Source organism: Medicago sativa, chromosome 3 (genome assembly GCF_051527215.1).
Source record: "Medicago sativa cultivar Bolivia chromosome 3, Bolivia_mono, whole genome shotgun sequence".
Lineage (NCBI taxonomy): Eukaryota > Viridiplantae > Streptophyta > Magnoliopsida > Fabales > Fabaceae > Medicago > Medicago sativa.
This window is the reverse complement of record NC_140751.1, coordinates 51,140,080-51,212,168: the sequence shown is the minus strand read 5'-3', so window position 1 is coordinate 51,212,168 and position 72,089 is coordinate 51,140,080. Positions and strand designations below refer to the sequence as shown.

Genomic DNA, 72,089 nt, shown 5'->3' with positions numbered 1-72,089 from the left:
TTGGAAAGGATTTAAGAAGATAAGGTAAGAGATAATCCAACTAGAACCCAACTTTATATGCTTAAGATGACATTAGGGTTCATAACATAACTTGCCATGGAAGAAGAGATAATTTAGAGGAGATTGGTGGTGATGGGATGAAGGTGATTGGCGTGGGAGAAGAGAGAAGGGAGAGCAATTTTCCAACTCAAACCCTAGAGAGAGAAAGGGAAAAGATTATGAAGATATTTCGCCCCAAAATCAATTAAATACTCCCTTGATGTGCAATTACCAAAATACCCTTTGTCTTAAGCGTGTTACATACGACTCTGAGACTTAGCTCGTATTTGACCGTCATCACTTAATAATATTCTCAATAAACTTATTTTCCTTTATATTAATCTTATGGCACGATCGACGGTAATATTCCGATACTGACAGGCGGGATAGCTCAATTGGTAGTGGGAATGCATTGAACTAGTACTTATCCCCAGGTACTAGGTTCGATTCCCACGGAAGGCAAAAACACTACTAGGGGGTAGTGATTAAGCTTGTGAGTAATAGTGCCGGGGGTCGTAAGGCTAGGCCGGTGCCCCCGAGGTATGCATGCGGGACCCACCCTGCAGGGCTGTTACATCAACAACAACTTACAACTTTTACGACATCGACAACAACTTACAACTTCGCATCATAACATCATAATTCATCAATTATGAACAACATCATGTAACATCATATTCATCAACATATACCTTCATATAATACTTCATCAATCATGAACAACATATAACATCATATTCATCAATCATAAACAACATCATATAACATTGTATTAAACAACAACAATTCATCATACATCTTCGTAAAAACATATTAAATTATCCACAAAAGATATTCACGTCAAACCAAGTTAGATTCACCACAACATAGGTTAAATACTCTTAATCACCTTAATTGAACCCATAGTACACAAGCTTTGAAGTTTGGAGACAATCCATAAGCTTTGGTTTAACTTAGAAATAATTATGCTGAATTTTTATAAAGTTTTACTAAGATCCACCTGGAGTATTTTCATCATAACTCAAAATCTTGAAATCATTTTTGAGCCAAACTAAGACCATTGGAAAGCTAACACAATTATCTAAAACTTTCATGTTTACACCAAAGGTCAATTCAAAACAGAAACGTATGAAAAAGATGGAAGAACGCGAAACAAAGAATACTGTCACTGTGCAATTTCGCTGATAGCGAAATTTCTGGCTATTAGCGAAAAAGTTCCAGACAGTTTCGCTATTAGCGAGTTTCTAGCGAGTTTTCTCCTGCTGTTACGATTTCTACACCTGTTTTTCACCCAAAAACCCAAATTTCATCTACCCAAACCCCAAATTTGATAGGAAACTTAACCTATGGTTATTCTACAACCTGAACATCAACTATACGCAAATTCAATGGAATTTCTACTCTTTCAACAATCAATTTGCAATTCAAAACCCTAACTTCTTTTCAAACCCAAACTTCTTTTGAAACCCTAACTTCTCTAATCATCAAAATAAAACAACAACAAACATGTTAAACCCTATTTCAGAACCATATACTTATGATTAAAGACAGTTAGTCTCACCCTTACCTTAGATTGATTGATTGCAAGGTTTCTACAAACTTCTCTTCTCTGACTCTTATCTTCTCTAGTTTTCTCCTCTTTCTCCAGGTTTCTCCTCTTTCTCCAAAACAGTTTTGCACGTAATATAATTTTCTAACTCTAGCTCTCCTTTTTATATAAACCTTAACCTATTTATTCTCTCTTAATTCCAATTCTGCCCCAAAGCCTCATTATTCTAAATAATTATATTTCTCCACTAAATATATTCTTCCACTAAATATATAAAATAGGGGCTACTAATAAATATCAATACACAACAAAAATATCACTCATCAAATAAATCAATTAAATTATAAAAAGACTCTAAACTCAATCAAATAAATAAATAATAAAATAGGGCGTTACAACTCTCCCCAACTTAGAAGAATTTCGACCTCGAAATTCAGAGCACATGAGAGAATGAATTTAATTATTGCTTAAATATCTTAAACCATATATAACCAAATAGAAACTTCAAACAATACACAAAAACCACATTACAGTTAGCCAGTTAAACATGATCACATAATAAAGCATAACCATTGATTAGAAAACACAGCGACAGTATTCAACCGTCACACGACACAACGACTCATCTACTTGGCCGGACGGACCGACCTGCTCTGATACCAATTGTAACACCCTGTTTTCCCAACATGTAAAATAATACATAATAATCAGAGTATACAACTTAAAACAAGATGTCACATTTCTTCCTTCAAAATAAATCAAATATGAATAGAGTCAAAATCTGCTCTTTATTTAAAACAACTTCCGTCAATAACTTCAAATATGTCGCAACGGAAAAATTCTTAAATGTTAAACAATTACTTGGCACTAAAAGGCCTCAACATAAACAACTTCTTAAAAATTCCATTTCACATGATTCATCAACATAATTCATAATAATACATAACAAATGGAAAACAATACAAATATCCCCATCCCGTTACGTATCAGAGCGACCCTAAGACGACGCGTGAGAGAGTCAACTCACATCAACAACTATTACTGGCTATCTGCACGTTACCCACGTAGAGGTAACATTCAAACAGAAGGGGTGAGATTCACATTCAATAATAATAAGCATATAATTCATCAACAGAATTTAACAACATAGATAACAACAAATTTAACATCATAAATAACAATTATACAACGTTAATGCCTCACATAATTACTTTTTTCATCTCATTAATCATAAAAACAACTTGAAAACACAACAACGACACCGACAACTCAACATCAACTAAACTTCAACGACAATGCAACGACAACTTCATCAACTTGACAACTAAATATGCATGTGGTACCAATCAGGGCATCAAGCCCCCAACTTTATAGAGCATAGGCTCTCAACGTGGTATGAATGATTAAGCATTCATCAGGGAATCAAGCCCCCAACTTTATATATTAAACAGGGCATCAATTCCCCAACTTAAAATATGAATAACTAGGAATTCAACAGGGCATCAAGCCCCCAACTTTATTTATGAATGACAAATGCATACAACAGGGCATCCATCCCCCAACTTTATTTATGAATGACAAATGCATTCAACCGGGCATCAAGCCCCCAACTTTATTTATGAGTATTCAAGGACTCAGCAACAACAACCAACAACTTCAACGACTTCGACGACAACTTACAACTTCAACAACTTCAACAACAACTTATAACTTTAACGACATCGACAACAACTTTCAACTTTAATGACATCGACAACAACTTACAACTTCGCATCATAACATCATAATTCATCAATTATGAACAAAGTCATGTAACATCATATTCATCAACATATACCTTCATATAATACTTCATCAATCATGAACAACATATAACATCATATTCATCAACATATACATTCACACAATAATTCATCAATCATGAACAACATCTTATAACCTCATATTCATCAATCATAAACAACATCATATAACATCGTATTAAACAACAACAATTCATCATACATCTTCGTAAAAACATATTAAATTATCCACAAAAGCTATTCACGTCAAACCAAGTTAGATTCATCACAACATAGGTTAAATACTCTTAAACACCTTAATTGAACCCATAGTACACAAGCTTTGAAGTTTGGAGACAATCCATAAGTTTTGGTTTAACTTAGAAATAATTATGCTGAATTTTTATAAAGTTTTACTAAGACCCACTTGGAGTATTTTCATCATAACTCAAAATCTAGAAATCATTTTTGAGCCAAACCAAGACCATTGGAAAGATAACACAATTATCTAAAACTTTCATGTTTACACCAAAGGCCAATTCAAAATAGAAACGTATGAAAAAGATGCAAGAACGCGAAACAAAGAATGATGTCACTGTGCAATTTCGCTGATAGCGAAATTTCTGGCTATTAGCGAAAAAGTTCCAGACAGTTTTGCTATTAGCGAGTTTCTAGCGAGTTTTCTCCTGCTGTTACGATTTATACACATGTTTTTCACCCAAAAACCCAAATTTCATCTACCCAAACCCCAAATTTGATAGGAAACTTAACCTATGGTTATTCTACAACCTGAACATCAACTATACATAAATTCAATGGAATTTCTACTCTTTCAACAATCAATTTTCAATTCAAAACCCTAACTTTTTTTCAAACCCTAACTTCTTTTGAAACCCTAATTTCTCTAATCATCAAAATAAAACAACAACAAACATGTTAAACCCTATTTCAGAACCATATACTTATGATTAAAGAAGGTTAGTCCCACTGTTACCTTAGATTGATTGATTGCAAGGTTTCTACAGACTTCTCTTCTCTGAGTCTTATCTTCTCTAGGTTTCTCCTCTTTCTCTAGGTTTTTCCTCTTTCTCCAAAACAGTTTTGCACGTAATATAATTTTCTAACTATAGCTCTCCTTTTTATATAAACCTTAACCTATTTATTTTCTCTTAATTCCAATTCTGCCCCAAAGCCTCATTATTCTAAATAATTATATTTCTCCACTAAATATATTCTTCCACTAAATATAAAATAAGGGCTACTAATAAATATCAATACACAACAAAAATATCACTCATTAAATAAATCAATTAAATTATAAAAAGACTCTAAACTCAATCAAATAAATATATAATAAAATAGGGCGTTATAGTTTCCCATGGTATACTAGAAGAAATCCGACCCTTTTCCAGAGGGTCTGCCTTCTCAACCCCTCACAAGGTCTTATGCCTCTTCGGCAAAGAAGGACTATGATTATTGGGGGCTCCACTGATGTGCAGTGGCTAGCTGTAGAATGGGACTCCCAGGGAACCCTTTGTCATACCTTTGGTAGTAAGTACTTAAGAGGTGACATTATTAATATTGAGTAAAATCTGTTGAACCTAGGATGTAACTAGTTATTAATTAAGAAACAAGTGACTTCATGACGTAAATCAACCTAGTAGAACCAATCTCCTTGACCCTTGTTAAGGTAGACGCTGATAGGGCTACCCGTTTGTAGAACTACTAAGATGGAGAGTGTGTTATGTACTTCTAAGATTCATAGATGGGAAAACCCTATAAGAACACTGGCCATCATACCTTTGGAAATTTTGGAATGTGATGACAGGTCATCTTACAATATTATCTTAGCATGTTTTTCAGTCATTTTCAGTAGGTTTTAGCAGCATAAAGGAGGAGTTTAAAGCGATTGCCTATGATTTCGAGAATTTTCTAATGTTTTCTATATTTGAGTCTGTAATTATAGTTTTCCCAAAAAATAGCAATTTTAGGGGGGTTTTGAAGTAATTCACAAAGAAATCATGCAAATCGGCAAATCAAGAACAACTGAAGATTTGTGAAGACTTTGAAAAGAACAAGAATGAAGATTCAAGAGTCCTCAAGAGACTTTACAATGGGAGGAATTCTGTTCTCAGGTCCCGAGGCAAGTTATTTGGAGGAAAACACCTAAAACGACGGAAGAATGGAGAATTTGGGCCCGGAACACACACACATGTGCCTAGGGCATGATTTCATGCGCCTAAGGCATGGTGCAAGAACTACTCACATGCACCTAGCACATATGTTGTGCACCCCGTGCATCCAAAGCGTACGAGGAGAAAGCGTGTTTTCTTGGGTTTTTGTGGTGAAACCCGCGTTTTTAGCACAAACGCAGGTAGAAACTCTCAATATAAATAGCATAATTCCTCATTTAGAATTTCTCGTTTAGAACTAGAGCAGTTCAAGAGGAAGGCAATTCTAGGAGCTCCGGAGGAGTTTCTATCTTCTCCTTGTTTTTCTAGGGTATGTTTTTATCTTTAGCATTTTGTTTTTAGCTACCACGTGTAACTAAATCTTTTTAGGTTAGAGTTCTAAGATGAACCTCTGTTTATTTTTTTGGATATTTATTTAATATAATGTCGTTTATATTTTATTTATATCTTGCTATTAATATCTATCAATCTAAGAAGTAATTATTTATAACTAGCGAAAGATACCGAAAGCGAGTTGACCCTAGCAGTAAGTACTTAGGAGGTGACATTACTAATATTGAGTAGAATCTGCTGAACCTAGGAGGTAACTAATTAGTAATTAAGGAAACAATTGTCTGCTTGAAGGAAATAAACTGTAAGCCTAGTAGAACGATTCTCTTAAACCCTTCGTATGGTAGACGCTGATAGGGCTGCCTATTTGTAGAACTATTAAAAGCGAGAGGAGTATGCTATGAGTGTCTTAAGATTCATAAATGGGATGACCTACAGGAACATTGACCTTCAATGTCTTTGGAAATCTTGGAACGCTAATTTAAGTCTATGCTTTCAATTACCTTTGAGGTGGTAAGACCCCACACTTAAGGATCACCGTGTGACCAGCAGGTGCAACCAAACATTGGAGGGATAAACCTATCCAACTAAGATAGTATAGACCCTGCATGTAAGTATCATCATGTGATCAATAGGTGTAGCTTGACAACCGAATAGGTTAGTAACGTCCCAACAATCTCATCACTTGTATAGTCCACCTAAGATAAATAAACATGACATTACTGTTATTTAATATCCAAGAAATAAATAGGGGGGATTCGAAGAATCCTAACCGCTGCTTACTTTTATAAAACCAAAACAGGTAACTTGCTCTGTTGCGAACAGATAAAAATTGCAATCTCCTACCCTTTTACTCTTTTATTTTATCGTCAAATTAAAAATAAGTAATGCGAATTGTTTGGACGAAACGACAATCCTTGTGGAATTTTATTGGAGGTGAGTTAACACATGAACTTTGATGCAAAATTTTATTTTCAAGGAAAAATTTCCAACAATTTTATTAAAAAATTTAGTACCATTGTCAGTTCTAAACACTTGTATTTGGGTGTTAAATTGGGTCTGCACTAATTTACAATTTTTTTAATTATTTGACCTACCTCAGATTTTTCTTTCAATAAGTATAGCCAACAAAATCTAGTATGATCATCTGTGAAGGTGTTAAACCATTTTTTGTTGGATAAAGTACTTTTCCGATTTGGCCCCTAAACATCATTATGAATCATTGAAAAAAGTTTTGAAGGTTTATAATATTGAATTGGAAAAGAACTTCGATGATGTTTAGCAAATTCAGAAACTTCACATTGAAGTGAAGAAATATCTCGTTCAATAAAAAGTTTAGGAAACAGTGAACTTAAATATTTAAAACTAGGGTGGCCTAACCTTAAATGCCACAACATAATGTCATCCTTATTATTTGAAACAAAAAAAGATTTGACGGAAGAAGAACTTATTGGTCCAGATTGATGTCTGGTTTATGGTTCATCTTCAAAGTAGTAAAGTCCACCACTTTGCTCAGCACTGCCAATCATCCTCCCCGAAATCAAATCCTGAAATACACAATGAGTATCAAAGAAATGAGCTTGACAATTTTTCATTGTGGTTAGCTTACTGACTGATAATAAGTTGCAAGAAAAATTTGGGACATGTAACACATCTTGGATGATTAGTAAGGGAGACAAAACAATAAAACCTTTTCCTGCCACGACTGAAAGAGAGCCATCAACAATCCTAATTGTGGAATTTCCTGCACATGGTTTATATGAAAAAAAATAAACTAGATTCACATTTCATGTGATCGGTGGCTCTAGAATAAACTATCCATGTACGATTAGGAATGACACTGAGATAGGATGATTTTGGGAAGTTACCTTTCTGGTATATGAGCACGAAGGTGTTTGAGATTTGAGGATTTTGTACATTTGGTCTAATTGTTCCTTGGTGAACGAAAATGCATTTAAGGAAGATTGTGGCTCTTGATCAAAAGTTGCTTGAAGTACACGAACTTCACCCTTCTTTTTCACGTTAGGAGGCCTTCCATGAATTTTCCAGCAAGTCTCACGTGTGTGATAATAATGTTCACAATGATCACACCAGGGTTTACAATCTTTCTTACCATATATCATGTTGTTTTTATTGAAGTTGTTTGTGATGAAGTTGTTTGTGATAAGTGTAACATCCCAGACTGCTTTTAGGATTGCCGACTAACCCTACAAACCAACACGAGTCTTTTCAGTGTGTTTTGTCCTCACTAGCACGCTTATCGGGAAACTTCCCAGTAGGTCACTCATCCAAAGACTACTCCAAGTCAAGCACGCTTAACTATGGAGTTCTTATGGAATGAGCTACCAAATAGAAGATGCATCTTGTTGATATAGGCAGCCCCAATAAGTAAGAATGGAGAGGATATTTACATTAACTGTTTTGTGCTCTTGGTGGAATTGAAGGATTAGCAATGGGGATATAGGTGTGGCTGGTATGAGACTGCAATTGATATTATTAGATCTAATATTGTCAGATTTACGAGGCTGCAATTTTCATTGAGTTTTATAAGATAACAAGTTAACAAGATCTCTTTTTTAATATCTTTTTGGTGTATAGAATGATAAATTTTCAATTTTGTTCTAATTTAATTTCAAATCTTTTCTATCTTTGTTAATTGTCATTAGAAATTTTAATTTTTTTCTTTCATCTCTTCTCCTGTTGTACGTTATATCATCTATGATAACATTGTTACTATCTTTTGAATTTACTTTCCTTCACTATTCAAATTTGATGTTGTTTGTGCCCTGTAGTGCTTTTGCCCATGCCTTTTTTAGTGTACCTTATACTTTCATTTATCTTTGATGTTATATGGAAAAACTTTGGTAGTTTTATAGCTTGATGTTCAGTTAATTTTGATGAAGCAATGTAGTGACTATAGCTTAATGTTTAGGTAATTTTGTCTTCTCTTTGATCATTGTACACATGAAATGTGTGAACATATCGGTAAGATTGTTGATGTTAAAATATTATGCTCAAATTAGATTGTTGATATCGGTAATTTTGTCTTCTCTTTGATCATTGTACACATGAAATGAGGTTGAAGATGAGGTTGATGATGATGAGGTTGATGGGGACTTAGATTTGGAAGCGCAACGTGTTCCTGAATAGATGATTTGATGTGTTTTGATAATACACAAGTCTCTTTAGATTAGTATTATGTTAAGCCTACCACTTGCAACTTTTTTTGGTTAGTATTATGTATTTTTTTAAGACTACAAGTGCAAAAGCTTTTGTGTATTTTGTTAATACACAAATCTCTTTTGGTTAGTAATATGTATTTTGTTAAGACTACCATGTGCAAAGACTTTTGTGAATACACAAATCTCCTCTGTTTGTTAGTATTATGTATGTAACATTGAATGGTTAATGCTATTTCTTTCATCATGTGACATTGAATTATTTTCATCTTTTGTATGGAATTTGATAAAAATGTTAGTTAAAAATTACAATATTAAAAATAAAATATTGTAATTCTTCCAGTCACTACAGTATAAAGCCATTATTTTTTTTAAATTTTTTTTCCATAGAGACCGAAATAGCGACTAAAACTTAAAACATTGTAAAATAGTATCCGTCTCGAATTCGGTCCCTAACTTCGGTGGCTAATTAAGTCACCAACTAAGCTGATTTCGTCCAAGAAAAGGGTGTCTAAATCGGTGTCTAGATTCGGTCTCTGATTCTGTATCAAAATTCGGTGACAAAATCAGTTTCTATCTGTAGTCACAAAGGCAGTCGCGGAAAATCAGTCGCTAGACCAGTGACTAAGGATCAGCGACCAGCGTTTTAGCCACTCTTATATTTGGTCGCTGATTCAGTCACCATATCAATCAGAGACCGATTTTACTGATGCAGCGACCGAATATTCGGTCTCTAAAAGGCAGTTTTCTTGTAGTGTAGTACCAAACAATTCTTATAAGCCTTCCATCAACCATGTAGTCCCATAACTACACGGTGTGATTTGGTTCGTCTAGAAGCTGCTCATTGTCGTGCCTTATGCACCGACGACCACTCCCCGCCCTCGTCAGCCTTGGGTTTTACAATAAGGGCTGAACCATGAGTTGCTAAGTTTGACTTTCCCATCATCACGCTTTATCTAGCCTCCTCCCTTCTGATTTCTAAAAAAGTTTCTCGGATAGTTGACAGCGGATTATTTCCAAGAATTCTACCTCTTATTTCATCGAGTTCCTTGTTGAGACTAGCAACAAAAATAAAGACACGGTTCTTCTCCTGCGTCTTAATAAACTGGACACTGTCTTCAGTACACTTCCAATTATAATTTCATAACACTTCCAGTTATAATCATAGCACTAATCCAGCTCTTACCAAAGGGCCGTCAGTTCATTATATTAGTAGGTGGTGACATCCATGTTATTCTGCTTTAATTTCCATAACTTTGATTTCAGATCATAAATTTGAGAGAAACTTTTGATATCAGAGTAAGATAATTTTACAACATTCCAAACATCTTTTGTTGTAGGCAGATACATGTATGTTTTTCTCATACCTACCTCAATAGTATTAATAAGCCAGGCAATAATGGAAGAGTTTTCAGATTTCCAGGCACCAGAACATCACCTGTAAGAAAACCCAATTTCCCTTGGCCATATAGAATGAGTCGAAGAGTTTGGGACCATTCAGCGTAGTTCGAGCCATCCAGTTTCTGAACATTAACCTAGAGAGAGTTATTTTGACCTCCAGCTCCTGAGTTAAACACTCCTGCGTTACTGTAACCACCATCAAATGGGTAGCCATAACCGGACCCAAAAAGGTTATTGTTGGGTCACCTCTGCCGTAACCGAATCCACCGTTAAAACTGTTGTTTGTCGTGAAATTGAGTGGTGGTGGTATGGTAAATCAATTTCCTTTGCCGGAATTGTTGTTGGTAAATCCATTTTGTGGGGGTGTTTGGTTAGGGTCCACCATAGTTTGGATCGATCGGGTAACAACGGGGGTTAAAAAACAGGTCGCATGAAAATTATATGGGTGATAATGTTCTGTTTTATTATGAAGAAAAAGAGCTACTTTTATAGGAGAAAAATACAATGTCAACTCCTTTATTTTAGGAGTAATATAATGACACATAACTAATTATTAAATAGGATAACAAATAATAGTAATTATGAAATATTTCAACAGAGGCTCATTAGGTCAAGAAAGTGAGGCCTTTAAAAGGATACACCTAGAGAGAAGTATAGGGATCCATTCAATTTTAGCCTAAACATTGTACTCTTGCCCTTATTCATTTTAGAGTATTCTTGGAGATCCTCCTTGGCAGCTCTACTACATAGCTCATCTATTGTAATTTATGTTTACATAGGTGTACATTTAGTAATCTCAATGTATACAACAAAATCTGATACAATTTCAAAATTTGATATCAAAGCATAAGCTTCTTTTATGGAAAACCGATTTTCGATATTAAATTCTCAAATCCAAACATCATCTGCATCATCATGCATAGTAATATTGGATAATAAATCTATAGATCCTCCACAAGCTCTACCTCCAAAACAAACAAGGATAAAAGTGCTTTAGTTTGAAGGTAGGCATTGAGAATGCTTATGATTTTTATAAGTTGGCAATATTTTAATTATGTTATGTGCCATACGAAGTTTGGTGGCTAGTGGTTGGTTTGGATAAGGGCATGTATCCAATTAGCTTCAATTTTGATTTTAGAAAATGGTAGTCATTCGGAAGATTTTGGGGTTTGTAGAAGGATGAGACATACGGCCCTTATTGATACCATTTTTTTCTCCATTATAATGAATGAGTTTTTTCAGAAATTACATTTAACTTTCATACGGTATTGCGATAAATTTGGGATAAGATTATTCAATTTACAACACTAGTGTTATAAGAGATCGTTCGTTTGAAATATGTCTAAAATCAATATTCCGTTCGAAATTTGTGTGAAGTTTGTCCTTACTTCATTTTTACTGTGTTTTTTATATTCGTAAGAAAATGACTTTTTTCTCCATAGATTAAGGAAATAGAATAAGTAAAAATCGAATATTGTTGGTAAATATACTTTTTGAAATATTGATTATTAATATTTGTGAAGAGTCAATTAAGTGGTAAGAGTTGACTAATCCTATATATCTGAATATGGATGAAGTTCAAATTCTGTTAGAAAAAGTTGTAAATTATTAAAGACATAATAATAATAATAATAATAATAATAATAATAATAATAATAATAATAATAATAATAATAATAATAATAATAATAATAATAATAATAATAATAATAAGGCATATCTTGATATCATCACCAAGAAATAGATGGTTTACTCAGTCATTATTGGGTATGTATACTGAACAACTCAACCTTTAATTTAATTGCTAAAAAAAAACTCAACCTTTAATTTTACATGATTTAATTTGTGGTCTACCAAATCCACTTGGGTTGGTCTGGTAGTACTGACTAAGGACCTGAGTGTGTGCCCTCTTTAATATCTCAGATTTGATTCTCCTCGGTATCAATTTGGGTGGACTAATTTAACTATTTTTTTAAATGTGGCCTACAATTATGTTTACTCAAGAGAGATCATCATATGCAACAATTTGATCAATAAGTCTGCAACGTCCCTGTCAATTGAGCTATGCTCATGGGACAACACTATATTTTTCATCATTGCTCTTTTGCTTTGTGCACGCACTTAGGGGAAATAAAGAGTGTTAAGAAGAAGCACATATATGGTGGTCAGCTCTTGAAAGCATTTATGAAACAACCTTTACGGGTCATACATGGTTGGTGAGGCTAATCCCTTTGATGATCCCTTACTTGTAAAGCTTATCACGTGAGGCTGTTGTTAACCCTATATTTTCCCTCTAATCACTCTGCATTAACTGCTTTTTCCCAACCTTAATTTTATTCCCTCCTAATTCAACTTTCATTTGTAAATTCAAAATCCACTATTGCATATAGTAACTGCTTTGTTATTTTTCAAGGCAATTTTTGTTTACCGTGCTTTAATATTGCAAAGGTTGTGACTAAACAAATTCTTTATCTTTGTTTTAAATAGTGGCCCACATTATTTTTTCATAATAGGTAATAAATTGATCGGTTCCCACACTTCCCCATTAACTTTATTTGTGAACACTATGGAAATAGTTGATTGCGGCTGTTTGAATTCGAAGGTTATATTTACGGTACATTGGATAGTTAACTAGCAGAAGTAATGTATTTTTATGGGGAGATTAAAATGTACCAATTAAATAACCATTAGCATCTATCAGTTTCCCATGCACTTAAAGCCATATAAAAGATAGTTGTTTCCTAAGGTTGCCAATATTTTCTATAAACCTTTTCTGATCTCACCTATTCTCCTTTGTTGTGTGTCCTTCGACTGTATTTAAGAATGGCTTCCGTTTTTACGCCAATATCTGCAGTTTCAGGAGGAAAGAAGGATCTCAAGCTTAAGGTCCGGATTGCACACATTTGGTGCATTCCTGACAAGGATCACCCCAACGAGATCAGTTGCATGAATCTTTTGTTGGTTGATGAGAAGGTATGTTTTCAATATAAGAAATGTAGGTTTGTATTATACATAACGGTTTGCACTATTTGTTCCTTATTATTACGTAAGTAATAATGCTTACTGTTTTCCTGTATTTCGTTTTGGGGTTGGTTGCTTATACATATGTTTTGTGATTTTTGCAGAAGGATAAAATCCATGCAACTGTGAGAAAGGGTTTGGTGAACGCTGTGAAGTCCAAGGTGGAAAAGGGAGGCGTGTATGAAATTGAAATCCTGTTGGTTGGGTTCAATGAGGGTCCTTTCAACCTAACTAGCCATAAGCACAAGATTGGCATGATGCACAATACTAGATTGACGAAAATTGCCAACAGCAGCTCCATCCCATTTAACAGCTTTGATTTTGTATCATTTTCATCGGTCTTGGGGTCATCTGTTGAAGACAAGATAGTTGGTACTTCATTTTGTATTGTCTGCATCATTTGTATAATTCTTTCGAGTTTGTTTTTGTTGCTTATATCCCCCATTTTGTAGATGTTATTGGTCACGTGGTAGAGAAGGATGAAATTAGGGAAAAATGGAAAGAAGAGCAAAGTTATTGACATGACGCTTGAAGGTTTGGAGTAAGTGGATGTCTTTACAGTCGTAATGCTTATATTTCGAGCTCTGATGGTACATAATCTGATATCCTAACTTTGTTCTATATTGATTCGGTGCTATAGACGTTGCAGAATTCATTGCTCTCTATGGGGTCAGTTCGCCGAGAAAATGGCGAACTTTTTTGAAACTCATGACATGTCCAAACCTGTTGTTTTAGTCCTGCAGTACTGCAAGCAAAAGAAATACATGGGTATTCTTCCTGATTTGTTTATACTGTTAAAAGTTTTTTGAAATTAGACATGTGTATGTGAGACTAACCAAGATGTGTGTTGACATGTTATTGGGGCGATGGGGGTATCCAATTCTTTTTTTGGTACGAAAGTGATTATTAACGGCGCCAATCCTGAAGTTACGGATTATAGTTTGAAGTAAGTGCGTCATGGTTATAACAGTACCTCAATTTGAGCATAAGGAGCAATTCTTACATGGTCACAAACTCAAATCAAATTTATTTGGTCACACACACACAAATGTAATAAATTTAAAGAAAAATTATTTAGTCACATCATTCAAATTCATTCTCTTTTATTTTTTCTTCATTTGTGAGTTAGTGTCCAAATGAAATTAATTTAGGGTTGTGTCCAAGTTAAAATTTCTCCCCATGTATAAGTATTTGCGTCTGACATCACTGTTGAAATGTTGTGTAGGATGGGAAATGAATCACTTAGTCTTAGGTTTTGATGACATAACTGTGAAATTGTATTCATACTTACAAACTAAGTTTGATGCTACATATGTATATTAACGATTTTTTTTTTGAAAGAATATGTATATTAATTTTTTAGATTGATAAAATTCCTTCAAAAAAAAAAGATTGATAAAATGTGCATCAATCATCATACTTACACCCTCCGGTCACTATTATAAGCAAAAATCTACATTTTAGATTCATTCAATTAATGATGTATATGGACTTTATTATAGACTACATACATCATTTAATGAATGAATCTAAAATATTGATTTTTGCTTATAATAGTGACCGAAGGGTGTACAATCTAAGGATGATGCTACTTCGGTATATTAATTTGCTAGGTAGCTAAAATCTGCATCAATTATCATAAAGATTTATTGCCATCTAATTATAGCAAATAGGCACTGTAACGTCAAAAAAAAAAAAAACTGTTGATAAGTGAAGGATGCAACATACATATGTTAGCCTAACATCATGCGTTAGAATTAACTCATTAATCATTAAGGAATAGGTTGACTCTTTATTGTGGAGGTGAACAAATCAACACGTGGATATAAAAAAAAAATAGTATATTTCAGTGACTAGTACAATATTCTTTAATATGGTGTTAATTTATTTATTTTACTTTATACGTGTTAATTGTTAGCGGATATTTACCGGCTCATAAAATCCTTACGGCGCACGGGTAGGCGTTCTAGTGAAGAAATAAAAATGAAAGATGATAGCTTTGAAAGTGTCTGGCGCCAATGGAAAGGTAGTAAGAACTAAAAAAATGTTTTCCTTTAAAAAAAAAGGGCTATCCGTTTTTAATTGCATATGTCGTACCAATTCACAAATGTCGATGCATAAAAAAAAAAAAAACTATGGTTAAAATATTAACTAGAAAACACTATGACGGAGAATATCTTGAAGACGGAGGACATGATGAAGTTGCAAATTATTTCAAGCGTGCACAGGTAGGAAGTAAGATTAAAAAAAATGTTTTACGTCAAAAAAAATTGATTTAATAAGCACAATAACTTTTATTAGGAAAAAATAAAATAGTAAAATAATTTTACTAAATAAAATTCCCAATGCACTTTTCTCACACAAAGCCACTATCATCAACTATGATATTGTTTTGTCAAAAAAAAAAAAAACTATGATATTGTAAAAAAAAAAAAAAAAACTCTATGTACGTTAGCATATGTGGCATTAGAAGAATTTTTGAATTTCAACCCTGATGTTATCTGACTATGTACGTTAGCATATGTGGCACATCCATTGTATAATTAATTTTTTTTTTTTTTGACTATGTACGTTAGCATATGTGGCACGTCCACTGTATAATTAATTTTTTTTAAGGCCACATGGGTAAATAGATATCATGTCATAACTTAAATAAAAAAAAACACCTCTGTCTATAATTTTCCAGAAATAATCCCTCTATATACTCAACATTTTTTTCAAAGAAAAATAAAATTTTAGAAATAAGCCCATATTTTCACAAAAAATGAAATGAGTTTATTAATTATTTTTGTTTTAGAATTATAAATTTTTTTGGCACCTTTAACAGCTAAATTTTTTAATATTTAAATCGAAAGCTAGATCTACATCAAAATTATAGGAAAATTGTAACTAACTATCTTTAGTTAAATGATATATGAACATGTTAGTATATGTCTTTCTGCTAATATACTATAAATGGATAGTGATCATGAGTAATTTATTATTATTATTATTATTATTATTATTATTATTATTATTATATTTATTTTCTCTAAAAAAAATAGTGCTTATTAATGATGTATTAGAAGGAGGATTTTATTACCCAAGAAAAAAAGGAGAATACTCTCTTCTCTACAGAGCTGTTAGGTCATTTTGAACAAATTAATGATAAATAATAAATTGAAGAGAAACGTTTGTCTAAAAATAAATATAAAAATTGAATAGTAATAATAATATCTTAACCAAATTAAGTTTTTTTTTTTGACAAACCAAATTAACTTTATTAATCATTTGTTGATTCTCATTATCATAGATGTAAAGTTGAAATTAATATTAATAACTTGAAGTTTTTTTTTTTGACAAAATTAATAACTTGAAGTTGATGAACTTAGTATTTTTTTTTTGTGGTGGCTGAGGTTTGAACCTCGGACCTTGCATATTTTATGCATTGTCCATATCAATTGAGCTAAGCTCACGAAGACGAACTTAGTATAAATTAGATGGTAAATCCAAAGCGAATTACTTCAATAAAAATTTACTAATTTGCACACATTAGAAAAGAAGGCGATCAATCATATTATTTTTAATAAATTTAATAATATATTACCGATATTCTCCATTTTATTGTTATAAAATTAATTTCTTACTAAAAGTGGTAAATGACCATCATTTGATAATTTTTTAGAGGTCTATATTAGACATTTTTTTGGACAAATATATCTTATTATGTGACGGTGGAAGTACTACAACATGATATCTACATATACGAGTTTTTTGTCCAATGTATAATAATAAAGAGAAAATATCCTTCAAAAATAATAAAGAGAAAATAGTTGATTCAACAAAGAAAAAAATTAGGAGAAAACAATTTTTTTTTGACAAAAGGAGAAAACAATTTTTAATTTTAATTTGTCAACAATAAAGATAGTTTTTTTAAAATCAACTTTCAATCATTAAGAAAGAGAAATTACTGTTTTTTTTATAAGAAGATATAATGTTTGTCTTTAAATTCTGTTCATTTAATTATGAGTATTTTGTGTGTGTATATCCAAACTTAAGGTTGGTGGCCTATATGGTCGCAGACGAGTGAGAGCAGTAGACGTCGAATAACATCTCATCCTAAGGGGTGTACTTTTAAATACTTTGATAGTCAAGTAAGAATGCAACAATAGTTATGTGAGGTTTTAGGTTATAAAAGTGTGTACTCGAGTAGCGACTATGAGTTAACCTTTATAATGGTTAGATTATAGTTTTTAGAGGAAAAACCCTAGACATGAAAATTATCTCGTTGGTCACCTATCAACATATGAAGATAAAACAACATTGGATCCACTTTTGGACGGTCTATAATTTTTGAACGGTCCTGATTCAACGGTTTTCTAGGGCATCAACACATGATGGTGTGTGTATTAGCTAAAGACCTGGGATGCTATGATCTATTGAGGTATTGGACCTTGGTCTAGTCCAGAGCAATTATCCCCCAAGCCTTTAGCTGACTGAGTCAGATGGTGGCTAGTTATCGACCTTTATTTTATAAGTAATGGTTTGTTCTTTTCCTCGGCCTTTGAGGTCGTTTCTTCTAAAGGTGAAGTGAACTCTTGGGAGCCTGTGATCTTACTATGTTGGTGAAGTTTCCAGGTGTAGGTCTTTATTGTGAAAAACATTTTATTTTTCCATACCTTATTGAGCGGCTCTTTAACTAACTTCTCTTATGATATATAGGTCGTTTCCACCATGTTAAAGGTCTACAAACACAAGAAAAATGGACCATCCTTAGAGTTTTAGGCGAGTGATTATCATTGTGAGCGGACATCATGAAATTCATTTTAATCTAATTGTAAATCTCTTGCAAACCTTCCCTAAAAAAAATCTCTTGCAAACCCCTTTGAGTCCTAATATTTGCAAGAACCGTTGTCCAATTTGTCTTGATGGGCCTTGAGGTTGGTGAAAGGTGTTGGCGATTACTTAGCAAAGGTGAGATTTTGACGTGTGGTGCCTAGGCCCTATTTCATTGGTCAAGGATCGCATGCTCAATTTTGATGTTTGTATCAATAAAAGAAACAATCATCAACCTTCGATATGGCACCCTTAGGATTATGGTAATGTGGAGTCGATACAAGGGTCTGGTCAGGACCATCAAATTAAGACTTTGAAAATTTGAATTTATCATGATCGTAGGATTTGAATAATTTGGTTTTTGTCTAAACACTATATTCTTTTACGATAAAAAGGCGACGAAATAGATCTCATTTTTTTTTTCTTAACTTTCCCCGCATCTTCTTCTTCTTTTTCCCTCACCATATTTCCATGAAATTTCTTCATCGCATAGACTTCAATCGTCAAAATTTTGAATATGTGGTTGCGATTTTGCGCTTGGAATTCCTTATTCACTACCACTGCTACTTCTTCATTGGCAAGAGTTCATCCATTTCACAGTGTTATTTGTTCCCCCATTATTGTCGTTGTTTTATTGATAGGTTACTATTTTTGTTTCGTCCTCACATTGTGTTTTCATGCTAATGAAATGGTGATTTTTCCTGATCTCTTCTTGTGATGGTGGTGAGTTTTATTTTTTGTTATATTGGACCTTTGTTATTGATAGTACTAGTCCCCCCCTAAGTCGTTGATTGGAAATAGGTTTCAATTTCTAGTTTTCCATCAATGAATCGTTAACACCGACGATGGTCTATGGTCGCATTGTTTGTACAGATGACGATGGTTCCCCCTATTCGAGACAACAAGGGGAACCATTCCTGCTAGTTCTCCACCAAGTTTTGTTGTTTTATTGAGAAACACTTTTTTTGAAGAGACAAAAGGATATGTTCACTGAGATGGTCAATTAACGAAGCTGAAATAAAGTCATGTGGCCTGGTTTCGAGAATTTTTTAAGAAGTTTGACGAATAAACTTATTTTGGTAAGAAGACTAGACAACGAAAAGTCGGGGACGGTCATAATGATACTAGAATCGTGCACGTGATAAGTTTTCAGGATAAGGATTGGGCTAAAACCTGTTGGGTTTGTTATTTCCTTTTTATGAATGTTTAAAGTTTGTAACTTGTAATGTCTTCATTTTCTCGCCACTTTCTTTTTGTCCTTGAAAATAACATGTCTTCACTAAAATTTTAGAGTAAGTTCAAGGAATATAACTTGGAGTCCATCTCACATACTTTTCATATTATCATATCTTCTGTCTCCGGGACTTCAGGCTTCTCGACCTTGACGTTCAATGTCAATGGGGTGGTTCATGGATCTACATCTGTTGGGATCGCTACGATCATTGATGACAAACCCAGATAAAGAAGGAAAAACAAAGGAAAGTCAACTACCTTGTTAAAGAGGGGGATGATGACAATGGAGAAATATTGGCAGTTGGGTGGTTTTATCAAGTAACTAAAGAATATTGGCGGCCTTTAACTAAACCTTTATCGTCACATCCCCAAGTTATGTGTGCCTTGAGAAGACATTGTTGAGTATATCCATTATGTGTATAATTTTATCTCCTTGAATATTTCCCTGATGCAGCTGATGGATAAATTAGCTCTGAGGATCAAAAGCTTCAATCTCAAAAGACCCGACTTAAAGTAGAGAAATAGGGACTTGTTGAATAAAGGAAGCTAGAATGTGACCTGTTGAATAAATAATCAAAGATTTAAAATGTTATAGGCATGTAGACAATGTTGTCCAAGGACGAGTAAGATTTAGCAAAAAAGGATGTGATTATCAAAGAGTTGGAGGAGCAGGTGATGACCTTGGGGGTAGGAGAAAACCTTTGAAGAGGGATTCGTGGAAGAACTTTTGCAAGAGTTGTTGGAGGTTAGTCAATATCCAGCGATGACCCTGAAGGAATGTCGACCTAAGAAGGAAGTTGTGGTCTTGGAGAAGGATTTAGAGGAGCTCGTAGACTTGAAGGAGGAGAGGGAAAGTTTGTTGGTTGAGAGACATAATGTAGTCAGGGCCATAGAAGGGATTATGCCGTACTCCTTTTCGAATGTTGACAAATAGGTAGATGGTTTAGGGAATCCTTCTTATTTGTGGTGGCTATCCACAAAATGAGATTCGTGGATCATCCTACCTACAATCCTTATAGGTTCATGTCATTTACAAGTAGACTATATTCTTTCCTCTCAGGAAAGATGGTCTTTATCTTCTCTTTCCTACATTTTCGACCCCAAGGTTCACACTTTATTTTGGTGGTTCTCTTAGATTAGACTTGTAATGACCCCATAGGGAGGCCTAAGACGGTTATTTATTAAAGGGAACAAACTAAAATACATGAAAACATATGACAACCAATATATTATTCATAACAAAGTCTCTCTCACACACTTTGATTTTTGGGAATTAAATGCCTTTGTTCTAACTGTAATACTTATAGTGTGTTTGGTATAGCTTTGTAAAGACCAAAACCACAGTAGGCACAATTACCAAAGCAAATCTGTCGTGAAAAAGCAGAAGCTCCAAATTGTAGCTTCTATGCAAACCGAGTTTTGTTCATTCCCACCGGTACACCAAACACAGGCTTATTAAGTTTGCATGTATTCCAAGTTATGAGAATGGGATCACCAAAGAGGATTTCTAGCAAGCACGCTCCATTCTTGGTGGTTGGTGAAATCTTGTATGATCCTTCGTAGTTAGGGGCACCTTCCTAGTTAGGGGCAAACTTCCGTTGTAGGTTGTTATTCTATTTGATGTGGATTCGTCTCACAACTTTGTCTCTGACCTTTAACTATCTTAGTTGGATCTTCATGTTGTAATTAAATTCCATCATTTTTTAATGATGACTTTTCTTATGATGGCTTAGTAGATCCTTTTCATTATCTTTTTTTTGGTGGGAGAATATGAAGTCCATAAGATTAGTTCCTAAATTTTTATGAAAATGGTGGCTTCTAATCCATACGTGAGATGGAAAGATGTTTCCCCAGTATGACTCTACTGGTAGGTTCATCCTAACCATTAGTCTGAGAATGTTCTACTAAAGTAAAATTATGTGGCATGTTAAGTTATGCCATTAATTTTGTTGAAACAATTGTATATAAATCGAGTTTTGTTGTTAGTAATAACAACATCGAGTATGTTGAATTTGGTTAAGATATTTCTTTTGAAAAATCATTGGATGTTGCTGGCAATCATCTTTATCAGAGCCTTAACCTTAATCCATTAGGTGAAGTACTTCAACTATCCCGGTGTCAAAAGAAATGTACACAAAATATCGATATCTCACCACGTAAACAATCATGGTGATGAAAGAATGTTCAACTCTATAGGTGATGCTAGGTTTGTGGGTCTCCGTGCATCTATTGTTTGTCACTTTTCTTCAGACGGTCCATTGTGTCTTTGTTCATCACCGACCAATAATATCCTCCCCTTAATGCTTTCTTTTTCCAAATCTCTAACGCCTAAATGTTGTCCGACAGTTCCTTCATGAATGTCCTCGTGGAAGTACCCATATTCTTCTTTCATGAGGCTTTTTAGTAGCAGTTTAGGAAATCGTTTATAGTACAACTGATTCATAATTATTACGTATGAGAATGTTTGCCTTCTGATTTTCAATTTCATTTTATTGCCCTATAGAAATTGATTGGACATAATGTACTCCATGGCCGATGTCATCCAAGTGTTTGTTTGAGATATTCTTCCATCTCAGACTAGTTCCATTATTTTAGCTATACTCAAAGACTCCAAATTCTCATGAATAACAAGAATATTTTTTTCCATTATATTTTGAGATTGCTATATTTTATGAGATGAAGCCTTGTGTTTTATTTTCTAGGAATGTGCTTTTCTTCATGTTAATTAACTTGGTCATGCCATCTTTAACCTATGCCAAATATTGTAGCACTGTTGAATATCCATCTTAAAATTCCCTATTATTCCAAGATACCATTAGATGTGAATCCATCTTCATGATTATATCTTGTGCTCCCATTTTTGATGCCATCATGAGTCCGACCAGGGAAGCTTCTTAATTAAATGGTTGTTAGATGTGATGAAGGAGAACTTTAATTGCACCTCAATTACTAGTGCTTACTCATTTTTAGGAGAATTCCGGCCCTATTAACCTTATCTTTTTGGAGAAAGTGTCTACTAATACTGTCCAGTTGAAGGATACCTCAAGATTATCTAGAGTCATTTATGCATGAATTCATCCAATGCATGTGCCTTCAATACTTTATGGGATTTCTACCAAATGTCAAACTCTTATAATTGTGCAACCAATTTTATCATCCATCCCACTATGTAGGGTCTAAAGAATACTTGCATTTATAGACTGGTCAGTGCAGACTATGATTTGGTATGCAAAAAATATTCCAAGAATGTCCTTGTAGTTGTGGCTAGTGTCAATGCTATCTTTTTATTTTTTTGATATCTCGTTTTTGAACCATGCATTACCTTAATTATTAAGTAAACATGTTTATGTCCATCTTCGACTTCACAGACCAACATTGCACTGATGGCTTTTCCAGAACAGATAAGTATAGAGCTAATATTTGGTCTCACCTAGGTCTATTGAGGACTAGTAGTTTAGATAACACATGTATTAATCTAGTGAATGATAGGCTCGTCAACATTCCATTCATCTTCTGAATTACTTTTTTGGACTCAGGGTTAGACATTTCAATCATAACCCTAATTTTTTTTTGGGTTAACTTCAATGCCTCGTTTACTGAGGTAATAACCCCAAAATTTCCTAGTTTGAACCCCAAACATGCACTTCTCAAGGCCAAGCATCATAATGTATCTTCAGACCTCCTTAAACACTTCTTCAAAGTGGGTTCTACGATCTATATCCTCTTCGTATTTTATGATCACGTCATCAAGATAGTCTTCAAGCATGTCTCTTATTGAAAATTTATTCATTATTTGTGTGTAAGTGTTGCTGATGTTCTTTAGGCTGAAAAACATTACTTTGTAACAATAAATGTCATTTTTGATCATAGAAGTTTTTTTTGCAAAATCACTTTGGTACATGTGTATCTGGTTATAACTAGAATACACATCCATGAAGATTTTTTTTTTATTCCAAACAAATTGTTCATCTTTTCATCAATTTTAGGGAGGGGTTAGTGTGCTTATGACAATCCTAGTTAATCTAGGAGTAGTCAACACACATTCTCCAAATTTTATTATATTTGATGGAATTTTTGTGGAATGATACTTTTGGGTCAATTTCTGGCATATCAACAGGAGTCCACACGAACAGATTCACGTTCCACATTAGACATGGTAAGGTTCCCTTGTTGTCTCTTGGAAGATCGGCACCACTCTTGGTAGTCTTAGAGAGTTTTTTCCTTAATTGGACTTCAGTGAACTTCCCATCAGGCTCTAACCACTTTGACCTTTTCCTTTCCTCCAAGGACAAAGCTTTTTAATCTTCCTCATCTTGAGATGATCTTATGATCAGATCACACGTCAAAATAAAAATGGTCATGTCAAAAGTGGGGGTGATGTTAGTCTCTTCTTTAGTTTCTTATGAGCATCCAGGCTCGCTCTTTGTGCTTGTTTTAACGTCTCCCTTATAATTTTTCAAAGAAGACAAGAAGCATGAGAGAAACGCCTATACATTTTATCCAATTGTCCTTACTTCATCTTTTTATGTAAGAAAATGCACAAATGTGGGATGCCCGATGATGCAATTGTACACGAGTTTGTTGTTTATTACTACCAACTAAGCTTTCACATTCCTTCTTATATTTTTATTTCGAAAAGTTACTGGAAGATCAATGTAACCCTTGGAACGGGTGGGAGAACAGTTGAACCCTTGTAAGGTAATAAGTTCTAGACAATTTTGAGAAAATGGACCAGTTTGAAGTACATTATGGCGCACAAACTTCCGGATTAATCAAAATGTGATGGACATCATAATTTTCCATCATGGCCATGACCAATAGAAGGATGTGTTGGTTTAGAACTCCATTTAGCATATCCTCTTCGTAAAGTGTCGATTGAGGCTACTTTTTCTTTCTCATGATGTTAACCTCGTTTCTTTCTGCAGGACATATCATTCTCCATAGTTTTCTCTTCATAAAATAACATGAATCTTATTATTCCCTTGTAAAGCTACAAAATATGGTAGCATGAAAACAATTTCACTTTTGAATGACGGGTCTGGTTCTACATCAATAAGCAATAAGATCACCTAGGTGGTGTAAAATTTTCCGCATGGGTTCATGCAACTTAGTATGTCCTCATTGGGATTAAACATTCCTTTAGATTATACATCCTCTCAATAGTAGATTCTTGTTGCCTTCATCATTAGACTGGTTTTTATTTTATTTTTTGTGACGTTAGTGGTATCGAACCTCCTCGTATGAGGGGGAATTCTATCTAGGCTTGCAGTCTCTCCCGCTATCTTAGTTATCGTAAGTGTATTGCCCAAACTTCCTATTTTGTATCAATTCAGTTGGATACAATCTTATGTATTGTGACTATGACTTCGGTGAATCTTTAATAATTGGATTTATCCAACTCATTTGAGGTTGGCCTACTGGTTGGCTTGGAATCTTGGAGTTTTCTCCTCTAAAGGTCTCAGGTTTGATTCCATTCAGAGCTAAGCTCTGGCTTAAATGGTGCCGCCGCAAGTGGGTGGTGGGATTGGACCTCTCGTGTTAGTCAAAATAAAATAATAATTGGATTTATCTATCTTGATGTGATCTCATATCTTCTTTTGAAGTTCCAGTCACTCATCCCTGAACTCGACATTGGAACACTCATCCATGATGTTCTTATGGGGGTGTTTAAAGGGATGTACTCTCGATACATTAAAGTTTGTCCCTTGTCCTCTTTGTTTTTTTTTCAGTCTTTTGATTCTCTTCTCAGACCCTAGTTTTTTCTTCTTACTGTATATAACCTTAATGCTTTGTAGGAACTTCTTTCCTTTCTAGAGTCCTTGACAATGCAATTACTGTTTCATCATGTCTTCAATGTCCTTTAATAGGATTACCTTTTTTCTTGAACTTTTCAATGTAGTCTCGAAAGGATTCACCTTTCCTCTGACATACAATCCCCAAAAACAATCCACCTACTTAAGCTGCATGCAAGAAGCTGTAAGTGTTATGTGAAACATCTACTAATTCTATCTAGGACAGTTGAGCGATGTAGAACCAATTCTTTCTCAAGTTAAGAGAATATGAAGGTGGGTGGAAGCACAAGAAATGTAGGTTTGAATTGGGTTTCAAGGTTTTTAAAAGCTTTTTCTAGTAACCATTTCCTTTAAGATAGCTTGTTTAGAAAAGGTTGAAGATAAATGTTCTTTATCAAAACATTTAACTTCCTTTTAAAACAAAAGAAACAAGTGGAAGTTAAACTATAAAGAACTGGACATAAACACGCGTGCGCGCACACACACATATACATATTGAGAGAGAGAGAGAGAGAGAGAGAGAGAGAGAGAGAGAGAGAGAGAGCAACACAGTGGATTTATTCTGGTTCATTGTCTACTTGATAGCTAATATGTTACACCTTATCTAGAGTGATTTTACCAGCTAAAACGAGGGTGACTTCTTCCATTATAATCCTCGATTACAGTACTCAAGGTATCCACATCAAGATTTCACAAAGCATCAATTCTAGTGAGTCCATTACCCTTATCATAACCCGGTAACAAGACCATGAGATGTACATTACTTACTCGATGACACAACCATGACGACCTCATCAGTTTCCTATTGCCTAAACATGATGATATCTACTTCTTATCTGACTGGATAACCATGAAGAGTTTACCTAGTAATGAGTCTAACTTCTAAGTCTACTTCGTCTACTCAAAGATAATGAGGAACAATGTCTAGAGTCTCTGCATATACCCTAAGTGTTTATAAACACTCTTGACCTTCGTTGGTTTCCATTACTGGGTATGGTTATAATGTAAGGTTGGGTTTGTATCATTGTAATACAAACTTATGATAGGATGGTAGCTCTCTATTGAGAGGATATACAATACATATCATGTTTTAATTCATGTGCAATTTGACTTCTTTGTTGATTCAAAAATGATCAAGATAACTCTCACTCGAGAGGATATTTCATTAAGTTCCTAAATCATTGTTCTTGGTTTTTTCGTTTGATTTATCAAATAAAAATATAACCCTTTTCTTTTAAGTGTGGTGTTTTGAACACTCACATGGTTGTTGGACTTTACATTGAAGGATGTGGTGTTTTAAGACACCACCACTGATTGCAACAACAACAACAATCTCAACGTAAGCAGTTACTCTTTATATAACATTAAGAATCCTATCGTTGGAGAATATGATAAAAGATATAGTAGTTATAAGGATTTGTACTCCAAAGTACAAGTATCTGTTGTATCTCAATGTTCTTGAAGTGACATCTCTGTTGATAAGATATGAGAAAATCACTTCTTTGTACTTTGAAGATCTTGGTAGCTTCTGAGAAAAACCAGAGCTAGGTGCATGATCTTCAGTACTCGATGACCTTTTAACATTACATGAAGGGTATATGTACATTCAACTAATAACATTAACACAAGAGGATGACATTATTCTTTCATTTGTCTTATACTATCGTACATGGTCATAGACTCACTATGTAGACAAATTGTTCCTTTATTATTAGTCTTGTTATCATCAAAATATAATATAGAGATATTGTTTTGTGAATCTACGTACGGCTGAAAACCTACACTCAATGTTTATAGCGCCACTATGTAAGAAATGAGATGAGAGAGCAAGAACATTCATCATGAGATATACACCAATGACTCCGTCAATGGGCCATTACTTGAATGAGGAAGCTGAGGGGCGAACGTGAGGGCCATGATCCCCCTCAACGTGGGAAACTCATGAAATACAAACAATTTGTTGAGCAGAATCTAGAATCTTTCTGCAACGCGTTTGGCTAATAGGGATAATTGTAAATGACGCAGTTGAGGATATCAACCGAACCTCAGCTATATATTAGTCGTTTGACTAATATATATATATATATATATACACACACACACACACACACACACACACACACATACATACATACATACATACATACATATATATGTATACATACACACACATATATATGTGTATACATACATACATACATATATATATATATATATATATATATATATATATATATATGTGTGTGTGTGTGTGTGTGTGTGTGTGTGTGTGTCTATATATATATATATATATATATATATATATATATATATATAGGGAGCTAGAAGCCACTCATGAAGTTGTCCTTTAACAATCCACACCTCAAGATGTGATTTCCACTTTTTAGTTATAACTTTGCTAAAAGACACCTTCATAAAAATTAGTTGGTGTCTTTTAACAAATGCTCATAGAATAACTTGCTATAAGACACCTTCATAAAAGGTGTGTGTGTGTGTTTGTGTGTGTGTATATATATATCTTTTATGTCAACTTTGTATTTGTGTTTTTTTTAACAAATTTATAATTGTGATAGTTTTTATTTTATTTCAATATTTTCCTTTTAAAAAAATATTAAAAGGCCAAAAGTATAAACTTTTCGACTTTTTTGACAATAAAAATTCACTTTTGAATATGTGATTTGAGTAAAAGAGTTGAAACGAGTTGTTCGTAAACTTTAAACGAGTCAAACTTGAGTTATAAAGAGGTTTGTTTTGAACTTGATTTGAGTTTTGAGTTAAAATAATTCTTATTCAATCGAGTTGAGCTTAGATGTGTTCGACTCGACTTGACTCCTTTCCGCCTATTTGTTGGCGATCTTTCTTGGAGAAGCCCTAGGTTTTCAACCATCTTGCCTTTCCAAATCCGTGCCTTAATTGGTGACGCTAATGGGTATCTACGGTGGGGATATGAGACTCTCAATCTTCTTGGGGTGGCCTACTCTTCTGGTTGGATCATGGTGTGTTGGTGAATGTTTTGAACTCTGGTGACGACCAATGGGAGGATCATTAGCCACACACATACCTTTTGATGAACTGAAATGTTCTCAAATTCGGCTTGAATGACATCTAAAAGATTCTAGAGAAGGTTATTTGTTTCTTGTCCGTGTTCAATGGAGGGACCTCTTGGATAACCACGTGATGCTCTCTAATATGATATGAACGTTTTGCTTTAATATATAATGGTTATTATTCGATGCTCTGTGCTTTCATTATAATACTTCATCTCTTTTGCTACATCCTATTCATGTGCCCGCGCGTAGGGTTAATATGTATTTACCTCCTCCCATTTGTACAAGTTTTGATCTACGTCTTGAAGATTCTTCTTATAATTTGAAGATTTTTTGATTTTGGATCATCAGTGCATATGACTATGCAAAAAGGCTAATGTAACGAGCTGAGTGTTTAATTAATTATTTTTTCATTATTTTTATTTGTGGTTCAGTTTTTTTAAATAAATAAATATAATAAAATGTCATTATTTATAAACAATCTTATAAAATCTTACATCAAGGAGTCGTATAAAATGTCAAGAAAGGAGTCTGACATACATTTTTTTTTGAAGGAAACATGCTTATAGCATTTCATTGATAATAAGAGTCTCAATACAATTGGGTATTTCATAATAAACGGCGGAACTAGCGGAACACGTGGCCTCACGTGCAAGAGTATGAGCCACCGTGTTGGCTTGTCGCCTAACAAACTCCACCCTAGAGTTAGAAAATAAATTGCGAAACAAAGAACGACAGGAAGAAATGATACACCCAAATTCAGACAAGTCGTTTCGAGTAGACTGGAAGGCATCAACTGTTAACTTAGAGTCTGTTTCAAAGTCCACATTATCAATGACCATATCACTCAACCATTGTAAAGCAGCGTGCAGCCCTAAAGCTTCACCCACATCTACTGAAACAGTACAAGGATATGTAAAAGTCTTAGCCAGAACAAACGTACATTCTGAGTTGCGAACACAGACACCAATACCTGTGCGGTTAAGATGAGAAGAAAAGGCTGCGTCAATGTTACATTTATATCTACCTGACATAGGGGGCTGCCACAATGTTCTATTTCGGTGGTGTGAGGTGGAGGTCCCCATATTCACGGCCAAAGGATGCTGAGAAGGCGAGTGGGATGCAAGAATTTCCGGCGCATTCGCTAGTTGCCAGTCCGTAACCATGTTCCTAGCACACTCTACAACCACCGCACTTGTTTCTGTAACATCTTCCCAAACTTTAAGATTGCGATGTTTCCACAAGCTCCACATAACAGTTGACAGACGTTGAGATAACTCAGCAGACAAATTCTCTAAAAGACAGAAGATAGCATCCGTGGCTGAAGTAGTATGAGTGAGAGCATATTGCACCGAGCTCCAAAGACCGGTCCTGTTCCATACCTGTATAGCAAAAGGACAGTAGAAGAAAACATGCAAAAGATCCTCATGAATGGAGTCACAACTAGAACAATTAGTGGGGCATACGGCACCTTTGTCTAACAGACGAACACGCGTCGGTAAACATCCTCGACACATACGCCAAATTAAATTCTTAACCTTCGGTGGAACTTTAAGGTTCCAAATGCCAGACCAATACCCAGAACGCCATAAATGGGAAGAATCAATTAAATCTGTTACACACAACCTGTAAGCACTACGTACAGAGTAACGTCCGTGCCTTTCTGCTTTCCAAATAAGTCTATCTTCCTCGACCTGAGAAATAAGTGGCGTATGAAGTATTTTATCTGCAATATCCACGCTAAATACCTGTCTAACCACCTGCTCATTCCAGCTTTATCCTGTAAATTCATCAAACTATTAATAGTGAAATTATGGACGAAGTGAGCCCCTGGAATATCACTGCTAATGAACTCCCCATTCGTCAACCAAGGTTCGTTAAGAATGGGAATGGTAGCACCTGAACCTATGCTCCATCGTGCTCCCCCACACACTATAAATCTAGCGCGCATGATGCTACGCCAAACATAGCTCGGATCAACAGTAGCCGTGAGATAGGAACCAGACGGGAAATAGCGAGCTTTAAAAATTCGAGCAACAAGAGAATCCGGATCCGTAATGAATTTCCAACCCTGTTTCCCCAACATAGCTAAATTAAAAGCAGAGAGATCTTTGAAACCCATACCTCCATGAATTTTTGGTGCCGACAGCTTCTCCCATTTCATCCAATGTATCCCTCTTTGCGTTGTTTTACCATTGCCCCACCAAAAAGAATTCATCATCTTTTCAATGGAGTCAATCAAAGTACTAGGTAGCTGAAAAATACTCATCACATAAGTGGGAATAGATTGCAAAACAGACTTTATCATTACCTCACGACCCGCCTTCGAGAGACACTTACCACTCCAGGAATTGATTTTCTGCCAAACTCGATCCTTAATATATGCAAAGGTAGCTTTACGGTCACGACCGATCATAGAAGGTAGGCCCAGATATTTACCTGTACCCAAAACAACCTGAACTCCAAGAATGTCAGTGATAGTGATTTTAAGCTCGTTAGGGACATTACGGCTACAATAGATCTCTGATTTTGGCAAACTGATCGCTTGACCCGAGGCTAACTCATAAGGAGTCTGACATACATGACATATAGTTAATACATGAAAATATTAAAATTAATAGTCTTTTTTTATCCTTAAAAAAAAGACAATTTTAATTTGTCCATTGTGCACAATGAGACTGAATATAAGAGATGATTAAAGTTTAAAGATTAGAATAATCTTTTTCTGTATGTATTTGCAGAGGAATTACGAAACAGATCAAGGCAGGAGAGAGAAGAAAATAAAAAACCGGAAGATGCAATTGAAAAAAAAGATACAAAGGACACAGCTTATTTGATTGCAGCAAAACATGGCATAATCGAAATGATGCGTGCACTTGAATCTAAATTAAAAAGTGTCATCCATGAAACTAATTCAAACAATGAAAATGCATTGCACTTGGCAGTGAAGCATAAACAATCACATGTTGTTGAGGGGCTTTGCAAGAGTTTACCCGTGGAAATCTTTTATAGCTTAAGTCTAGGAGTGGATCACAATGAAAACACCATTTTACACTTGGCTGCATATTCAAGCAAGGACAACGAAAACTCTTGGAAGGTATCTGGTGCGGCCATGCAAATGATGTGGGACATCAAGTGGTATAAGGTACGTATGTTCCTACATACACACATACATACTAGATCAAAAGTCAAAGAACTTTTTTAAAACGACTAAAACTAAAAGTTTGTATATTTAGAGGGGTTAAAAGCATATTTAACTCCTTTATAGTTTCAAACAGTTCATTTATTTCATGTATAAAAATGTAATTTATATAGATATTGAAGGCAAGTGGACAACAAGTTGCGCCACTAATCTTTTTTTTATTAGAAAACGAATTATCTTAAATACAAAGTTTATAGACCTAGGTGACACAACATTGTTATATGCATGACCCTTTAAACTATTTGTAGAAGGTCAACAATATATAGTTCTAGAAAGACAAAAGTGTCAAACGTAAATGATGTAAAAACATGTTGATTGTTAGAACACGTTTTCTCATGTTTGACTCATTTGCTTAAAGTGCATTAGAGAGCTGCTTGTCCCACAATAAAAATCATGGTCACCAATTCCATGAGAGAGATGACCCCATTTGATATGAATTGTACTTATCATACATTTAAAAAATATAGACTAAAGATCACACTAAGAATATTTAATTAATTTCTATATTGATTATGTAAAAAAAGGTTAAATATTAATGAAAAACTCAGTATATATTGGGTTTTTAAATAGAGCAACTATATCAATATATTTTTGGTCAATAAGAGTAGTGTCAGATCCAGCATTTAACTTTACTTATCCATCTAATAAATAATCTTTACTCATGTATCTCTTTAAAACTAGCTAGCGTTAACATTTTTATGTTTTATCTATGTGAATGGTAATTGTATAGTACATTAAAGGACTAGAACCAGAGCATTTCACTCATAGAAGCAACAAAGATGGCAAAACACCAAGTGAAATATTTAAGGAGGAACGCAAAGATCTTCTACAAAATAGCACTCAGTGGTTAATAAAAACAACACAATCATGCTCAGCTGTAGCAGCAATCGTTGCCGGCATCTCCTTCGCAACATTAAGCAGTGTCCCCGGAGGCAATAAGGAAACAGGGAAATCATCATCAGAAGAACGAAGACTTCGATAGAAACTTGCCACTGAAGCTCCTTATTGGCCTAAGTTCTGTCTTCGTATCCATTGTTGCCGTGTTTGTTTCTTTCTGTACCGGCCATTTCCTTACGCTCTCGGATAAATATACCATGGGTGGTATCTTATTTTATATATATGTTCTCATTTGCTTGCCTATCACACTCTATGCACTTGTTCAGTTTCGGTTGTATGTCGATCTTGTTAAAGTTCTTTGGAAGAAGGTGCCACCACCAAATATTAAGGGTGTTAAGTTGTAGAGGTGTTTATTTTATTGTATTGCTGTGTGGATTGAAACTTATGAGTTTGGATTGTACTTGAATAATGTGTCTTGTGTGTTTAATATGTTTAGAGTATTGGCCTGGTGTGGTGTGAATGTTGTGTGATTTGACTCTATTTGTATCATTATAAGGTGTGATAAGAATGATATGAATTTTCTATTGCTTCATCCCATATCTCATAACTAAATTATGAATTTTGTTTTTGGAGAGTGACGTGGGTGGAGAGAGATTGGAGGAGTGGCAGAAAATATGTATAGCCTATCATAAAATTTGTCTTAGTTGATCAATGGTTCAAATGATGAAAATTTTAGTGTTCAATCATGAATCACTAGATACAAATTATAGCATATCATCAATAACAAAGAAAGAACAAGAGATTGTGTACCTCTGAATTAGGTTGATGAGGATAACCGTAGACAACGCTGACAACTATGAGAGGGGTAACTACCCTCATTCCGTCTAGCTCTAGGTTTTCACCATGACATTCAGAATAATTAACCGTCTAATGGGATGACGTTTAAATAGCTAAACGGCTGAGGGCAGGGACCTCTCATTGGGCTTATCTAAATGGTCCAACCCATCACGGTCCATTTAGTTACAAAAGCCCAATCACTCAAATTCATCATATAATTAGTGCTTAACACAATAGACCATAATTTATATTATGACACCGACTTATAATAATTGATTATTGTCAATCCATAATTGATTAATTAAATAATTAATCCAACAATCTCCCACTTGGATGACAATACTCAATTACTGAAAGAATAAAAAATTCACTTGTCATAAAGAATTTAAAATTTAAAATTACATGTATGGTCAAAGCACTAATCATTCAAAAGAGAAGTAAGCTTTAATGCTGCAGAAATTGAATCCGATAGGGAAAACAAATCATACAGATCAAAGACTCACTTTTCTAACAAATGATGAATCTATAGTGACACGCTTGAATTAAAAAGAATATGTCACTAAATAGCCCAAGCATTTTAAAAAATGCTGTAACAAACTCCCACTAACCCAAAATAACATAGACTTAATCAAATCATTATGAGTTACAATACTCATATATATAAGTCTGTGGTTAGTGGTTCAGCCAATGAGTTTTCAATATTACAGAAGTCATATACCCACATAGGTACACGAATAGTAATTACTTATAGGGATAGCCTATTAAGAGAGTGTAATTACATATAGTCAAAATCAATAAATGTTCTACGACATTCAATTAATCCAAGTTTTATAAAAAAACGTGACTATGAAAATCCATAAAAGCAAAATAGGAAATCAATAATCCCCAAATTGGATTAACATAGACACTTAGTTTAAAGAAAAAAATGTGGATTAATGTGGCCACTAGAATGTCAATAACAAAAGAACATTTATGATTATCTCAAATTATAAGTACCACAAAAACACAATATCATACTCGATAGGAGTATTGATATTATACATTGTACTTACTATTTATGACCTCATAAAATGTGGAATGTTGGTAAAACAGAAGCACAATGTATATTTGCATGCCAAGAAATTATTGTGCATATTCCAACAAAATTGACTTAAGCATCCAATTATGATGCTCATTGAGATCGATAGAATTTTAACATATATCTCAATATAATAGAATGAGACTAAAGTTTAAAGTCTCTTAAGTTATGCCATATTTTATAGTGTGCACAAGAGTATATGGCAATAACAACAATAATATTCTGTACACATTTCTCTTGATCTCACATATATATATAAACAAGAGTGAGATTTCTCATTTGAGCTCATAATATATAATATTGTGTACACACTCCCACTGATCCCACATATATATAAACAAGAGTAAGTGGAATTCTCATTAGTGATCACTGATATAAAATATTATAATAATGTAATATTCAACAGTGGGATACTCAATTACTAGTGCAAGATCATCAACATAAGTGGTTATATAATTTTAGCCAATAGAGTTTCATGAACTCAACCACATATTTTGCACATGAGCATAGCAGAATTATTAACACAAGTGGTAACTCAAGGATAATATAAAACCCCTTAAATACATATTTTATCAATGGCATATATCATCAAGAATTGAGTTTCATAGTTAACCACATATTCTGCATTTACAATTAAGGAGAACGTAAATTTTCATTTAAGAATTTTATAACACAAGATCTCCTTTTCACAATTAAAATTCCACAGAATTTTATAAACATAGTAACCGTTATATGACAGAGTATGATGATTATATAAAAATTTATCATCATATGAGTGAGATGAGTCTCTAAAAATAGGATATAAGACTCTATTCACAATTTTAATAACTCACTCAAAACTCAAACGCTACAATTATACTTACATAAATTTGAGAAACAATTAGGTTACAAGCAGCGGAAATACACAAGACTTATATTTTATTATTATTGAGGATATAAGAGAAAATAGTCATAAGCTTCCATAAGTATTAAAGAATAGCAATAACATAATTAATATCTTCAATATAAGTCTCTATTTCATATCTAAAATATGAAAACAAACTAAAATATGAAAACAAATAAATATATTTGTTTATGAGATATAGTTAGTTGACATGTAGAATTTTTCTCACTTATGTTAAGTAATGTCATACCGATAGGGTATGTCCATCACGTTACAGAATACATAGCAATGATTCTCCCACTTGATAGAGAATAGACAATGATAGTTGAATTAAAAAGGTTTGAAAGATATTTTAAATAAAATATTCAACTATTTCTCTATCACAAAATGATAAGTTAAGTAACGTCACACCGATAGGGTATGTCCGTCACTCACATAACAAAGGGATAGTAGCAATCCGATATATTATATATATATATATATATATATATATATATATATATATATATATATAAACACATTTAGGTAGAAATTTAATTCAAAATGTAATAATATTGGATTGCAAAATTTATACAATTTTCTACATGTCTTTTAACAAAGTAACTTACTTATATTAATCTCATTCAAGGATCTTAACGATAATAAGTAAGAACTATATCATCACAATGTACCATTCTTATGTCTTACAAAATTTAAACATTGATTGAGTATTCTAATTATAATTGACATAAGTATAAACATTTTAGGTACATTGAATAATAACAATTATATTAATAACAACACACCGATAGGGTATGACTGTTACCAATATAATGTTAATCTATTTAACAAAATTTGCATAATTGTACCCACGATAGGTGAGATTACAATTATACAAATAAATAATGTTTATGCTTAAGAGAATATGATACAATAATATCATGCATAAACAATTATACTTAAATTTACTCATCTTCGGTCATATTCAAATGATAGAAAAATGCGCTTAACAATATTTTAAATTAGCACATCATAAATATGACTTTAGAATTTCTTTTATATGAAGTAGTATAATAACAAAAATTGTTATTTGTAATAGAAGTGTGTCAAATAGTTTTCTAATTTATCCAGAAAAGAACTCTTAGAATAAAATTTTTCAATACTCCCACTATAAATTAGAAAAAAACACAAATACAAAACGGAGCATTATAGTAAGGAAATAGTATATAACAACAGAGTTCTGTTTAGAATATTCTGAAAAAGGATTTCACTTCTATATAGGATATCATAATTGCACAACAAAAGAGAAGAAGAACTAAATTTCTTCATATGTGCAATAATAGGCAATAAGTCACAAGAGGATAAAATAATTAAATAACAACTTACCTCGCAGAGTGTGACGTTCATCCTTATACTTAGAGCCACTGAATTTTGATGACTTAACGAGAATATCTTATAATATAGTCATCTCAAAATAATCATGAATAGAGAATAAGTCATTATAACTAAACATATATAAGACTCTAATTATAAATCAATATGATTTATATAAGAACTTAGATATAAGGACGATACATATTTTAAAAATTGCCTCAATTCTCAATAAGTTGTTTTGATAATAGTTAACAGATAAACAACAAAGAGGCGTACAAACTTTAATTCATAATTAGAATTTTAGCATAAAAAATGCAACAATGCATTATTCACTATATATAAAATATATATTTTAATATTATTATGATCCAAATATTTAATTACAGCAAGACACATAATTATGTTTGTCACAAAATTTAGAGTAATAAACTACGAGTCTAGATTAGAGAGTATAATAGAAAGCATAATGTATATTAAAGAGAAATATGTCAATTTTAGATTCAATTAATATAAATGACATATATAATATACAACTTACTATACTCATTTTGAAAACGAAATATTATTAAGACCCTTTAAATCAATTTGTGACAAGAATCAGGAACAAGTGTCTAAGTTCAAATATGTCGCCAAAAGAATGATCAATTAGTGAACTTTGGATCTTTATGCTAAGACAATATGAATTAAAGAATATATTAAATTCAATAGTTTAAGCTCAAATATTGAGAATATATGTTTTGAAGAGAAATTATCCTCAACGATCCTTTTAAGATTTGACAAAATTTTGAAACCCACAAATCAAGAATATATATAGTATAATAGTAAAGTTGTTCTTGACAAGACAAATAATTTTGAGGTTATCAACAAATCTCAAAATATATATAGAATATATGATGCAAGAATATAAGTTTGAGTCTAAGAATTTTCACAATCGTAACACTTTAAAACTAATTCACATAAGTGTTATTACCATAAAAGAATATTTTCTCATAGGATATTATAGACTCAAATCTAATGAATATATGATTTAAAAGGTATATGATTCTCATATCAATTTACATCAAAAAATTAGAAATTTAAATCCCAAATTTTAAGGGTATAACATAAATCAAATCTTCCGAATATTTTGGGTACAAGAGAAATTATATTATTATCCCAAAATAATATAATATTTACTAGTTAATTAGGGATATAAAATTCCTCATTGACACATCAATCTCAAGTTTGAGAGAGTGAGATTTCTCAACAAAAAAAAAAAGGGTCAAACAAGAATAAGGAATATTCATATAATTTTCGCACAAAAATTGTGAGAATATAATTTAATTATCCCCAAATAATAACATATAAAACATCTTCGGGGTCATAAAATTCCAAAATATTTACCAACATGTGTAGAATAATAAGTAACCATTATTTGGTAAATAATACATGAAATTTGGAATTTTCTAGCCCCATAAAGCTGAAGCGCGCGTGGCTATTAGCAAGTTGTTGTTTTTTTTTTTTTTAAATATATAAATAAACTGTCTTCTTCGCCCGGAAAAAAGAAACGGGTCGTTTTGACCCGCGATTTGACCCGCACTGATCCTAGCGCTATTCTCAACGAAATTCATCAATTTTTATATCGATTTGATCGAAATTGGGAGAAGGGAAGAACCCATGTATCGATTTTGAGGAATATCGACCCATTCACAGAATGAAAATTAGGGTTCATAGCAAAATTTAGATTCAAATTCGATTGGAATTGGGTTTGCTTTGGAAACAATCGATTTAGAGAATTCCTCATTCGATTTCATGAATCATTAATACAATAGTGAGAAATCTTGGATTGTAAATGGGGTTCATGGTTTAAATTGAAGATGACTTGTTTATATGATAGAAAACATGGTTTACCACTATATAATTTGAACCATAGCATAGAACAAAACAAATTTGGTACACAACACAGTGGCGTACGTACAACATGCATAGAACCCAAAAAACAATTTGGCAATTTGGATAGAGAATTAAAACCATACGATAGGGTTGGTAAATTTGCACAACAACTAACAATACAAGGGATGCATGTTACGATTGAAAAGTATAGCCATAAAGTGTATCTATTTGGCTCTGATACCAATTGATGAAAATTTTAGTGTTCAGTCATGAATCACTAGATACAAATTATAGCATATTATCAATAACAAAGAAAGAACAAGAGATTGTGTACCTTTGAATTAGGTTGATGAGGATAACCGTAGACAACGCTGACAACTATGAGAGGGGTAACTACCCTCATTCCGTCTAGCTCTAGGTTTTCACCATGACATTCAGAATAATTAACCGTCTAATGGGATGACGTTTAAATAGCTAAACGGCTGAGGGCAGGGACCTCTCATTGGGCTTATCTAAATGGTCCAACCCATCACGGTCCATTTAGTTACAAAAGCCCAATCACTCAAATTCATCATATAATTAGTGCTTAACACAATAGACCATAATTTATATTATGACACCGACTTATAATAATTGATTATTGTCAATCCATAATTGATTAATTAAATAATTAATCCAACATCAAATTGATGAGTTTAAGATGAACTAATCTTTTCATTTCTCCAAACTATACGAACCCACAAAGACAATGAAGTGGACTTGTCCATCAACGATTGAAGTTATGTTCAAATCCTTTACTTTCACTTTGAGCCACCAATACTCTTGAATTTTGATCAATTAATGATCAAAATTTCAACATTGATTTCGTTATAAACATATTTTGGCTTCACATTGGCAACCTATAAACCACAAAATTGATAGAATTGAGCAATGTTGTTACTTGAGATGGCACAAAAAATACCTAACCAATTCAAAGTGACACCTTTTTTTTAGAGACAAATCACAATCAAACAAAATGTAATTTAAATTTTCCTCAATACTACAATCATCAATGCACAGACATGAATCTCAATTTAAAATCCCACGGTTAAATAAATTACCCTTCTTCAAAAATATCTTTAAAATAAAAGACCAAATAATCACTTTAGTACCTGACTCTGCACCTCACTGTCACAAAGGTCTATATGACTCGGGATTAAATACAAAGAAGTCTCTGACTCTGCACTTCCGTTATCACTTTAGCCCTGACGTTAAATAATTATGTTAAGTGATGTTGTGACACATGTTTTACGATGACATGCCATTTGATGTGTCACATGGATTAAAGTTAAAATAGAAAATAGTCACTTTGGCATATCCCCAAATTAAATTTCAATTCCCTAAACGTCATATAATTCTATCTTTTTTTTCAAAATTGTTTTTTTTTTTTTAACTTATGAAGGTGTAACATTGACGCTTACTTTTTTTTGTTCAGTTTAATTGTGCGGGTAATGAATAATTTGTTTCTGTCTCAAAGATGAGTTAAATTTGTTTATGGGAGCTAATTAGACTCTTTGCTTCCAAGACATTCTTGACTCTTGATATTAGGATTGGTGAAGGTTATGGTCTAAAAGCAGCAACTGAGTGGTGATTAGTATGAAAAATGTTAATTTTAAAATGTATATTAAGTTGGTAGTAGATGCGTTGAAATACACTCATAAATACTTATAATCATATATCTCTCTCTTTAGTTGTTCAGTGTATAGACGGCTTATTCGTATGTGTTGATGAGATTAAGGCGAATGTATGTTCTCCTTCTTTTATTAATTTTTCTTGGTATATTGACGAAATAGCAAACCTATTATAAACTCACCGTCTTTTATTACCTTTATCTTGCTTATATATGATCAACTTCGAGAAAGAAAAAAAAACTCTGTTCCTGTTTATAAGTAGAAATGAAACAAAGAATATAGATGTATTTAGTATAAATAAATTTAAAAAAAAATATCAATGATCGGGGATTAAAGTGATAATTTGTACCATATTATCACTTAACAGAATTATTTAACGTCAGGGACTAAAGTGATGACGGAAGTGCAGAGTCAAGGAATTTTTTGTATTTAATCCTAAACCAGTGACCTTTGTGAGAGCGAGTTGCAGAGTCAGAGACTAAATAATTATTTGCTCTAAAATAAATCACCCTTAGTTGGTATCATGTTATGTAAGAATCTTTATGAAAATAAGGACATCTTCAAAGGAACAATTTTGTTCCAAACCTATGTTGACATTGAGATCTTTTTCTCTAAACCTTGAGATAATAACTTGTAAGCAACATTGACAACGTAATTCTTGTTGTGAATTGACCTCGAGAACCACATGTTAGATACATAACATGCAACTGAAAATTATCCACCAAAGCACAACAATCAAGCACCAAATATTGTTCTTAAACAAAAAGTTATCTTTTCCACCTCCATCACACTTCGACGATCAAGTCAGTAAGCGTTTTGGGTGATAGAGGTATCTAGGGTGAAAAATGAGTGTACCTGAATCAATTCCTTGAGTAAGCCTTTACCGGGTAGGTTAAGGATTTTGGTCCTTGTCCCTGAGGGATACTTGAAGGAGATTATGGAAAGTCACCAATAGATCTGGCCTGGATAATCCATATCTTTTTTTTTTTACGGGGCCTTGATCCAGTGATATTTAGAACAAGAAAGGGGGGCTGAATTGAGTTGGATTTTTCAAACTTTTACCAAGTGTTTGTGAAAACGATTCAGAGTCTGAAGCAAAACAGTGTTTGTTCATAGCGTTAAACAGAGTTAAATGTAGCGGTATAAAATCAAACAAACGCGCGCGCACACACACACACACACACACACACACACACACAGAGAGAGAGAGAGAGAGAGAGAGAGAGAGAGAGAGAGGGAATTAGAGAGAGAGAGAGAGAGCAGGGCAATTATACGGGTTCCTACTACAAACCGAGAGTAGTCCGGTCCCTTGCACTTCAGAGGAATTTCCATTATAATCTTACATATTACAAGTTGCTCAATCACATAAGCAAGAGACTTCATTTGCACAATCACACAAGAAAGAGACTTATATGGCTCATTCACTCAAGAAAGAGACTTCTACAATCTAACTTAGTCAAGTAAAAAGTTTGTTGGAGTTTACACTTGATATACAACTATAGGTGTAATACAATAAAGTTCAAATGGACTCTGACACTAAAAAATTTCTAAGAAATTTTTTAAGTGCTTGTGCGCTATTAATTTTGATAGAGTAAGAGCACTTGTAAACTTCAGAGTATTATATTTGTTCTTAAACTGCTCAGGTCCTTATATAGGATATATTATGAGAGTCGTTGTTGAAGAGTGTCAGCTCATCAAAAGGCTGATGTTGTTGTGTAGTCATTCGAAATTCCTTTGCTTCAAATAGAATCTGTTGCATTCTCTTTGTCTTTGAATTTCTTTGTTTGTTTCTACACGTGGTCTGAAGAAAACAAAATGCACTACTCATAGTCAGATAGTGACATTCCTTCATAAGACAACAAACTAGTTCAGAGTCTTCAACTTCTCATGTCACCTTCAAAGGCTTCATTTCTTCATCGATATCATTAATAAATAAATAAATATATATATATATATATATATATATATATATATATATTCCTAATCCCAATAGATCAAACATGTAATCATACTTATATCTAATCCTAATTAACATTGCTAATGATTTTGCAAACCCTAAACCTAATTAGTTTTGGCGCCAAGTAATGTTGGCCGTTGATTTCCATCATAACATATCTCCACACATTCCATTAAATATATCAGACTAGGCATGGCAATGGGTACGGGTGGGGACGGGTATTACCTTCCCCATCCCCATACCCTATTCTCAAAAACTTACCCGTTACCCTACCCATACCCAACGGGGATGAGAAATTGAATCCCATCCCCGTCCCCGACGGGTTCGGGGATCCCATCCCCATCCCCGTACCCATAGTGAATATTTTTTAATAAAAAAATTATCAAACCAATAGTACCAGAAACAAAGAAAAAAACCCCCAAAGCAATACCATCAGTAGAATGCTCAACAGCAATACCAAATAACAACATCAATAATGATTTCTTTTTGTTTAAAGATGTATCTGACTACAATATTGTTTGTCACAAAATTATGAATGAAAATGAGGAACAAATAAATTGTATCTATATCCCCCACCATTAAAGGGGAAAAGAAGAGAATAGTGAAAGTAAGGAAAGAAAACAATTTAGTTTATACAGAGCCGTAGTTGGTTCCCATGGAGCAAATACACCTTGAAGTACAACTCCATCTGGAAACTGAATCCTAATAATAGTTCTTGTGTATCTCCTCTTCGCAGCTTTAGCTTGCTTTTCTTTAAGTGACTTTGGGATTAAAAGCTGAGACTCTTCAATCTTTTTTCTCCTTAACTCAGCTTCTCTTCTCACCTCTTCAGCCGAACGTTTGTAGAAGGAATCTTGTAGCTCAATTCTAGCTGCAACACTTTCAGAGACAGCAAAGAAGACCTTTACCTGAAAGAGGTAAATTTGAATCAGAAAAGATAGACATAATCAATCTAAAGAACTAAGTAGTATATATTTCATAAAGTACTTAAGTGGCAAACTATCAAGAAAGCCAATGAGTCATTGAGAGAATGGAATGAATGAAATGAGCAGCACTGCGCGTTGAGAGAGAATGCAGAACAGAAAGCAATTTCGGCCGCTGGACTGGAGGAATGAAATAGATCTAGGGTTTTGTTCTTGTGTTTCTATTTATATAAAAAAAAGGGGTAAAAAAGTAATTTTATACATTCGGGTAGGGTATGGGTATGGGTTCGGGGTGGGTACCTATATACCCGTTACCCGTCCCATACCCGTGTTTTGGAATCGGGGAAAACCCATACCCATACCCAAACCCAGTCAAAGCGGGGAAAACCCGTCAACTTTGGGTGGGTATGGGCGGGTACCCACGGGGACGGGTATTGTTGCCATGCCTATATCAGACCCTTATGGCCATATCTCACTTGCTTTGGGTGCCAACTGCATCACAGCCGTTAATCTATGTCCCTAATCGATCAACGTTCCTTCAAATTTGAATGAGATTTTCTCGCCCCATCATTTTGTATGTTTCCAAAGCCATATTATAATTATTCCAATGCACCATTTCATTCACCAAATAAGTCTTTTATATTTCCAACACGCATCTCAATTAGCTTTAGGATCTGAATGGTGCTGCATAACTATCTCATATCATTGGAAACATGTACCCATCTCATCCTCTTCACTCTCCAAGGAAAAAAATCAGCGTGTACATTCTCTCTCTCAACATAGCCCACACCTTCTCTCAGTTGATTCTTCATTAACCTTCTTGAATGTTCTCTACTTCTCTGCCTCTCTCCGTTTTTTCCTCCTTATCTTTTCAAAGATTACTCTCATCACTCTTTACATCCAATTTCCTTCTTCAATTCAATTCATTGCTGGCTGTTAAGTGAAAGGGTCCTGAAAAATAGCTTAGGTTATTACCACTAATTGGCTACTTTTTGTTTTATTTTCCTTTTTTGTAATTTGTTTCAACTAATGGAAGCTGTTGTTTTCGTTTTTCAGAATTCTTTTCTTACAAAGGGATGATGGAAGGTTTATTTCTATAATAGCGACAACTCGATGACTGCATTATAGGATGGATAGGCCAAAGGTAAACAATGGTTGTTTAACTATTCTTAATTATGTCTTTAATTGGTTTTTATTTTGAATACGAACAACTCATTATAGTTCAATACATTGAATCATTCATTTTGGTTTTTAAAGTGACAGATTTTTATTTTATGGCTAAAATAGATTATTTACATACATATTTTGTTAAGTGCAATCTAATAGACATTATTTTGGCTGAGTAGGTAGAGTAGAATATCGAAGTGTTAGCGTGACGGTGGTATCTTGAAAGAGTTAGTTTTGTGCATAATTTAGAGTTGTTATTTTGGAAATCTATTGTGTTTTCCCAGGTATTATGGCCTATGAACTGTTGTTGTACAACAGAGTTTTCTGTTGACATAGATGAATTTATTTTTTTCTTGGATTTTGATCCGTCTCCACTTGATCCAGTTGCAGCTTAGCGGCTTTTATTCTACTATTTGCTCTGGTCTGCAAGTTCTATAGTTCAGAAAAATTATTTTTAAATTATATTTATGTTGGTTGTTTGTTTGATGTCACTGTGGTTGCAGGTTGCAATCCTATGTTATTTTTTCCCCTTATTTTATGGATAGTGGTGTGGCTAGGTTTGAATTCATACGCTGAAGATGATGAAGAGTGATGCTTTGATGAGAAGATGAAATTTGGACAGGTTTCTTTTCCCTCCACGTATTTATTTTTGTTGTTATGATTTCGTTTTTTGATCATTTTGTCTCATTTTGTTGTGAGTTTATGTTAGGCATTTTATTTTGTCTCATTCTGTTTTTGGTAGGCAAATTCAACATTGTGAAGCTTGAAAGAAGAATGACTATATATGCAGCTTGAAAGAAAAAAGATACAATTGGAAAATAAAAGAAGAATTATATCATATATTTTAGGCTTTATGTGTAGTTCGTGAGATTGATACCGATGTCCGCAAAATTTTATGTAAAGTTTCTAAACCTTTGCTCTTTAATCATTATGTCAACTATTTCTAAATCTTTGCTCTTTAAACTTTTTGTTTTTCTACTACTTCGTTAGTTATTTCATCTATTTCTTGCTTCATTTCCTCTATTTCATGCTTCTGATTGAGTATCATCCTATTTTTGTTGAATTATGCATTAGCCTTAGTTAGCATAGCTCCAAAATATATGCTTATGGAATGTGTTTCTTTATTTTCATATCCAGATGTGTGCTTAACTATTTAGAGCTGGTTGAAGGTAATTTTCTGCATAATTTGGAGCGAGATCGAGGTGATTTTCTGCATAATTTAGAGCTGGTTTTCGGCATGTGGACTAAGGTAGTGCAGCAGCAGTGTTTTGGTATTGCAGCTGCTACGTAGTGGCATTTTTTCCTCCCCGTGTTCTGATTTTTTCTCTTTGTGTTCCAGCTGCACCGTATCGGTTTTATTTTCTTCTCTTTGCCTTTGTCTTCATGCGTTTTGGCTCAATTTACAAAAAATTATTGTCTTTTTAACTGGCTGTTTGTATTGTTCTCCTGTTGCTTTTTCCAGAATAGGTTGTTGTAGTTTGGCTCTTTAGTGTAGTTGATTTTGCTTTGTTTTCTTTGGGATTGTTTCTTATGTTCTCTTGGTTCTTATTTTCTTGGGTTTCTATTACTGCTACTTCATAACTACTGTATTTCATGTTGTCTTTTTATATTGTTCATTTAAATTTTATGTAGTGTCAACTATAGGTAATCCTTAGTGGGTTAATTGTTGTGAGCAACACATCAAGAAAGCAAATTTAGGACATAGTACATGGCCATTGAAGAACTGCTTGGGGCTGCTAATTGCATGCTTAATTTGTGAGTATAAGTTTGGAACTATTTGTTGATTGTAATTTTATCAGTGTAAGTCAACTGATAAAGGTTAATCAATAATCACTCTCTTTCGTCTACAATATTTTTTTAAAAGTCTACAATTTTTTTCTCTGTTATAAAGGTTATTCATCCCTTCATAGATTTATCAAAGATCATATGCTATGGATTTTGAACAACTCAGTTGGACCAAGCATGGCTCATTCCATATCAATTTAAGACTACAAGTGTCTTTTATTTTTCTATGCTTAATTGAAATAAATGTGCCCCTGTTGGTAGTTATTTTAAATGTTGTAGAAATGTGAAATTGAACAGCAAGAAGACAATTTATCAATCTAACAATTAAAGTCTTTGTAAAATCAAGGATCAAATATTCTGCAGCGCGCTATAAATGTATGTTGATTGCAAGTTGCAACTATATCAGTTTGTTTTGAGTTGTAAGTAAAAAGTAAATATTGGGATTTTGAGTATATTTTGGCCATTTTGATCAATTTGTAAGGTATCAACCACTGTTTGAAAGTTCTTTCTTTGCTTGGTTTTATGATTTTTCAAGGAGCATTACTTTGTGTAGCTAATTTAGATTGATTTTGTATATCGAATCGTTGATAGAGCTATTCATTTGTTGCACATGATTTGGCAGATGTGGCGTGTATTTATATACGTTTCGGACTGGTGTGGCGCCAACATGCCTTGAAAATTATAGGTATCTCAACCAAGAATATGCATAAAGGAATTGGAAGCGCTAAACACTTCAACAGACAAGAAAGTACACTTTATGGCATATGTTGATGGAAGTGGTAGAGATTTGATGAACGTTAAAACAACTTAGGGGACTGATGTTGATATTTACTATAACAAAGGTTTGAAGTATGGCAATTTGTGAAAAGTTGTAATGAGTATTGTAATTGGTAGTGTTGGCACAATTATGCTGTCTCCATACTTCTTTCATTAGTAATGTTAATTTTTCATTAAATAGCCAGGTTTGAATGCAAACTTGATTATTTATTTACAATCAAACAAACGCAAACTCACAAGGATGATGTAAACAGAAAGCTTCATAAGAAATCTCTAAAGTGTATGATTTTTGGGATTTGATATTCTTGCATCCAACATCCACTCTACAAAGATAACTCTAAAAGTTGGATCTACTAACTTGATGATAAAAAGTCAATTTTTTTAGAAAACAAAAAGCCTTAACGCTAGCTTCTATCCAAACCTACCAACTCTTCAAACTCAGTTAGATAAAAATTTAGAGTGAGATTTCACAATCTGAACTTCTATCGAATTATGGATCATGTTATTTACTATACATTGTTTTTGAATTGTATTCTTAACGGTAATTTTATCTATATCAATTCATGACAGTAATATATTTTACATATATCTCGCCCGTACGACGCACGGGTGTGTGATCTAAGGACATAAAATATTGAATCGTTTTGTTTTCAATGTAATAGATCGTATTGCAATATATTATCTTCTCCATTGTTAATGTCCCGGGCGGTAGCACGGGTAAAAGTACTAGTTACATCAATATAAGAGAACACATTTTAACAAAGATTAATCACAATTTATAAACTACAATCAAATTTATAGTTATAACAACACAAAAGAATACAATATAACAAGGATTCATTATAAGAATAAATAAAAACACCGGAGGTTAAAGACTTATCGCTACCTACATGAATATACTACCCTTAGATAGAAGAAAACTCCCACGGTTAAATAAATTACCCTTCTTCAAAAATATCTTTAAAATAAAAGACCAAATAGTCACTTTAGCCCCTGAATCTGCACCTCATTGTCACAAAGTTCTGCAAATTGATGAATTAATACGGTTGATTCTCTCTCTAATTTGCTCTTTATGCCTTTTTGTCACTTTTCTCCACAACCCTAGTTTTCCTTTTACCTTTGCTATCTTTTTCTCCGTTTCTTTTGTAACCCTAATTCTCTAATGCTATCCTCTGTGTTTATAGAGACTATTTAGGTTTTAGTAGGTCTGAAACTTTATCCCTTATCTTTTAACAAAATTCAGATCTTATTTATTTTTATTTTCTCATATAAACTTTAGACAGATTTACTATCTGCACCCCACTTCCCTATTCTCACCAAAAAGACTATTTTCTTCTTAAAAATTACTTTCTCTCATTCTCTTTTTAATTAAACAGCTACCATTAATTAAAGCTCTAGTTTAACTAAATAACCCCATCCAAAGATGCCACTAATAATATTAATAATAAAATAATAATGTCAAACAATCAATACTAATACTAAAAATTATATTAATAAACTAATAATAAAAATCATGGTGTTACATTTTCCACCAAAAACGGTGTGGAAAACAAGTAAACATCAACTACTGGTCGTGTCCATGTGCGGGGCGCGTGGAATGGTGTGCAAGGGCGCATGATACATTATGTATTGTTATCCCATGCGTAGGGGCACATGACTCATGTGCAGGGGCGCATGAGGCAGCCCCTCCCGTGCGAATTCTGCAATTTTCGAGCCGTTTTAAAGCGTTCTTCTGTCTTGCAATGCCTTGGAACTTCAAATAAACTTTCTTTACTTTTTATCTTCTTCAAATGTCTTCTAAGAATCATTGAACTTCAATCTTCATATCCTCGATCCTTCACTTGATGTCGTATTTTACCGATTTACATGATTTGTACCTAAAAAGACTCAAAACACCTATGAAGTTGCATGATTTATGATAAAACTGAATTACAACGACTCGAATGAAAACAATACAAAAAATTCCTCAAACCATTGATAAATCATCTGATTGACTTCTAATTTTCCTTCAAATGCAAAGAAAATAACTAAAAACATTATATGTTATTCCATCATCAGAACCCCAAATTTAAATTGTTGCTTATCTTGAAACAACAAAATTGCAAGAAGTTAGAATTTACAGGAATTCGATGATGGAACATACCTTTCAGGATATGGTACTCAGATTGTTACTCTTCGCACGTCCAGACTTGACTAACTTACCACTTCCATGCAACCGGGACACATAGATAAGATACTATTACTTTCAACCACATAGAATTCTAAGATACACATATGTATCTCATAAAACCCGTGGAGTTGATCAAGGGATTTGTCGAACTTCAGACGTCATGTGATTCTACTTTGCTATGAGATTGAAGCAATTCTAAACATAAATTCAAGGTACATATTGCTACACACACATACATATGTCTTTTCAAGGTTATAACGCGGTTTTTTTTTAGGCAAAGATTTTTATAAATAAAAATAAAATGATACAGAGACTGGGGGACATTAAACCTGACCCAGGTACAACCCAAACGGGGATACAACGTGACAATACAAACCATACGATCAACCCTAGTCAATCCTATCAAAACAAACACTCTCACACTGACGCAACCCAGCAAACCCGCGTACGAGCACGAAACCATATTACAAAAAAAGATGTGGAGTGAACATTCGTAAGAATTAAAAAGGGTTTAAAGTAGGCGAATGGATCGAACGCCAACACGATAACAAATCCACGTACCAACAACCCCCTGAACAAATCAGCAGGCATAGGAGCTCTTTCGAACAAAACATTCCGAGATCAATCACATGAACTGAGACAGAAAATAAGACAGTACCGGTGCAGAGGTAGGCTTGACGACTTAAGACCTGCAAATATCAACATACCTGAAAACATCGGAGAATCAAGCACAAGACCACCAACTCAACCAGTTTCAGACGTGTTTGAGCCCAGATCGAGGGATGAGTTCAACACGTTAGTTACCAACAGCCCTTTTTGGTTTATAGAACCAGACCCTTTCGGGTTTACGAAACAAACCACCGCAAAACAATCCAAGTCTGATACCACCCACAGTCACCGATCAGAAACAACTAAAAACAGAAAAACAATAAAAAATAAAATAAAAGCAACCGCCGCTACAACACGAGCAAGAACCGGCGTAACACCAAGAGAGCAGTCTAACAGCAAGCATACCCAACCACAACCAAACGAAAACACTGACCGCGATCGTATAGACAACGACGACTAGCCAAAACACTTCAAAAAAAGAGATCCCATCGAATCATCAAGAGCTGACCCAGAAATCGAACCAAAACAACACAAGGCGGCAGATCTAGCAAGAAAAAAGGGGGCAGCAAACCCAAGGCCGACGGAAAAAGGGTGGTACGACCATAAGAACGGTGAGCACCACCGTCGTACCACCTACATCGTGTCAAAGCGGTTTGGATTTGGGAGTAGAGAAAAGAGAAGGTTGAGGTCAGCTAAGGTTTTAGTGAGGCGAGAGGATCAGATTTTAGAGAGAGAAAGCCTTTTATAACGCGGTTTAGGTTAAAGGTGGAATATATTTGAAAAAGTAGGCTAACAAACATTTTAGAGTTAGTTCCCTAAGGATTCTCTATTTGAAATACTTTCCTTCCAACCTGTAGCTTTTTCAAACCATACTTTTGTTGACTCTTGATTTTTTTTTTTTTTTTTTTTTGTGTAGACCATCATTTTGATGTCTTATATAGATTTTACTTTTTATTTTGATAATCAAGTTTTATTGGTACCCCAACCCAAACTTAAGGTATTGCTAATTCCAAATAGCAACATCAAACTTAATTTCAAATCATGACAAGTATTTCATTTCAAAACTTGTGACATGATTCAAGTCACAGAAGTAACAAAAATAAAATTTGCATGGAGGCTCAAAGTGGTTTCACAAAGTATATAACAATAATAATAAAGGGTGGTTTGAAAGGCTCAAGGTACCAAAACAGTGCCTCGTGTGTATGATAATACAACTGGTAGTCTGTAAAGAGCGACCACAATTTCGAGGAAAAATAACAATCCACATGAAACTCATATAGAAAGAATTATAGTAGAAATAGTGAACTATATATTTGGCTCAAAATCTTTTCAGTTATGCCAATAGTGAATATTTCTGAATCTTCCGCAGCAAGCCTCAAAAGTTATCATACTTCGGAAGTAAACAACCCTATGCTCTTAATGTGGTCTTTTCATCTATCAAAAGAAGTAAGTCATTAGTTAGCGATATTTATATTTAGTAAAATAAAATTAGTATATCTTTTAACTTGTAGTGTGACTTATATTTAAGAATAAACTTTTTTTCACTAAAAGAACGAATAGTTAGAGATACAACTAGTAATTTTCAATCGTAATATTGGTAGTTCAAACTCATTTATATACTCTACTGAACATTGAAGTTAGTTATGCACATGGGGTACCGATATATATTTGTAGGTAACAGTATTTGGAATCATAGGCAAACTCATGTGTAATGACACTTGGTCCTCTTTTTTTTTTTTTTTTTTTTGAACAGCCAAAATATTAAGCAAGGAAAGCACAAAGAGTACTTGTCCCGCATAGGAGGAAAAAGAGTTACAAACGAGAGCCTTATAACGAGCAGCATCTCAGCACCAACCAACAACAACTCACTAAAAAACCCCCTACAAACCAAAACAAAAATAACAAGGTCGAAAAACCAAACCAAACCAAAAACAACAGCAGCTGCTAAAACACCAGAAAACTCAACACCCAGGCAGCCGACACACACCAAAAAGACCAGCTGCAGCAGCAGCAGCACAGACTGCTAATCCCCAACCGACTAACAACACCAAAACAGACCCCGTAGCATTACTAAAGTCACAGAACAGCTGTACTGCTATGCAACCGATGGCAGCCTGCAAAACATCAGCACCAAAACCAGCACAAAACAACAATAACAGATTAACCAGATCACCCACGAAGACAAAGGCGCGGGTTCCAGCACCATTCATAAAACAAACAAGTTGCAATTTTCAGTCTAGACAAGCTCCATTGCCATGAAAACACCTTAATTTGATCCACCAACTCATCCACCCCAATAATCTTATTGTTAAAAATCCAATTATTCCTCGCCTTCCAAACCACCCAAACAACCACATGCCAAATCAACCAAGCACCCCTTCGAAGTTTCTTAGAAAATACCTCCCGCGACCAACACAAAGCATGAATGAACATATTAGGGGGAGTTATGAAATTAAAATCTAACCACCTCATAACCTCCCGCCAAACTTTAGAAACCACCTCACAATGAAGAAATAGGTGAACCGCCGATTCCACCTCCTTATCACAAAAAACACATCGCATAGAATCATCCGTCCCTAAAATTCTTCTCTTTGCAAGATTAACCTTCGTTGGAATCCGATCAAGTAACAAAGTCCATGAGAATGCCAACACTTTTCCAGGTGCCTTACTCCTCCAATTCTCCCGGAAAATAACCTCTTCCACATTAGACATTACACCTTCCGGTAGACTATGATTTTGTAGAAGTAAGAGACGTAACAGAAAAAACTCCCTCCTTATCCGGTTTCCACACCCAAACATCCGGACCTTCCCCCCTAACAATCCCATCCAACCTCTCCAAAAGAGAGTTAACCAGAACCTTTTCCCACTCAAACAGCTCCCGCCGCCAACTCAAACTCCACACACCACCATCCGCATTTGTATTGAAAAAATCGCTCACCTTATCATCCTGAGAAGTAGTGAGTGAATAAAGACGTGGAAAAGCCTCCATTAAAGACGCATTTGACACCCATGGATCCCTCCAAAAAAAAGTATTGAATCCCACTCCCACCTTTCTAACCAGTTATTCTCGAAACCACCACCTTCCTTGAGCTTCCAATCCCATCAAATCTTTCCACCAACGCGATGAGTAGGAAGGCCAAACCTCCCCCATCAACCTACTTATAAGACTCACCATAGGGCCATATTTATCCTCTAAAACATCTTTCCATAGAGCTGGTTCCTCATCAATAAGTTGCCATTTCCATTTAGCTAGTAGGCTAATATTAACCAACTTGATGTCTCTCACCCCAAGCCCCCCTTTACTTCTAGGTTGACAAACCTTCCTCCACTTCACCCAACAAATCTTCCTTCTATCCCCCACACCTCCCCAAAGAAACCTCCTTTGGATAGCTTCCACTTTTTTAATCACCTTGACCGGCATTTTCAAAAAAGAAAGATAGAAAATGGGTATAGAATTTAACACCGAATTTAAAAGGACAATGCGTCCTCCTAAACTTATGTATTTATTTCCCCAAGAATTAAGCTTAGAACTAATCCTCTCCAATACCGGTTCCCATGTCGACAATTTTCGCGGATTAGCTCCCACCGGTAAACCCAAGTACATGAATGGAATCGAACCCACCTTACAATTTAAAAAAGACGCAGCCATCCTCAAAAAATTTGTCGAGACATTCACACCGATAAGGCTACTTTTATGAAAATTTACCCTTAATCCCGACACCAATTCAAACCCTCTTAATAGCGCCTTAAGAGTCCAAAGATTCTCTACCGTAGCCTCCCCAATACACAAAGTATCATCCGCATATTGCAAATGAGAAATCACCGTACCACCTCTCTTAACCTCAAACCCCTTAAATAGATTCTGATTTACCGCATTCCGCATGAGACCACTAAAACCTTCCGCCACCAAAAGGAAAAGGAAAGGAGCTAATGGATCCCCTTGCTTTAAACCCCTCTTGATATCTATTTCTTCCGTTGGGCTACCATTAACAAGGATAGACATACTACCCCCAAACACACACGCCTTCATCCAAGCAATCCATTTCCCCACAAAACCCATCCTCCGAAGCATGTACTCCAAAAAACACCACTCTACCGAATCATAGGCTTTCTCGAAGTCCACCTTTAGCATTAAACACTCATGTTTCCTCAATCTCGCAACCTCCACCACCTCATTCACAATAAACACACCATCCTCCAAATGTCTCCCTTTCAAAAATGTCGATTGCGAATTGGAGATAATAGGATTCATAACCTTAGAAAGTCTTCCAGCCAAAACCTTCGCAAGAATTTTATAAATACAACCCAATAAAGAGATCGGACGAAATTCTTTAAGAGAAAGAGGACTTTTCACCTTAGGGATAAGAGTAACAAAGTACGATAAAAGACTCCTCGGAAACACTTCATTTGCATGAAATTGATCAAAGAAGATCCTCACCTCATATTTGATAAGATACCAAAATTGTTTAATAAAGGCAAAATTAAAACCATCCGGACCCGGGCTTTTATTACCATCACTCTCCTTAACCACCAACTCTATTTCCTCCAAAGAAAAGGACGGCACAAGGGACAATTTATCGGCCTCGAAAATAGCAACAAATTCCACCTCATCTAGTTTAGGTCTTTCCCACTCCTCACTCGCCACATGAGCCCTAAAATAGTCAACAACCGCCGTCCTAATTTCATTCCCTTCAAACACCCAATCATTACCCACTTTCAAAGCTTTGATACCGTTGCGATGAATTCTACTCTTTACACAATTATGGAAGAATTTTGAGTTCGCATCTCCCTCTTTGAGCCATTTAGATCTAGATCTTTGGAAAAGTAAGGCCTCTTTACTCTTCCATAATCTCCAAAGTTCTCCGAACTTAACTTTCCGCACTTCCACCTCTTCATTTGACAACAAACCAATTTCACTTTTCCCATCAAGCTCCTCTATCTCATCCCTTAACAAGTCTAAACGCCTCTGCATATTCTCATATTCCACCCTATTCCACTCTCTAATATCCTCCTTCAAAATTTTCAACTTTGATTTTAACACAATACCCATCCACCCTCCTTCCCCTTGTCTCCTACACACCTCTTCCACCACACCCTTAAACTTTTTATTTTCCAACCAATGATTATTAAATCGGAAAGGCTTTGGACCCCAATCGGTTACATCACCTTTTAACACCAACGGACAATGATCGGAAACATCCCTAGCAAGGGCCCACAAAGAGACATTTCCCCAATATTCACCCCATTCTTCCGAGATAAACGCCCTATCTATTCTACTCATTGATTGGCCATTAGAATTAAATCACGTAAACTTCCTCCCAACCAGATTCACATCCTTCGCCTCTAAAGAGTTCACCACTACATTAAAAAGTTCTATTTTCCTTCTAAGATCAGCATTGATCCCCCTATTCACACCCCTTCTTTCGTCCCTATGAAGAACCAAATTAAAATCCCCGATAAAGCACCATGCTCCAACCCCCAAAGTACTCCTCACCCTGACAAGTTTTTCCCACAACCGTTGTTTACCCAACAAATAACATTTAGAATAAACATTTACCACCAAACATCTTCTTTTCAAAGGACCCCATTCCAAACAAACACCAACAAGGCTCTCGGCAACAAAAGAAAATAAAAAAGTAGCAGAAGATCTACGCCAGATAGATAATATACCTCCACTATTGCCCACCGAAGGAAGACACGCCCATTGAAAGTCATCGTCACACCATAAATTACGACAAACCGCATCTGAAATCACTTCCATTTTAGGCTCTTGAATTGCCAAGAAATCAACATTTTGTCCTATCACCAATTCCTTAATCTTTTTCCGTTTCAACGCACCTCCTAACCCTCTAGCATTGAAGGACAACACTAACATAAATAACCTTCCTTCATCTTCCTATTGACTCTATTAACCACATCAACATCTTCGGACACAACCAATCTATCCACCATTTTACCATCTGGTAAGGTAAAAGTGACACCATCATCCTTAGCAACCTCCAATAAATGCTCCGCTTCCGCCTTTTTTCTTCTCAGATCGCCCATTAAAGAGATTTGAGTCTCCGGAACTATCGAAATTTCTTCCTCGAATAACACATGAACACCTGAACCCGATCGCAAAGAGCAGCCCACTACCGGCGCCTCGATCACATTCTTCCCATTGAGCTTATGAGGAATTCTTTCTTCTACAACACCTTTCACACGCTGTTTAGGCCCTTTAGAAACAATCTCCTTCATATTAACACATCTTGTTGCACCCTTCGTTAAAGTCCCTTTCTTTGGTTTCTTAAACCCCAAATTAGCTTTAGGAACCGCTAAATTAACCTCCCTACATTCAGCATCAGTCGAAATAACCACAGGAGCAAGTTCCAAAACCGGCCCAAGTAGAAAAGGCTCAATAGGTGCAGCATTGGGCCGGGTCGGATTGTGCTTGGTATTATTAGACCGGGTCGGATTTAAAACAGGGTCACAATTAATATTATCCAGTCCAATATCAATTTCAAAGATTTTTGCTCTCCACCCAGCACTTTTCGCTCGCGCCCTGCAACCATTCCGAAAATACCCCTGCGCTAGTTAACTATCGCAAGTGTAAAAAAAGGGTTCAAAAACGGGACTTAAATTTTACACTTGCGTGACTTAAGTCACACTGCGTGTGTTAACTCACGCAGAAATTAACACTTACGTGAGTTAACTCACGCAGAAATTAATACTTACGTGAGTTAACGCACGCATCCAACAAACCACATAAACATTCATCACCACCATCACGTTATACCATCATCACAAATTCACAACTAATTTGTTTACACTTGCAACTAAACATCACCACAACTCTGTTTTTTAGTGAATCTTTCATATGAATCAAATTTTATCCATTCTCTTCATAGCAAGCGCTATTGTTTTGGAATCATGGTTCGATAACCATAAAAAATTCAAAACCATGGCTTCAGGACAAGCAATTACAGATTTGGGTTTTTAAACATATGGAACCATAGATTTCTTACATTTAATTCTGCAACAAATTGAAATAAGAAAGATATGAGCTTTGCATAAAGCAATTTCAAATATGAGTTTTTACTAAAAATTGAATCTATGGCTTCCAAGTATAGCTTTGGTCCCTCGCTTGTGATGTTTGCTACAAACAGATATGAGTTTAATGAAGTTTGATGTGAAGATTTTTGGGTTAACTCACGCTGAAGATGAACAGAAAGAAACTATTCTTTCTCATCATAGTGAAAGGTTGCGTGAGTTAACTCACGTAAGTGTTAATTTCTGCATGAGTTAACACACGCAGCGTGACTTAAGTCACGCAAATGTAAAATTTAAGTCTCGTTTTTGAACCCTTTTTTTACACTTGCGCTAGTTAACTAGCGCAAGGGTATTTTCGGAATGGTTGCAGGGCGCGAGCGAAAATTGCGAGGTGGAGAGCAAAATTCAATTTCAAAATCCTCACTAACTACAACTTGGTCCACATACTGTAACTTGGGTCGGTGGAGTTTAGCATGGGAAAGAGAAGTTCTTTGCCATCATGGGAAAATTGAACCACAACCATAGATTTAATAGTTTTTTATTTGGATGGCTTAGATTTGTGACCTGGTAATGGTTGTAACTTATTGCTGGGTATTGTAAACTAAAGCAGTGGACCCCACCCACAGAATTAAATAACAATTTCTCATTTGTTTGATTTATTTATTTTTGATTTTAGATCATGGGGTTTTGGCTTCAGTACTCCAATATTCTCAATCAAAACATCATGTTCTGCAATTCAAGTCAATAACAAGAGTTCATATTTTTCTTCTCCAAGTTTCAAGATATATGCATGCTTCTTCATATTTTTCTGCAATTGCTAGTTGAAAACAAAATAATTCTTCCATCTCTACTACTTTGTCCTTTTTGGTTGTGGGTTTAGAATTAAATTTCCTTTTATGATTCACACGATTTTAGAAACTATGAACAGAAGTTAAAGATGGAAAGTAAGTTGTGACAAATTGAACTAAAATAATTATGGAAAAAAATGGCATTCAAATCTTTTTCAAGAGGAGTTTTCCAAATATGAACATTGTTTGTGGTTGTGGTTTTCCAGACGAAATTTGTGGCAGATTTGATGGGTTTTGGCTGATGTTATAGCAATCTCTAACCAAATTCGAAAAAATTCTTATATGATGGGTTTCACATCTGAAGTTTTCCTTGAAACTATAGTTGAAGAGTTTACTTTGGCTCAAAAAGCTTCTTCCCTGGGTTTTGTTATGTTATGTATTTTAACCAAAACCATGAACATAAATGATTGATGACCAAGTATTATCGGTTTCTTCAGATGTATTGGAAAGAAGTTATACAAAAGGGTGAGGGGTAGTTTGTGTTGTTGTGAGAGAATGGAGAGGTACACTAGTAAAGATACTGTTTAACATTAAAAAATGCAAACTCATGATTTTTTTTGTTTGGCCACAACCGGTTGGCAACAAACACGTGTGCTGCAAAATCTCATTTTCCCATCATGGGAAAGAACTAGGCGTTCCTAGGCTAAACGCCACCGTAACTTATCCCTCACACTTGTTATTTGACGAGAAGATTCCTCATCAACTAGAGGGTCCACTAAACACACAAGTTGTCCCCCATTTGGTAGAGTCTTTACATTACTTTCTGCCAAAGCTCCATTATCAAGCTGCACTCCAAAAAGGTTGCAAAGAATAATACATTTTCTCTCCCACTTTGCCCTTTCCACCTCATCACTGTGGGACCCATCAACTTCTTCTTCCTCAACCTCCTCTGTAACATCTTCCTCCGATGCTTCTTCGCCGGAAAGACTACCACCGGATAGAATACCGTGGCTAGCTTCCCCTAAAACCACCTTCGTCCTTCTCAAAACGTCCTCTTCCCCCCTATAATTTGAATCTTCGGACACTTCTTCTTCCTCCAACACCTCTTCAAAAGCTTGTGATTGATCTTCCACCACCCACACATTAAACTTAGCTCCCATCACCTTCATACACACCTTTTTATTAATAAAACCAAATAGTTTAGTTGAAATCAAAAGCCTAACCACATCCATCCTTTTCCTCTCAGCAGTTGCCACATCAAAGTCAACAAATTCACCTATCAAAGTCAACAAATTCACCTCTTCTTGAAATGACACATAAAAGTTTCCTAATTACATGAGTAATGTACATCTTCAACAACCAAAACAAAAATCTAAATTACGTGTCTAGTTGTATTGCGGCAGTAATGAATGAATTTTAAATGAACTGATTTTCTAAAATTTATTTTATCTAAAGTGTGTTAAATGTAACGTTTATGTTCTAATATTCCTATGCAATCAATATTTGCAAGTGATCGACTCAGTTTGGACTTGGGCTTAGGTTATACCTGAATTTTTATGAGTTATCTTCGACTTTGATTAGTCATTTATTGTTAAACGTGTGATTTTAGTGTAGTTCCTCTTTGTAATTAATTAATTAATTCATTCATTCATATAAATACAATACTACATTTTTGCATATTTATAAATCTTAGACATATTTATAATTAGTATGTTTTTTTATATAAGCAAACTTGTATTGATAAAGAACAAGCAAGCATAAAATATGCAAAGCAACTCAAAATACGTCAAACAAATAATTCTTGATATGATTTTATTTACCTTTCAGCTGAACTATATGAGAGTAAACACATCGCCAATGTAAACATTTTTTTTTGAAAAAATCAAAATGAGATATATTAACAGCGGCGATGAAAACTTCTCAAAACAAGGTGTACCCGAGAATTCACCCCGAAAAACAAACAGGCAATACAAAGTAATTACATCAAAAGGTCAGCCGATACCCAAACAAAGAAAAGGGTCCGACCACCATCTCTGAGAACCGTACACAAAAGTGGTGTTTTTTGCTTTTAGCCACCAAAACGAATGAAATTTAACTTTGTCTAAAAGCTGTAAAATCGGTGTTTCAATGTTATTGAACAACCTGTTATTGCGTTCATTCCAAACCAGCCACACGCAAAGAAGCCAAATTAATTGTAAGAACGAACTGCGTGCCTTTGAATGACCTGTAGAATGAGTGAATTGATAAAAATGCTCACTGATATTATGTGGATCTACACCAGATATGCCACTCCAAGACCTGATATACTGCCATAATGACCCAAAAACCTCGCAGTGCACAAACAAATGGGATGCGGATTCATCAATGCCGCACCCCGAAACACAAGTAGTGACCGTAGCCTCGAGGAGACCGCGCCATTGGAGGTTAAGTTTTGTTGGTAATCGATCTGTCCTTCAGCAAACGCCAAGCAACAATAGAAACTTTCAACGGTACCTGCCTATGCCAGACAAGCTCATCTATTGCATCAACTGTATGTGTAACACCCATACTAGAAATTACCTAGGATATCTAGTATGCTCGTTAAACTTGGCATTGGATACATTAAAATTACAATAATAAAATTTCTTCCGAACATATCATAAAACTACTTGTCTATACATTTAAAATAATACCACTGACGTGTACAACATACATGCAATGAAAAGTAAACATAATTGTCCAGCTTCTTTCTCTACTTCATCACGAACTGCCCTGCTTGCGATCCACCTGTGTCTCTGAAATAAAATAAAAGGGATTGGGGTGAGACGGGATGTCTCAGTGAGTTCCACCTATCCTAGACTGTAGGCAATCTCAGGGAACCTAGGATCCACCTGGGTTTATGCAATTTATCATGCATAACTGAGCGATCGGGGGATAACTAGGATCGCCGTCTAAAAGACTAATATAATCCTGATACTAATACTCAACTCATAATCATAATTATAATCATAATGTCTGTCATATTATGTTTGAAATGTTAGCGTTGAACAAACAATATTATCTGAGTTGATTTTACGGAATAAACCCAGGTGGAGTAACCCCGGAATTTATTCCACTCTGACCGGTAATAATTTCCAACTGACGGGGATACCGGACTCCTCTTATTGTCATGGGGTCATCCTTACGGATAGTGCCCGTTCCAACTGGCGGGAACCTTTCGTATCCAACTGGCGGGAATAGCGAAAGCCATGACTTATAAATTATTTAATATTATAAACTGAACTGATTCTCTGATAACTGAGTTAATCCTCAACTCCACTACTGACGGGGAGCTAGAGAGGAATAACTTATCTTAACTAATTTTCTTATAATGATAATTTTCCTGAGTCTAATAATAAAGACATAGTAATTTCGTCTTTATTCTGAAATTAATTATGATACTAACCTATTCAGGTTCTAGGCATATCGTTGTCATATGCCATTCCTAAAAGGTTATAAGATTTCCCCATATCCTGATAAATTAAATTCGACTAATTAAGTCGAACTTCCATACTTAGAATTCTTTTCTTTCCAATGATTGGAAATCTACCCATGAATAATTTGTTTCAATGGCTATTTTACTCTAAACATTCCTTTACACAAATAAATATACACTATGGTAGTGTATGATTAGAGGATATGCATAAGACAATTTCGGCTACATATTCGGCAATAATGAGAATTGGAGTCTTAGCCAAGTCAAACCATTATATTACCTTAAAAGTGTAATTTATATTAGCTAAGAGTCGAAATAAATTAATAAAATCAAACAATTCTCACTTTACGTAACGTTAGCCGAAATTGCATATTTATTCATTCTCACGTAAAACTTATCATAATATTTTTCCTCTAACTCCTACATTACCATAATCATATTTATCAACATAAAAGTTATTTTAGAGTACTCTAGCAAGGGTATAAATCTTAATCATATTGTCACTAAATTATGTACTAATGTACTAAATCATATTCTATTATTCTAAAGGTATAATTTAACTACCCAAAGGGAAGTTTTCTAACTAAAGGAACTCACCTTAAAAACAATTCCAGCAACTTAAAGATCGCTTAACCAACAATATCTCTGCCGTTCTTTAACACTCGTGCTTCTGCCTCAAAGCCTCAATCATCTCTTCATCATCAAAAGCTTGTGAACTTAACCATGTCTTAATCACAAATCCCACATCAGGCCCCAAACTTCAAACTCGTCTCCAGCCTTCAATACTGGACCAAAATTCATGAAACCGGTGCCCAAACGACGGCAATTTCGTTAGCTAACCATAGCAATAAGAACCACCTGATTCGGAGTTACAGAGAAAAAGTTCTTACCGTTTTAGTGGAGCTCTGTCCCAAAACCCGTAACCAAATTCCAGCAGGATTTTACCAATTTCAATTGCGTTTTCCAAATTCGTTTCTAATCCAAAACATACAAAATTTATGATCAAACTGAAGGGAATTGAATGAAGAATCTAAAACTTCAACAATCATTCAATTCCAAGCCACACAGCAAAATATATGACTCGACTAATACAAGCACTGCCATACTAATTTTTACCCAATTCTCATAAGGTTCATGTACATTCATCTTTAACAATAATACACCATTTTGATCACCAACTCATCTTTCTTACATCAACAACAAACCATTAACAATGATCTTCAACAACAATTCTATAATTATCTCATTTCATAAACCAAGCTACTAGCTAAACTCTTTCTTACACCAATTGTTCCTACAATCATCAAACATTCTAAAAATCACAACACCCATAACACATGAACACATATAAAAGCATAAGAGAGTGGAGAATTTTCCACAAACTAATTTTCCCCAAAATGAAGAGTTAAGGGGCGGCCAACATGAAGGAATGGAAGGGAAAGTATTTTTGTTACTTACCTTGCTCTTAAAACATTATGGGTACCTCCAACAACATGATTTCTAGCAATTTCCCAAGAATTTAGAGACAAAATGGAAGATTGAAAAATTGAAGGAAGGGGGCGGTTTGGTTGCTAGTAGAGGAAGGAATGATCTTTGCTTGTTAAACACTAGTTATGGCACTACTATAAACCCTTGAGCATGGTTTTCTTATGGATTCTTAAGGATTTGAAAATTTTTGGAGAAGATTGAGGAAGAAGAGAGGGAGGCCGATGGCTTTGAGAGAGAAGGGGGAAGAAATTGTGAAATGTGTTAGTGAAAGAAGTGAAAGGAAAAGTGTAGAAAACTTAAGAATTTTCTTCTTTAAAAATATCTTTGGTTTGGCAAATACCCATTTTGCCCTTGCTTAAAAAATCTCATAGACAATTTGAAAAATAGCTGACACAGATAAATGACAAATGACAGTGTTGTTAAGCGGGATATTACACTCTACCTCCCTTAAGAAAATTTCGTCCTCGAAATTTAGATTTTACTTGCTAATAAGTACAAATAATTCCTCTATACTTTCGATCTTAGACTTCCACATGCGTCTGTTACCAACTGATTCTCTTTATCCGACTAAACTATCGGTTTCCTTTGTTACATAAATTCTTCCGACTACCTAGCCATAGATACAACTGACTTGAATTAATATGTTAAACCGATTCCTTGACATGTTTTCCAATCTCTTATGTCGAAAAGATTCGATAATAACCTTCTTATCTGTGATTTGTGGAATACATTATACACATTCCGAACATAGTGGATTGTAAAGCTAACCAATGCATCTGATATCTTTCGAGTAAATTCCTTGTTCCACATACTCTTTATAAATTGTCTTAGGTTACTCCTACTTGTTTACCTTTACTGAATTCTTGAAAAATCTCATACGTTTACTAAAGTAACACTTCTATCGACTTCGTCAACTTTTATCTTGTCTTGGACGGATATGACCTTTGAGTGATCTTTCATGCTATGTCTGATCCCAATAAAATTTTATGTCTGAACTATGCCCCAAATAACGAGGTCTTATAATGATAATCATATCATACGCTGTATAAGATCGTCCCTACTCTGAGCAATATCTGACGTCAAGTTTATTTCATCGAAAGTAAGAATTGTTCCAACTTTCTCCATTAATCAATACATAAATAGGTAAATGTTACTTCTGATGTCTGTTATGTTTTATATGAATAAACTCAACATTGTGCTACCTCTAACATCTGTTGGAAGTACTAACTGAAGAGTACAATCCATAAATCAGATTTAAATACATAGTGTACTAACTGGCGAGTACATTAAATATATAAATCTTATATGAGAATGGTGCACTGACTGGCGAGTACACAATACACAAGGTAGTACAACTGATAGCTTAATACATAACATATATTTGTAGTCATTCAACTTTGCTTCTTCTATACCAGAATTTAAATCAATCACGATACACCTTGATCATATTAGGATGAGTAAAAAGTATCATCATAGATCTTCTCTTGAACTTATATGTTCAAAATATACATTTCATTCTTGAACAATATTGTTATAGCTGTTACTCTAGGGAATGTCTTATCATCTTTTTCTTAATTCCATACTCATAACCTGAACATGCGTAGTCCCATTTGTGTGATATCAATCTTTTCTTTACCTCAAAAATATGGAGTTTAGATTCCTAAACTTCAAGACTAAAATTGCATTCAAGCATTTGCATTCATATTCTGAGTAGTATATGTTCCCTCAGATACATGTTAATATACCTGATATTCCATGATAGTATTTCAAACCAAAATAAAAATAAAATCTTCAAGATACAACATTTATATCTTTTCCTCATACATGACTCCTTTTAACTAATCTGATACTTCTAAGTCATTCTTCAAAATCACGGCGTCGATTAACCGGGTTACATACTATAGGTGATTCCAATTTCTTATATTTAATAAGGTAGGAACACCTTCATCCTACTCTTACTACTTGAAATTTTCATATCTGTGAATTATGCGGTTTGGAAAATTGTTTAATTCGTCTCTTAAGATTTCCCATGAATATCTCATTCAAAGTCTTAAACTTTTGCACATTATGTTACTTCTTGTTGATTAATATCTCGCTGCGCTACTCTGATTTATTAGTTCACTTCGCTTAGGCGTACTGCTCCAACCATACTGTAAATTTCTCCATCTCATTACTACATGTTATGAACATGGGGCTAACTTTACACTTCTTGCTATTTCGAGCACCGACTTATAATCACTGACGAGTCATTTTCAAATACTGCAAATTTTTCTTTAAACATGCACTACATACTTGTTTTCGCAAAGTGTTCCTTGAATGATTCTCACATTCACATTATTTATGAACTAAAACATACTTGAATATTCGAGGCTTATTTCCATTTAGTTCGTTCTTGTCTGTATTGACAGATACACTTACGATCTCCTCTGTAATAACTTCGACTCCCAAAATTCGATTTAGTTAACAAAATCATTCTTTTGGTTTTCAAGACATTTGCATCAGAAAAATCATCAGATAAAAATGTTTAATTCCTCAATACTTTACTTCATTCTTAACTCTTTTACACTAGCGACAATTTTTTTCCTGTAGCAGAACCTTAAAATAATTTTCAAATTCAAAAATCTTGATTTAATCTTTAACACATCAACCTATTGTATTCATGCGTTAATACATTCTTGTCCTCGACATTCCGTTGAAAGAGCTTGACATCATTCGTCCATTAGTTCACCGAACTTCCACAACTTATTATTATTAAATCTTTATTTTTCGTTTCGATCGAAAATTTACATCTTGTCTCTGACCATTACCGGGATCTCTTTCCACTTACTGTTATACTTGTATTTCTTAGTTCGAAGAACAACTTAATATCATGATAAATGCAACAGGTCTTATTCAATTTCCTTAGCGTACAATCCTTATTAGTTTAACTTTTCTGCAATTCCTTGCTAAAAAATGCATCCAATTCGTGCTCTAATCCGTAAGGATCTCTCCACTACTATTTATTCATCCTTCTTGACTCTTATGCGGTATAGCATCTTCACTTTCTAATTCATAAATCTAGCACTTTAGATTCGGGAAGTTTGACTAATCCGACATAGTTTATCTAACTTACGTCGTCCATTCATTGCTCACATCGGGGGTTTCCTTGTCTGCTCCAAAATAATTTACTTATTCCTTAATTAGTTCACCTAACAGTTCAAGCATCAAAATCCAGCTCGTTTCGGCATTCAAGTCTTTCACTTCTTACATACTCTACACCCACCGAGAGTTTATGAATTCCATTGTTCATCAGATAATTTTCTCATATCAAGTTCATCTTCTGATCCTGCAGTTCTAGTTATGCCTTTAGAAATACTCATTTCTTCTATACCTTACTTATGCCTCTTATATTGCGGCTCCTGTCAAAGTTGCAATTATCCCTTAGTCACCCTGAATATCTTACTTCAAAGGTATCCACATAAAAAGTATCGTTCAACAATACATAGTACTCCGTCTTAATCTTAACATTTCCCTTATGTGCTTGAAGAATCTTCAGCTTCAAAGTTTAGCAACCACCATTAGGCATCAAATACTTCCTTAGCAAAATTCCCTATAAACCTGACACCCTGACTTTCCTTCTTCTTATGCTTCATTCCTCCTAGGTCCTATTCAGCTCTCAGACATTCGTTCTAACTGTCATATACTAGATTGAGTTGATCAGGCTCAGGTAGATATGACATTTAGAATAAACATCCGGAACCCAATGGTCCCACTGCATTTTATTGAATTCTAATGACCCAAGGCACGATCTGAATCGACCAGCTCTAATACCAAATTGTAACACCCATACTAGAAATTACCTAGGATATCTAGTATGCTCGTTAAACTTGGCATTGGATACATTAAAATTACAATAATAAAATTTCTTCCGAACATATCATAAAACTACTTGTCTATACATTTAAAATAATACCACTGACGTGTACAACATACATGCAATGAAAAGTAAACATAATTGTCCAGCTTCTTTCTCTACTTCATCACGAATTGCCCTGCTTGCGATCCACCTGTGTCTCTGAAATAAAATAAAAGGGATTGGGGTGAGACGGGATGTCTCAGTGAGTTCCACCTATCCTAGACTGTAGGCAATCTCAGGGAACCTAGGATCGCCATTTGTCTCTAAACTCAACCATTTTTGGGTTTATGCAATTTATCATGCATAACTGAGCGATCGGGGGATAACTAGGATCGCTGTCTAAAAGATTAATATAATCCTGATACTAGTACTCAACTCATAATCATAATTATAATCATAATGTCTGTCATATTATGTTAGAAATGTTAGCGTTGAACAAACAATATTATCTGAGTTGATTTTACGGAATAAACCCAGGTGGAGTAACCCCGGAATTTATTTCACTCTGACCGGTAATAATTTCCAACTGGCGGGAACCCAACTGACGGGGATACCGGACTCCTCTTATTGTCATGGGGTCATCCTTACGGATAGTGCCCGTTCCAACTAGCGGGAACCTTTCGTATCCAACTGGCGGGAATAGCGAAAGCCATGACTTATAAATTATTTAATATTATAAACTGAACTGATTCTCTGATAACTGAGTTAATCCTCAACTCCACTACTGACGGGGAGCTAGAGAGGAATAACTTATCTTAACTGATTTTCTTATAATGATAATTTTCCTGAGTCTAATAATAAAGACGTAGTAATTTCGTCTTTATTCTGAAATTAATTCTGATACTAACCTATTCAGGTTCTAGGCATATCGTTGTCATATGCCATTCCTAAAAGGTTATAAGATTTCCCCATATCCTGATAAATTAAATTCGACTAATTAAGTCGAACTTCCATACTTAGAATTCTTTTCTTTCCAATGATTGGAAATCTACCCATGAATAATTTGTTTCAATAGCTATTTTACTCTAAACATTCCTTTACAGAAATAAATATACACTATGGTAGTGTATGATTAGAGGATATGCATAAGACAATTTCGGCTACATATTCGGTAATAATGAGAATTGGAGTCTTAGCCAAGTCAAACCATTATATTACCTTAAAAGTGTAATTTATATTAGCTAAGAGTCGAAATAAAGTAATAAAATCAAACAATTCTCACTTTACGTAACGTTAGCCGAAATTGCATATTTATTCATTCTCACGTAAAACTTATCATAATATTTTTCCTCTAACTCCTACATTACCATAATCATATTTATCAACATAAAAGTTATTTTAGAGTACTCTAGCAAGGGTATAAATCTTAATCATATTGTCACTAAATTATGTACTAATGTACTAAATCATATTCTATTATTCTAAAGGTATAATTTAACTACCCAAAGGGAAGTTTTCTAACTAAAGGAACTCACCTTAAAAACAATTCCAGCAACTTAAAGATTGCTTAACCAACAACATCTCTGCCGTTCTTTAACACTCGTGCTTCTGCCTCAAAGCCTCAATCATCTCTTCATCATCAAAAGCTTGTGAACTTAACCATGTCTTAATCACAAATCCCACATCAGGCCCCAAACTTCAAACTCGTCTCCAGCCTTCAATACTGGACCAAAATTCATGAAACCGGTGCCCAAACGACGGAAATTTCGTTAGCTAACCATAGCAATAAGAACCACCTGATTTGGAGTTACAGAGAAAAAGTTCTTACCGTTTTAGTGGAGCTCTGTCCCAAAACCCGTAACCAAATTCCAGCAGGATTTTACCAATTTCAATTGCGTTTTCCAAATTCGTTTCTAATCCAAAACATACAAAATTTATGATCAAACTGAAGTGAATTGAATGAAGAATCTAAAACTTCAACAATCATTCAATTCCAAGCCACACAGCAAAATATATGACTCGACTAATACAAGCACTGCCATACTAATTTTTACCCAATTCTCATAAGGTTCAAGTACATTCATCTTTAACAATAATACACCATTTTGATCACCAACTCATCTTTCTTACATCAACAACAAACCATTAACAATGATCTTCAACAACAATTCTATAATTATCTCATTTCATAAACCAAGCTACTAGCTAAACTCTTTCTTACACCAATTGTTCCTACAATCATCAAACATGCTAAAAATCACAACACCCATAACACATGAACACATATAAAAGCATAAGAGAATGGAGAATTTTCAACAAACTAATTTTCCCCAAAATGAAGAGTTAAGGGGCGGCCAACATGAAGGAATGGAAGGGAAAGTATTTTTGTTACTTACCTTGCTCTTAAAACATTATGGGTACCTCCAACAACATGATTTCTAGCAATTTCCCATGAATTTAGAGACAAAATGGAAGATTGAAAAATTGAAGGAAGGGGGCGGTTTGGTTGCTAGTAGAGGAAGGAATGATCTTTGCTTGTTAAACACTAGTTATGGCACTACTATAAACCCTTGAGCATGGTTTTCTTATGGATTCTTAAGGATTTGAAAATTTTTGGAGAAGATTGAGGAAGAAGAGAGGGAGGCCGATGGCTTTGAGAGAGAAGGGGGAAGAAATTGTGAAATGTGTTAGTGAAAGAAGTGAAAGGAAAAGTGTAGAAAACTTAAGAATTTTCTTCTTTAAAAATATCTTTGGTTTGGCAAATACCCATTTTGCCCTTGCTTAAAAAATCTCATAGACAATTTGAAAAATAGCTGACACAGATAAATGACAAATGACAGTGTTGTTAAGCGGGATATTACAGTATGGGAGACCGGAGATGTCAGAAACTGATATGCATCTCTCACTGTGTAGCCATCATGAGTATCCAGATTCAACTGCCACCTGTCAGAAACATTAGACTGTACAACAACAGTGTCAAGTAAAATCCTACACTCCTCTACCATCTCTTCCTCCCATGCTCACAAGCGTCTCTTCCAACTCCACGCCTCACCACCTTCCCCCATCCTAATGCTGACATGTCCGCCACCGTGATAAACTTATTTGATGCAAGATCAAATAAACGAGCAAACCTCCTACAAAAAGCAACATCCCTAACCCATCTATCAAACCAGAAAAAAGTGTTATTTCCATCCCTTAACACTTTCGACACCCTTTCTGCAAACCAGCCCCCATCATCCTCACCTACTCCATTCCTAATCTTCGTTATCTCCCTCCACCAAGATGAAACACTACGACCCCCAACCTCCAACCTCCCTGCCTCCTCACCATATCTCGTCACCAAAACCCTATACCAAAACCCGCCTCTATCCACCAACAACCTCCAACACCATTTGCCTAGCAACGCTATGTTGAATTCCTTCAACTGCCTCACCCCCAACCCTCCATACTCCTTTTGTAAACAAATAGAGCTCCAAGCAATCCAGAAAATTTTCCTGTTATCCTCACTCACTCCCCAAAGATAAAAATCGACTTTGCCACCCCGCCAATCTAGATTTAATAGTAGTCACCACAGGTTCCCAGAAAGCTAACCTCCGAGGATCACCACCAATCGACAAACCAAGATACAAGAATGGAATTTTACCCACTTTACAGTTTAAAATAGATGCTGCCTCAGTCTACCAAGAGTTCCCAATATTTATGTCAACCAGTAAACTCTTGTGGAAATTCACTTTAAGACCAGACATATCCGCAAACAAAGTCAACACCGCCCTTAAAGCTCGCACATTGGCCCAACTCTTTTCACCTAGTAACAGTGTGTTATCCGCAAATTGTAAATGAGACACCACCACCGAATTGGACGTTCTAACCCCGTAACCCGTATATAAATTGTTTTCCACCACATACTTCATCATAACATTCAATCCCTCTGATGCTAACAAAAAAAAAGGAAAGGAGAGACAGGATCCCCCTGACGCAAGCCCTTATGCAAAGAAAACTCATCTGTTGGACTTCTATTAACTAAAATTGAGGCAGTTGTTGAACTCATGCACTCTTTTATCCACTTCCTCCACAAAACTAGAAACGCCATTTTATGCACTACCGCATCCAAATACCCCCAATCAACCGAGTCATATGCCTTTTCAAAATCAACTTTAAAAAGCATCAACTCCTTATTAGGCTTTTTGGCCTCATCAACCACCTCATTTGCAATTAGAATACCATCTAGAATCTGCCTGTCTTTTACAAAAGTTGTCTGTGTTTCTGACACAACCCGTCCAATGATCATTCTGACACAAAAGCTGTCTGTGTTTCTCACTAATTTTTCTTCAGAGATTTTCTCTCCAAGAGACTCAAAAGAGTTTGCAATGTCTAGAATATTCAAGTGATAATCCTGAATGCTCACATCTTTTAACATTTTCAAATTCTCAAATCTAGTAGTAAGAAGTTGGATTTTAACACTTTTTACCTTTGTTGTGCCTTCATGTGTAGTTTTGAGAATCTCCGGAGCATCATTAGCCACAGTACATTGCTTGATCAGTCTGAACATATTCTTGTCTACACCATTGAACAGAGCATTCAATGCCTTTGAGTTTCCAAGAGCCAATTCATCTTCATCAGCACTCCATTCTTCTTCTGGTTTCAACACTTCAGTCATGTTGCCATCAGCATCAAGTTGCACAGGATGTTCCCAACCTCTCAGAACTGCCTTCCATGTTTTGCTGTCAATAGATTTGAGGAAGGCACTCATGCGTGATTTCCAGTAGTCATAGTTTGAGCCATCCAACAGAGGGGGCCTGTTAACAAATCCATCTTCCTTGTCCATGATGCTAGAATAGAACTCCCTGGAGCTCACCCTAAAACAGGCAGGGTGCCTGCTCTGATGCCAATTGAAATTCTAGCACACTTGTTTTAAATGTTCTGTCAGATGTTTTAGCGTTTTCAATGTTCCGATTAATGTTTCAACATCGAGCGTTAAACCAGAAATAAAAACAAGAAAATAAAGGACAGAAAAATAAAAAACACAGGAAGTTTGTTGACCCAGTTCAGCACAACATGCTTACATATTGGGGCTACCAAGCCAGGAAGGAAATCCACTAGTGTAGTCCTTATTCAATAGCTCTCAGCAAACTCCTCGTTTACACTATATGACCTAGGACCTACCCGTCTAGACTTCAACCTAGGAACTCCTAGATCTGAGATCCCATCTCACTATCCTAATGGTCAGTCACTGCCCCAGTGACCTATCAGACCTCAAACAGAACAGAATAGAAGTTACCTTCCAACACAAACAACCAAACCTTGTTTCACAACTTCGGTTTAGTGCACAAGAGTATCAATACTCACAAACTCAGTCCTAAACAAGTATCACAGAGGACACAAGATAGGTACACAATAAAGATTCTAGACTTGCATCATAAACGACACAAGAACAGAATACATGAAGACTCAAACCCTAAAGATCTAAACTTTTTAGTATGACGGCTTGAATAAGCAATTAGGTTTTGAAGTCTTCCTTTTATACTGAAGCAGCTTGGGTTAAATAATTCATTGGACTTCAGTAAACTTGCAGATCGGTTCAGCTTACCTGCAAAACAAGAATCAGAAACAAATCTGGAAAGTCCTAAAATGTCGGAACATTTATAGGAGCGTTCCAAATAATAACAAATATTTCCTAAAATAAAATATCTACTTTATAAATATTCCACATCTGATTCTTAGATGATATGCGCGTTGCTTGGCCACTAAGTTAAGGAAATATGGTTTCCTTAATCGATAAAATACGCGCGTACACAAACGCGAGAACTCAGGCACACTGAACTATGCCAGGATGTTGAAACATTGTATCCAACATCTTACAGAGTCGCCTAACCACATGCTGGAACATTGGTTCCAACTTACAGAACAAGGATATTTGTTTTAGCAATAATGCAGCCAACACAAATACCCAACAGTCACAATCCCAAACTGCAGCTTTAACTTCACCTTCAGAGAAC

General features: G+C 34.7%; 2 protein-coding genes, 4 long non-coding RNA genes and 2 pseudogenes across 9 annotated transcripts; 4 read left to right on the top strand and 4 right to left on the bottom strand.

Annotated features, from left to right (window-relative positions):
- Positions 1 to 7,403: 7,403 nt before the first annotated feature.
- Positions 7,404 to 10,300, bottom strand: LOC146938109 (uncharacterized; annotated as a pseudogene).
- Positions 8,267 to 9,317, top strand: LOC146938110 (uncharacterized). The gene is made up of 2 exons (XR_015031124.1): positions 8,267 to 8,364; positions 8,824 to 9,317. It is a non-coding gene; the product is annotated as an uncharacterized LOC146938110 (long non-coding RNA).
- Positions 10,301 to 13,294: 2,994 nt separating the features above from the next.
- On the top strand, positions 13,295 to 14,012 carry LOC146938108 (uncharacterized). Its single transcript, XM_085749587.1, has 3 exons — positions 13,295 to 13,444; positions 13,597 to 13,864; positions 13,945 to 14,012. The coding sequence occupies exons 1-3, from the start codon at positions 13,295 to 13,297 to the stop codon at positions 14,010 to 14,012; spliced, it is 486 nt and encodes a 161-aa protein (XP_085605713.1).
- A 14,930-nt stretch (positions 14,013 to 28,942) lies between these two features.
- LOC146938107 (uncharacterized) lies at positions 28,943 to 29,896 on the bottom strand. The gene has a single exon (XM_085749586.1). It carries the CDS (start codon positions 29,894 to 29,896, stop codon positions 28,943 to 28,945), a length of 954 nt encoding a protein of 317 aa, XP_085605712.1.
- Positions 29,897 to 31,175: 1,279 nt separating this feature from the next.
- On the top strand, positions 31,176 to 33,010 carry LOC146938106 (uncharacterized; annotated as a pseudogene).
- Positions 33,011 to 42,805: 9,795 nt separating this feature from the next.
- On the bottom strand, positions 42,806 to 43,193 carry LOC146938105 (uncharacterized). Its single transcript, XR_015031127.1, has 2 exons — positions 43,056 to 43,193; positions 42,806 to 42,976 (listed from the first exon to the last, which is right to left on the bottom strand). It is a non-coding gene; the product is annotated as an uncharacterized LOC146938105 (long non-coding RNA).
- Positions 43,194 to 43,617: 424 nt separating this feature from the next.
- On the top strand, positions 43,618 to 46,898 carry LOC146938104 (uncharacterized). Of its 2 annotated transcripts, none has more exons than XR_015031126.1 (6): positions 43,618 to 43,958; positions 44,048 to 44,135; positions 44,662 to 44,780; positions 44,901 to 45,055; positions 45,296 to 45,429; positions 46,566 to 46,898. It is a non-coding gene; the product is annotated as an uncharacterized LOC146938104 (long non-coding RNA). The 2 variants fall into 2 exon arrangements; XR_015031125.1 differs by having other exon boundaries at positions 45,296 to 46,318.
- Positions 46,899 to 59,890: 12,992 nt separating this feature from the next.
- On the bottom strand, positions 59,891 to 68,842 carry LOC146938103 (uncharacterized). 3 transcript variants are annotated; one of them, XR_015031121.1, is made up of 7 exons: positions 68,490 to 68,842; positions 67,922 to 68,006; positions 67,629 to 67,816; positions 66,231 to 66,312; positions 61,661 to 61,745; positions 61,368 to 61,555; positions 59,891 to 60,090 (listed from the first exon to the last, which is right to left on the bottom strand). It is a non-coding gene; the product is annotated as an uncharacterized LOC146938103 (long non-coding RNA). The 3 variants fall into 3 exon arrangements; XR_015031122.1 differs by lacking the exon at positions 66,231 to 66,312 and having other exon boundaries at positions 68,490 to 68,839; XR_015031123.1 differs by lacking the exons at positions 61,368 to 61,555; positions 61,661 to 61,745 and having other exon boundaries at positions 68,490 to 68,831.
- Positions 68,843 to 72,089: the final 3,247 nt, after the last annotated feature.

Coding starts and splice junctions, on each gene's coding strand:
- LOC146938108 (XM_085749587.1), top strand. CDS start 13,295: ATGGCTTCCGTTTTTACGCCAATATCTGCAGTTTCAGGAGGAAAGAAG. Junction 13,445..13,596: donor TTTTGTTGGTTGATGAGAAG/GTATGTTTTCAA, acceptor TGATTTTTGCAG/AAGGATAAAATCCATGCAAC. Junction 13,865..13,944: donor TGTTGAAGACAAGATAGTTG/GTACTTCATTTT, acceptor CCCATTTTGTAG/ATGTTATTGGTCACGTGGTA.
- LOC146938107 (XM_085749586.1), bottom strand. CDS start 29,896: ATGTGTCGAGGATGTTTACCGACGCGTGTTCGTCTGTTAGACAAAGGT.